Source organism: Lygodium microphyllum, chromosome 6 (assembly GCF_053477565.2).
Source record: "Lygodium microphyllum isolate KBCC chromosome 6, Lygodium_microphyllum_v1.1.10, whole genome shotgun sequence".
Taxonomy (NCBI): Eukaryota; Viridiplantae; Streptophyta; class Polypodiopsida; order Schizaeales; family Lygodiaceae; genus Lygodium; species Lygodium microphyllum.
The window spans coordinates 87,213,894-87,285,982 of NC_141140.1; the positions used below are offsets into that span (position 1 = coordinate 87,213,894).

A 72,089-nucleotide genomic window follows, 5' to 3' on the forward strand; every position below is an offset into this window, starting at 1 on the left:
ACTCTTGAAGTGGAAAGATGCAAAGACCAAGGAGCTTTCAAGTGTAGAGGACAACCTAGTCAAAGCTAAATGCAGGACATGGAAACCAAGTTAAAGGTACAATGGAAAAAATAGTAGGTTGTGGCCAAGAAAAAAGTCATTTTGGAGGTAATTTGGTTAAAGAAATGGTAATAGGAATTAGTCAAGCTAGGACTCTGGTTACTTTTTAGAGACATGCTTTCTCTCTCTTCTTCCCTTTAAGCTTTTTGAAGCTTTTATGGCTAAAACTTTGCATGTCCACATCCTAAAAAGAGAATTGACCATTATATTATCCTTGCCCCATGTATGTGTGATGTCAAAATCATAATTTTGTAGGGTAGCCACCCACTTGCACTGCTTAGGAGTAAGATTATATTAGGTAAGGAAGTACTTAAGGACCCTATGATCACTCTTGACCCTAAACTGACTATGATACAAATAATGGTGCCACTTCTTAATCACAAGGAGTATAGCCAACATCTCTTGGTCATATACATTCATAGCCATCTCTTTATCCATGAGCTTGTGACTCTCAAAGGCAATGGCACCATGCTCCTATAACAATACAACCCGTATGCCTCTACATTGGCATCACAATATATTGGAAACTCCTTTTAGAGAAGTCTAGGTATACTAAAATAAGAGTATATATGAGGAGTTCCTTTAACCAGTTGAAGCTTCTATCTACAAGGGCATCCCAAAAGAAAAAGATTCCTTCAACTTGTCAGCTAGCAGTTGCTATGGTCACATAATGCTTTGTAAACCTAGGTTAAAAAGATGATAGACCAAGAAATCCTCTAAGAGAAGTAGTAGTGGTAGATGTTGGCCAATCTCTAACACATTGCACCTTCTTAGGGTCAACTTGGATCTCTTTATCCATGAGCTTGTGACTCTCAAAGGCAATGTCACCATGCTCCTATAACAATATAGCCCCTATGCCTCTACATTGGCATCACACTATATAGGAAACTTATTTTAGAGAAGTCTAGGTATACTAAAATAAGAGTATATATGAGGAGTTCCTTTAACTAGTTGAATCAACTATCTACAAGGGCATCCCAAAATAAAGCTTCCTTCAACTTGTCAATTAAAACAGTTGCTATAGTCACATAATACTTTATGGGCCTAGGGTAAAATGATGATAGACCAAGAAATCCTTTAAGAAAAGTAGTAGTGGTAGATGTTGGCCAATCTTTGACACATTGCACCTTCTTAGGGTCAACTTGGATCTCTTTATCCATGAGCTTGTGACTCTCAAAGGAAATGGCACCATGCTCCTATAACAATACAGCCCCTATGCCTCTGCATTGGCATCACACTATATGGGAAACTCCTTTTAGAGAAGTGTAGGCATACTAAAATAAGAGTATATACGAGGAGTTCGTTTAACTAGTTGAAGATTCTATCTACAAGGGCATCCCAAAATAAAGATTCCTTCAACTTGTCAGTTAAAGCAGTTGCTATAGTCACATAATGCTTTATGAACCTATGGTAAAGTGATGATAGACCAAGAAATCCTCTAAGAGAAGTAGCAGTGGTAGATGTTGGCCAATCTTTGACACATTGCACCTTCTTAGGGTCAGCTTGGATCCCTTTTTCATCGACAATGTGGCCTAAGTACTCCACCTCTATCTATATGAATAAACACTTTTTCTCCTTAGTAAAGAGTGTGATGTCTTTACACATCAAATACTTTTCTAATATGTGATAAATGCTTCTCCAATATCTTGCTATAAATTAGTATGTCATTGAGAACACTAAACAAAATTTGAAGAGGAAAGGCTGCAAAATTTTGTTCATCAGACTCTAGAAGGTGGCTAGGGCTACACTAGCTAGTATTTAAGATGTAAGAGACATCTATTTTTAAGCATTCAGTAATACATAAGTCTCTTCATCTTACATCTTCTTTCTCATCTATCATGGCTTTTCTCTCTCTCTTCATGTCTTTCTCCCTCCAATTCTAATATTTACAATTTTGCACAAGGAGTAGTGAGAGATACCATATGATCAAGATTCATTATGTATTGGGTTACAATTCCAATGCATGCTTTTATTCATGGCACCTTCCTTAACCTTCCAAAACACCCATTTAACTAGTCGTACTTTGGAAGGATATATTATGTTAGCCCCTTTAGACACGGTTTGTCTCTCAAAAAATGGCACAACATCTATTAGAAATGGTTTCTCTCTCCAAAAATGGCACACCAACTATTAGACATTGCAGCTTGAGACATGACATATTTGAAAAACATCACCAAATCTACTACACATTGTAGCTTCATAGATTTGGCTCTAGCTCCTTATGAGTGAGATGCCTCTTAATAATAGCACTTGCAACATCATTTTTTCCTTTTAAAAAGTAATGTGTCATTGTTATACTTATTGTCCCACATTGAGCAACAAAGTAAGGTCTCTTTGCTTTGAACTATGCGGTTGTACCATTTGACCACACCCAATGCTCACTAGGTGATATCCCTAGCTCTTTCAACCATCCATAATGGTGCATAAAGCTACCATTTTGAAAAAAGATTCTCATGGATTTTATTGTGAGACATATGGAAATGATAGTATTTTTGGACACTATTTACAATATGCACATATCTTATGTGGAAAGAGATTGTAAGCTCACTAGAAAACAATGTATGGATTGCACCTCATTTTGTCTTTGAATGTGTATCTTTCTACAAACTCTAGACACACACATCTTCACTAAATTGAAGTAGGGACTCTTTAAATTGCTCAACCTCCCATTTGTTTTTAAAAAGTAACGCCTCTTATAAAATTCTAAAATGATCCCTAAAGAGTACCAAAAGTTCACCACACTACATTTGCTTCACAAATGAAACTTTTTTGCCATTTTTTGTTGATACTTGTGTAACCAATTTGAATATCTTCATATATCTTCACCATTATGATGCATGCATTATTTGATTTTCCAATTAGGTAGATTTTCATCTTTTGGTGAAGATTCGCATGATGAGCATTAACCAAGCAAACACCTCTCTGCATAGAAAGTAGAATCCCTAATATTTGGAATAAGCAAATTCCCAAAGCCATGTAATGGAGAATGTTTGTATGAGGGTTTCATTTATCATCTTGGGCACACAAATATCACATTGATAGTTACGCTTTCCCACGCACAACCTAAGAACCATGTATTATATGGTTTACCATGTTCCTTAAAACTAACATTTTACACATGTTTGATACTACAACAAATGATCTTGAAGAACTATGTATTATATGGTTTACCATGTTCCTCAAAACTAACATTTTGCACATGCTTGATACAACAACAAATGATCTTGAAACTTGCATACAAAGTAAGGCTTCAACTTTTGGAGTCCCTTTATTGAATTTGTACCATTGGATGACTCAATTTGAAGGCAAGAAACAACTCTAACTTTAAATATTCAAAACTAGTAAACATGTTGGCAAGTTCTAAACATAATAGTGGAATTATGTAGGACCATACTTGAACCTCAAAATAAATTAATAACATGCTAGTAGCTTTCAATCCATAATATCCTAGAATGGTAGCAACATGGTAACTAAAAGGTAGCTATGTATTGAAATAAACTAAAAGCACAATGGTAGCTATACATTGAACTATTGGTAATATCCACGTGCATAACGAACAATTATGCCATTTGATCTTGATGGTGTGTCATTCTGTAGTATTGCTTCTAGAATATGAGCATAGTGAATAATTATGCCATTTGACCTTGATGGTTTTCTTTAGTACAAATGTGTCATTTTATAGTATTGCTTCCAGAATACAAGGATACATATTAAGTATTGTGAGAGCCATGGCATTCTACTTTTGTTTCTTTTTTGTTAACATTTTTTTACAAACACTTCAACATAACCTTTTAAAGTAATCCAAATATAAATAGTCGCCATTATAGTGGTACCTTTAGTATGCATTCTCAAAGGAAAGCCCGATAAAGGATCCAATGAAGGTCACTAGATATCCTTTTAAGGTTTAACTCAGTACAAAGGAGCCATTATGAAGTGTTTTGCATTGTGTCAGATGTTATGAAGGTTTAACCTGATATAAAGGAGTCATTATGAATTGTTTTGCATTGTATCACACATTATGAGGCACTTATGTGCTACTTATGGGGGAGAGGCTGTCATAAGTTCTTAGACTTGACAAATAAGCCATATGGAATTTGACCTTTGAAGATGTGTAACCTTTAATTGTTAAAAGGCTTAGCTTATTAAAATGCCTTAAAGGGATTTACAAAGTCTTTAATGTGTAAAAAAATGAAGCCTTTACTTGTCACAATTGCATGACCTCCTGTAGACTTGCACACTAGGTTATCACCACACCATACTTTGATGATCAAGCCTTCATATTCACTTTGGCATCATGAATGGTAGCAAGACCTAGCATGGCACACACATAGAAGGCTCCGCTCATTGATTTATATACCTACTCAAGGTTCTATCTTATTTTCACACTCTTTTTCTCTCAAACACAAGTCACATATAGTTCTTGATGGTTGCTCACTCTTAGCCTTCTTTCTCACCTATCTAAAACTCAACATTGCCTTCTTCCTTACCAATCCAACTACAATCTCTCAATTTACTTGTTTGAAATTTTCAAATCATTCAAAATAAACAAACTACTTTTGAGAGACTTGAGAAACTTTTTCTTACTCTTTGGATTAATTATCGCTTTTTCTACCTCATATCAAGCACCATGTACACATGGTAGGAAGGGGATAAGAATTGAGGTTGTCTCTTGATACTTATAACCCATCAATAGCTCTTAGTGCATTACTAACGTGTTAATAATTGGTTTGCAAGTAACAATGCTATATTTTCATCATGTGTTTGCTATTTGTGTGTTTTTGCATAATCAACATTCAAGTTGTTGCAATTTTTGTATAAGCATGGATTTTGATTTTCCTTGGTAGATAAGTACAATTCTATATCTCAACAAACCCATGTTTGCTTTATGGATTGATCAATTTAATGTTAGCTAAATTTCTCCCTCTCAACACACATGTGCATGCACACAGGGACACACACACGTGCGCGCACACACGCACATGCATGTGTGCATGCTCTCTCTCTCTCTCTCTCTCTCTCTCTCTCTCTCTCTCTCTCTCTCTCTCTCTCTCTCTCTCTCTCTCTCTCTCTCTCTCTCTCTCTCTCTCTCTCTCTCTCTCTCTCTCTCTCTCTCTCTCTCTCTCTCTCTCTCTCTCTCTCTCTCAATGATCATAGTGCCAATGCACATCTATGCATTTTTGTGAATCATGAATAATTAGATTGATGAAATTTTTTAGAAGATGTGGCATTTTGACTTGTTTAACTATGGGCTATGGAGATATTCTCCCCACACCCCCACTTTTGCACGTTTGTATTAAGGATGTCGTCACCACATACTCATCAATCTTGACTCTTCTATTCTTGCCAATAATCTGGACTCTAAAGCTCTACTACTCTCATGACTTGACATAGTTTGTTAATTGCCTAAAGGGATACCCAACTCAACTTTTGGACCCAAAGGTAGAAATTGCCAAAATTAAGGCTTTTGTAAAAGACCTACCAAAATGCATTGAAGAATATGAGAAAACGCTTCGTTGATTGGCTTGAGTCCTCAAAAGGGTGCTAAAGCATTGGTTTACTATCAACAAGGTTCCTTTCACTTCTATGACTTAAATTGAGGGGAAATTTTCAAATTATTTTGCCATCTTCAATTTTTGAAAATGTTGAGTAATCCTCTCTCATAACCCCAAAATCACTTAGCGGAATATTGCCACGACTTAGCATGCTCCATCTACAACATGAATGAAACTCTTTATGTGATGCCTTCATTCCATCATGACACTTGGAGCTCCTTCTATGCAATGGAAATTTAGTACATTCACTAGATTGGTGGCTACTAGCCTACTATCATGCTTAAGGTTAAGGAGATGATAGACTCGGAGCTATTAGTCTACTAAATTAGGAGCTTTATAGGCTAAAATCTACTAATGCTTTATTAGCTACGAGTCATTTATTAATCACCATTTTGATTTCAACTCCACCAAATCGGTATAACTCTCACTGTAATCTACTTCTAGTCCGCCACTCGTCATTTATTAGCTACCAGTCATTTATTAATCACCATTTTGATTTCAACTCCACCAAATTGGTATAACTCTCACTGTAATCTACTTCTAGTCCACCACTCGTCAACTAATTGATTGAGCTATCATTTTCTTTCAAACTTGCTATTAGTTTAGATATAGGAGATTGATAGCCCTATGTTTAGACGTTGGTAGCTTTCAACATTGAGACATTATCTTGCTAACTAAGAAATCAACCTAGAATTAAGCACTTCACATTTGTCAAGTTTGCTTACAGCATTGTGCATTCAAGTACCTTTTGAGATTGTTAATGCTAAAGTGATTTCCTACATATCTTGAGGACAAAATATGGACTCATTGTTGTTGATCAATATTATTTGAGATTACACTACATTTGACATGTCAAGCAAAGTTACTATTAAGTGTATAAGAGATGTAGAATGAATAAGCAAGCAAAACATGGACAAACATATGGACATGAATAATGGTAATGGGTACTCTTAAGACTAGAAAGATGCACTCTTAAAGAATCCTAGGAAATAAAGCAACATCCCAAGTTGTCCAACATACATTGATATTTTCAAGCTATAGATAAAATGCCAATGTTGTTAGGCATAATAGCATTTCTAAGACACTCAAAATTACAATACAATTTCAATAGGATCTTTTTTAAATGATGGAAAGATACCCTCCTAATGAACCCTTGATACCTAATGACCCACCCTAGAGGAATAGCTTAAATAACTTGCGCAACTAGAGATAATTTGGTGCACAAAGAAAGGAGCTTATGCAACAAACATTATTGCTCAAATAGTTGAATAAGTTTGAGATGAATGTCATGGTTTCATGGGGTGTTTGTGTGAATGTATTGTTGTTTTAACTTACATCATTTGAGGTCATATGTTTAGAAATCAAGGGGAAATTTGCCACCTCCTAACATCATGATACAACTAAAGGGCTTGTGATGAGCATGAAAGCAAAACGGTTTATTGTGCATGTATATATATAAGGGTTTGTTAAACATGTGGCACATGAAGTAGAAACTCATTAAGTCTATTACAAAATCAAAACTACAACCCTAACTATGTAGACTATGATGTGAAGCATGAGATATTAGTGGTCTATGATGCAATGTGTGGTGTATCACATAAAAAGATTTGTGTGACACCCATGATGACCCTCTTGTAAAGTATGTAAAGATTAGTGTCTAATTGTGTGCTATGAAAATGAATTGATTCCATGTGGTATGTCATGCAACGACTTACAAGTAGAAGCTCACTCCACACATATGTGCTACTAGTTTGTTTATGTGAGTTATAAAAAAATGTGCTCTTGAAGCTACCATGTGACAAAGGAAGGATGTTGGCTAGGATGATGAACCACCCTAGAGGAAGAGCTTGAATAACTTGTGCAACTAAAGATAATTTTGTGCACAAAGAAAGGAGATTGTGCAACAAATCTTGTTGCTCAAATACTTGAATAAGTTTGAGATGAACATCATGGTTTCATGAGGTGTCCTTATGAAGATACTATTGTTTTTAACTCGGTTTACTTGAAGTCAAATGTTTAGAAATCGAGGGGAAATTTTACCTCCTAAAATCATGGCACAACTAAAGGGTTTGTTGTGAACACATGAAAGTAAAAGGGCTTATTGTGCATGTATGTGTAAGGTTTCGTTGCACATGACACATCAAGTATAAACTCACATATGTGAACCCAAACTATGTAGACTATGATGTGATTCATAAAATATTAGTGCTCTATGATGCAATGTGTGGTGTGCCGGTTTTTGTGTGGGATCTTAACAACTCACTTGGAAATTATGTAAAGATTAAAGAGTGATGATGTTCTACCCAAACGAATTGATATTATGTGGCATGTCACTTGAGGATTTATAGGCAATAATTAGACCAGAGTGTGTATACTATTAGTTTGATTATGTGAGCTATAAAAAAATGTGCCCCTAAAGCTATAGACACAACAAAGCATTACAAAACCACAATCCAAAGAAAACCATCAAGTATGCATTTAGTTTTTTGCATAACATTTATTTCATTTGGTTAGCTTGCCAAAAGTCTTATTTTGATTTATTTATTTTTAATTGCTTGTCCCCTCTAAAAAACTTGAATGTATGATGCACTTGCATTATTTTACATTTAAGTCAAATGGGATACATTTAACCACTTTTGATCTATACTATAGCTAACTTTTCACAAGTTCCATAAAATTAAAGAACTCAATAAATTGCAATTAAAATTGTACGATGGCTCCTCATCATATGATATGTAGCATCACTTGGTTAGTTGAAGGGTCCATGAAAGAGTAAATCGCACTTGAATAGCATTCTTCTACATTTAGAATCTAGTGCATATGATATGTGAAGTTTAGAAGAAGTGTGCATTCCCAAGGTTACATTGATAATCCATGTCCTATACAAACTTAGGAGATGAGCAAGACCAAATCCAAGTTGATATGAAAGCCCTATTTTGTGAAAGTGAGTTCATTTATGAATTTAGTGCAATAGTAAACCTTAAAATGTTTACATCTATTTTGTGAAACGTTCATAAGAGGAAACAAATTTCTAAGTATCCCAATTTATCATCATTTACACATCTAGAAGTTGCTTTTGTTGCTAAGTAACTATCCAAAGAAGAGAATTGCTCTGCACCAAACCTTTAGCTTCCTCCTTTTTCCTGATATCATAACTCACTCCCGAGAGTTTTCATCTCCATTACATGTCTTCGTTGAAGCTTTTTGTTTGTTCTCATTCTGCACCCTGCATTCACTACGTTCGCTCATCAACTCCACTCTGTTCGTTCGTTCATCTAATCTCATATCTGCATGCATCTGTCGTTTGATTCCCCCCTTTCGCTATGTTCACCCTGTGTCTGGCATTAGAGCCAATACACTTACCAACTTGAGAGAAGCAAGGTAGTCAGTGACGCCCAGAGGTTCAGCTCATGTTAGGCAATGAGGCTTGTGTGTGCCATGTTTGCCGTGTTTGAGCGCTTGAATCCTCTTCAGTCTAGTAATCCCTATGGCTTCCTCCAAGCAAGCTGGAAACATGTTTTCCTCTACACTCAAGACCCTATCTGAACAATACAAATCCCTTGGGAATTCGACAATCATCGTAGATGTCAACCACCTCGAAGTGGATACTACCAAAAATTGGCACATCTCATATCTATGGTGAGAACCAAATCTTCAAGTTTAAAGCTTCAACTGTTTACATTGAAGGCCAAGGTATATTGATTGTAGGGGACTCACTCTCCGAAGACTAGCATGTTAATTTACTTTCACTTGTGTACCCAAAAATACAAAAACACCAAAGTAAAAAGGATTACCCCTATATCCACCTAGGCTACATAGCTATAGGAATCATTCATCTCTTTCATTGAGATTTGAATGCATCCTGCATGGCTACTGTCTTAGACACCCGCCATCCCAATCTACATGACATGATAGTAGGTGTTGTTGTATCACCCCTGTCAAATGGTCCAATCTTCTTCGAACTACACCTAAACTATGTAATAGCAATTGATGATCCTTATTTGCCTGAATTACTTATGTTGCATATTAGGACAATGGGACTACAGATGAAGGTGTCCTCCGTCCATCTAGCCATACAATATAGAATGGTTTTCCAATGCATGTCATTTGCCATCCCTAGAGTAGTAGAAGGTGTGAATTCTTCACAGGACAAGGGACAAACAATCATAATGAAATCAGATGAGATTACACAAAGGTTTCTACCTGATTGTGTAAATTGGTTAGAGATAGATCTGCCTCATGAATGGGAGTTAGATATATCCTCCATAAAGAAAAAAGAAGTACTACCTCCCAAAGTCATAAAAGTCCAAAATATCAAAGGAAAAACTTTGTTTCTTCCCCATAATCAACTGAAAGATACTGCTAAGCCAGAACAAACAATACAGAAAATTCCAAAATAGCCACAGTTAAGAATTTCTCCTTTGCAAAAGGCAAATGAGCTAATGTTTCATACACAGCCTTGTTCGCATCAAGTTGTGCATGGAGTGTGACAGCACTGTAAAAAGCTTATTGAAAAAGCTTTCTCTTCATCTTCTGTACTAAATGTAATTCAAGATTTTGAATATGAAAACAATCAGTACAAAGCAGCTCCATATCTGTGTCCCGAAGATAATGCTTCATGGACACAGAGATCCAAGCCATGAATTGGACTCATCTTGCCCTAACAAGCTTGATAGAAAAAATGGAGTCACTTCAACAGATATCAAATCAACTTCCCGTCTTATGGCAACAAATCCAAAAAACTACAATGACAAGATCAATCCCTATATTGTCTACAAATACTTCACTAGTGCCTGCAACAAGCATTGTTACAGACTGATCTACTTTCTCAAACAAAAGGCTTCAAAAGGGTTGGAATTCACATTTCACTTCTCCTTCTTCAGGAACATTGAATGTATACCATATGGTTTCTTCTAAGGGTAAAGGAAAAGAAATCACACCCACAAGTGAAGGATGTTCAAGTTCTGCAACTACACCACTTCCCGAAAAAGATCTTTATTGCTATGAGGATCTTATAGAAGAAGAACATGAAGATCTGCTTCAACAAATGCAATATATTTATTGCCCCATGCTAGCAGATATTGACAATCAAACAGCTCCAAGTCTTTTCCAAAAATCTCTCCAACCAAGTCACACAACTATTGAACTAGCTGAGTATTTAGAACTCATGTTTCTTGACCGGTCAAAGAAGGATTACCAGAGCGCCTTTGATCAAATTGATGACAGAGATCTTGCCCACATTTAGAGACAAAGAAAAGAAAACAAAGTACCAGATCAAATGCCTCTCAAGATTGACCCAGAAGAAAAAGATAATGATGAACTTACTAGACATGTCCACAAGAGACTGGATTCCAGAATCATGGGTGAGAGTATAGAACAAAATCCACCTCATCATCCTCCCATGGAATTACTTGCATGGTATTACCATGACCAGGCTTACTTTGAGAAAAATCGAGCCTATGCCATCACTTCATTAGATGAGGACGGAGAAAGCGTGATTGAGGAAGAATTTGTTCCCATCAATCCTCATAGATCCCACACATCACCGACTTCTATATTATGAGAACAGATGAATGCCCATCATCAGCATCGTCATCATTTAAGTAAGAAGTCATCTCAAAAATCTTTTGAAATATCTCCTGTAAATATGGCCATGCCAATAAATGCTACATCCAGTGCCTCTACCTCTAAACCCTCCTATAATAGCTTCTACAAGAAAATAGGAGTCCTAGAAAAAGTAGGTTCTTTCCCCGTATGGTCCATTGATGGAAAAGCTCCTGAGGAGATCAAGCTCCTAATATATATGATGTATGCCTACGTTGGCCAAACAATGGTGGAAAAACCACAGACAAACATGATTGACATCCTCAATGCCATGACTCATGGTTTTGTAGGTGGTTTGAAATAGTGGTGGGTTTCCATACACCCACATGTCAAAATGGCCATAGCCCAACATGCAAACCCTATACAAATATTCTTTGAGCTACTACTAGGTGAATTAGTAGGAAACAAGTTATGATATTTTAGAAGCTTGAGAAGCTTTTTTCAAAGCCAAATTGTGTGGTCCCAGAATGTACAAACAATATTTAATCTATATGAGAGCTTTTTTGTATGAAGGGTTGGGAGCACGTGATAACTCCATGAAAGAACACTTAGTCTGTTCCTTCCTAGAATCAATCCCATTTTATTGCAAACAAAGGATGAAAAATGAAAATAGAGATTTCACAAATAGTGTTGGTCAAATCATCTAGACCATCGAACAAACAATCAAGGAAGTGTGCCACCATCAAAAGATGACACAGTTAAATAAAAAATTTCCACAATCTATCTGTAAACGTGCTTCAAAGTTTGATGCAGATTTCAAATGTGAGAAATGCAGTTGTGAACCTTTTTATTACATAAGCAGTCATAATAACCTTATTACAGAAGAAGTCACAATAACCATTGACATTGACATTCCTCAAATCAAAGGTCCTACTTCAACAGACAAAATCATGGACATAGATCTTCAAGACACTCAAATTCACACATAAACAAAAAAGGAAAATCCCACTATAGATTTGACAAAAATAGAGAATATGACAAAAACTCAAAAAAGGACTTGAAATGTTTCATATGTGGAAGTCCCTCACACTTGGCCAACAAATGTCCAAAAAACGGAAAAGATCAAGCTAACTCTGCAAAGGTGAATATGCATCACTATGACTATGACAATTGCTATTCATATGACAGTTACTCTCTGAATGTTACTCCTATGACAGTGATTATAATATTGATGATGAAGAAGGATATACAGATAATGTAGAAGAAGATTTACAATCATTTGAAAATAGAACTTCATGATATACTACAGAATCAACTCCCAGTGAACACTCCAATGATGAAGCTACACCATCAAACATTACTGAAGAATCGGATGATGATACCATCCATCCTACCAAGTTTCAGCCAATCAATGCTCATGAAATACATACTCTAGGAAAAAAAGACAATTTTATGAACTCTGCTTTAACTTCTTTCTTCAATTCCAGAAATGATTTTTCAAGAAAATCAAAAGAAAAACAGGTCAAGAAAAGTTCATCAGAATCCTCTGATTCTTATTCATCATCAACCTCTTCATCAAAACACAGAAAACAAAAGAACAAAGTCTGACAAGAATTTTTCTCCAATCCACATGACATACCAAAGCCAGGAACACTTGCTCCAGAAAAAAAAGGACAAGCTAACATGTTTATGCCCCATAAGCTAGAGAATCTTCACCAACCAAGGACAACATCCCAACTATTGCAATCATTTTCTACTATCACTATAAGAACTCAACAAGTTGGAAATGACATGGTAAATGCCATTCTACTAATGCAGCAAGAACTTCACTCCTTATGCAAGGTATATAGAAGGATATTGACAAGTCAAAAAGAGCTAGCCCAAGGAACAATTGCTATTCTTCAAGAATTGAATAATTCCTCTACAAATGCTCCAATTACACCTCTCAATCAAGTAAGGCTTGCACAACCAAGCGTCCACAAAGTCAATGCACTTGACACCGATGGCCCAATCCCAATGGTTTGTGTGCAACTAAAAAATACGCCTCAATTCTCACTTTTTGTTGATGCTTTGCTAGATATAGAATCTAATTTGACGATAACTCTATACAAGCTCTTTCCCAAGAGCTGTATTAAAGCTACAACTCCAATCATAGTGGAGTTATCCAACAACAAAAAGATTACACTTATCCATGCGACTCAAGCATACCTCCAATTAGGTGCAGTCAAGGTGCCTATAGAAGTTCAGTTGATGAGACAAATGAGGTATGATCTTCTCATTGATACATATATCCTCCAACATTTGGTACCCTATACATTTTGATCCGATCACTTCTCTATTTCCTACAAGGCAAAAAGGCGGACCTTTCTCTTCTTCCTAAGATTGGTTGAACAATCTATTCAATAAGTGAAGCAGCCACTTCATTAAAAACTATTGCTAGAGTCCATTGGCTAAAAGAAAAAATGCAAAAACATGACAAAGAGATCCAGAAGATTCAACATCTCCAGACATTCATGCATGATGATCCCCTAATCTACAAAGAGAAAAGAGAAAAATATGCCATCTCTCTTCCAATCAAAGACAATGCTACTCCACAAAAGCAATCCACTCAAGTATGAAAGATGAAGACATGATCATATGCAAAGAAGAGATTCAGACTCTTCTAGAGAAAGGATTGATAGAATCCACAAACTCGCCGTGGGCATGCCACGTATTCTATGTCAACAAACACTCTGAGCAGAAGAGGGGGGAAAAGAGGTTGGTCATCAACTATAAACCATTAAACAAATTCTTAATTAAGCATGGTCACCCAATTCCTCTTAAGGATTTGTTTCTAAAGAGAGTAAAGAAAGCAAATATCTTCAATAAATTTGATTTGAAATCTCGATTTTGACAATTGCCTCTCAAGGCTGAAGATCGTTACAAAATAACTTTTTGTGTGCCACAAGGACACTATCAATGGACTGTCCTGTCTTTTGGAATCAAAATTGCTCCTACTAAGTTTCAAGAAGGGACAGACTCAGTTTTTGGCAATTTTCCCTTCTGTCTAACCTACATTGATGACATACTGGTGTTCTTCCAGACAATCCAAGAACATTTGGAACACCTATCTTAGTTTGCAAAGGCCGTGGAAGATGCAAGAATGGTTTTGTCGCCAAAAAAATCCATAATGTTCCAAACAATAATAGAGTTTTTGGGAATAGGGATTAATCAAGGTCAAATTAAGTTGCAAGATTATATGCTAATAAAGATCCTTGATATGCCATAAGTCTTAACCAGTGTAAAGCAACTTCAACGGTTCTTAAGTTACTTAAATTGTATTAATTCTTCAACTCCTAATCTTGCCTATTATTCCAAGGAACTATATTCTCTCCTCCAAAACGATAATTTTCATTGGCAATCCATCCATACTCTGGCAGTTCAAAATATTAAAAATATTATCAAACATCTTCCTTCTTTACGCCTACCAATAGGCCTTCCATTAATCTTGCATACAGACGCCTCCGAATTCAGGTGGGGAGCATGCTTATGTGAAGAAGAATCTTCAAAATTACATCCATACATATATGCTTCAGGTATATTCTCCAACACTCAGCGAAACTATCCCTCCTATCGATGAGAGATCTTGGCAATGATAAAAGCAATCAAAGCTTTTAGATTCTTCATCGAATTTACTCACAATCCGCACTAATCTAAAGCATGTAATAGAATATCTAACAAAGAAAGCCCCCAATGAAATTGGGAATAAAAGACTTTTAAGATAGTCACTTTCCTTTGATGCCCTAGATGTCACTTTCGAACATATGTTCGATTGACATTCAAAATACTGTGGCAAACCTTCCCGCCAACCACCTTGACACCACAAAAGATAAAGCATTGTACAATATTATTTCAGATTGTATAAAATCTTTTAGTCATCTCAAAATAGCATCAATACTCCACTCAACCCGTACTCATGAGATTTCTTCTTATCTCATTACACAAAGATTTTTGTAACTCAACCTCAAGCCTATAAATACTCCCCATATTGTATCATTCTAGGATTAAAAAAAACACAAGAATACAACTCACTCTAGAGAGTTTTCATCTCCATTACCTGTCTTCATTGAAGTTTCTTGTTTGTTCTCATTCTACACCCTACATTCACTATGTTCTCTTAGCAACTCCACTCTATTCGTTTGTTCATCTAGTCCCATATCTGTGTGCATCTGTCGTTTGATTCCCTCCTTCCGCTACGTTCACCCTGTGTCTCCATTAGGCCCTTGTAACCATATTGTGCACCTCTAGGGCTTAACATGAAGTCAAATGAATAACCTCGAACGAGCAAACTTTATCCCTTTCCTTTTTCCTTCTATCCTTTTCTTGATACTGATTAGATAAGGCCCTCGTAAACATATTGAAAACTTGTGCACCTCTTGCTACTTGCCACCTTGCCATTGAACAAGTTCTTTTCAATACTATTCCATTGCAAGAATAGCATCACATTCGTCCATCGTCTATAGCAACTATTACTAGGAAACTCATTGTCTGCAGCCTTCTAGGAATCTCATTGTCTACAACCTACCCTATCTAGGCTCGAGTCCTATGCATGCAAAGCAAGAGTAGCTTGTGAGAATCATATAATGCAATGCTTAGAGCTTGATAATGGTGACCCAAGGGAACTTAGAATGGAGCAACAGTATGTCCCAAAGTTTGGGTCCTACAATACAAGGTGCTTTCCCCCATTGTGGGTGTTAATGTGAATTGCATACTAGATCCAAGGGTGCTACAGAGACTGCACAGCTAATCTGATACCAAGGTCGCATCAGTTGTGATCCCTGCATCTTTGTTCTATATCATGTTTTGGGCCAGTGTTTTAATGAACAGGAGACACTTGAGGCAAGTCGGTTCATTAATCGGGCCCTTTCCTCCAATCTTGCTTTATTAGTAGGCATACATAAGGCTATCTCGACTAGGACTTCATTTCTTATGTTGATTCTATTTTATATTACACTCTAAGATGTCATGTTTTCTTTGAATATGCAAAGAGTAGAGTTAAGAAGCATGATTATTACAATAGATCCTGCCGAAGCCTTTTAACAGTGGAGCAATGGCAAAAGCCTGAAGGACTCATTTCTTCTTAAGTTCTATATAAGACAAATTGAAGGTGACCTAGATTGAGAAGGATACATTGTAAAGCTTCAACAGGAAACTGTAATCTAACCCTTCAAAAATTTTGCCCAAAAGCAACTACAGAAGCACAAAAATTTAAATCGCATCTTCACTTTTGTGTTTCTTCTTTGGTCTATCAGCATCATCTATCATAACAGGAACACCCAGCTCAGACTGTACACTCTTTAAAACATCCTCCCATGTTAAATTTTCATCTTCATTGCTAGTCACATTCTCATCCACAACAGGGGACTTCATATTCTTTTTATGCAAATCGCTTTCACCTGCTCCAATCCCATCAAGATCTCCCGACGTTTCCAGAGTTCCCTCATCCTCATCGTCGAAAAAATTCTTCTGAACTGGCACTTCAGAGAACTGCTGCTTTTTTATGACATTACTTATAGCAGCTAGGACAGCGGTATCCTTTCCTTCATTGGTTGTCTCAACTAAGTTTTTCTCGTCACTTGCACCAGTCACTTGAGCATCATCGGCATTATCTTTGCCATCATCTAGCCGCGGTGGAGCTGTAAAGAATGGGATCTTCCCCCTCTGCCAATCTTGAAGTACCATCTTTGCTGCAGTGACAAGATCAGGCTCTCCACCCTGAAACCTCGAAACAGCGACAATGATCACAAATAGAGAGACATACAGACAGACAGGTGTGTGTGAACTCATGTCAACAGAAACTCAGAAAGGATAGCGTGACAAACTGCCAAAAGTGCCATAGCTACCTTCAGAAGCTTTCCAGTCAACTTGCAAAGCTGGGTTAGGAAGTCTTCGTCACTCTCCCTGTCATAAAAAATTTAGAGACTTTAAAAATGGAGAGACTTTTAATATGTATAACTTTCAGAACTTGAATAACAAGTAATTCACCTTGTTGAAAAACAAGGTGAGTCAGTGTGAATAGAAGTTGCAAATACTGACCATTGTTGAACTTTATATGCCCTGGTTAGATATTCCTTCTTCACGCGGCTTAGTACCTCCCCAATATGTTCAGCAGGGTCTTCCAGATTCTCTACTCTGACCTGGCAAGAACAAACAATTTGCTCCAAAGTTTTACCACTTACAGAAAACATAGGCATCAATTAGACACCAATATTTAATCCTCTTCCAATATGAAGAATATAGTTCTGATGTTTCCTTTTCCTTTTTCACCATGCTTTCAAAGACAACCTGAATGTCACTACACAATCAGCATGCAGCCCAAAACATGAAATAAATCAGCATTCAAACACGGATGTAAGCTTCTCACATGCAGAAATATAATTTCTTAAGGGATGAAGAAGTCTGTTTCACAGCATGAACATGGACATCCCAAGCATACACTCCTGGATCCTACTAGATCACATAAGATGCACCCCCGATGTACCTGAACTCAAATTTGTGACCTTACCAATTATCACTAGAAATTCCAAGACTTTTCTAAAGACTAAATGTAAAACATAACCAAAAAACAAGTAGTAGTTCCATCTTGCTCCTCTCGAGCATAAACTTCCACTTATTAAAATTCAAATCTAAGCTGTAACTTCATGGTTGGCTTCATTTTGATCAAATAATGGTCAAAAGAACATGAAATAAAACGCAGATAAAAAGCACCACAAGCAATGCTTAGTCTTAGTTTCATACCTATGTTAGCTATAACTGCTATCAAAAATTTTGAACTAACATGAAAATCCATCCAATAGTACACCAGAAAAAGACATAAAAACCACCACCCTGGCTGAAAACTTCTCAAGGTGTTCTGTGATGGAAAAAAGTACTGACCACGCCTTTCAAAACAATGTCAGTTTCAGAATCATGATTCTGATAGACAACTCCTGGGCAATCAATTAAAAAGATCCTCTTTGTCAATGTGATATATTGCCAAACTTTTGTCTCACCAGGTATAGGGGCCACTTTACACACCTGTAACAAGCAAAAATTTATATTACTTGGTGAACATGTAGAGATGAGAACAAATTATTGGATTAATATTTTGTCATACATTTTTTGTGCGTAGTGTGTTGATCACAGATGATTTTCCAACATTGGGGTACCCGATAAATCCAACAGAAATGGCTTGCTTATCACTCTTTAAGCGAGCTAGTTGCCTTAGAAGTGAAAGGAGAGATCCCTGTTGGCAGCCCCAAAAAAAAAACACAGTTAGTATAGCCAACTTACAAGCAACTTTACTGCTTTCAAGATTGGACAACAAAATTTGAATAAAAAAATTAACTATGATACTGATACAACTAAATAGCAACAGTAGAATAATTATGTCCAATGTGTGGCAAGAACACAAGGGTTGATTTCGGTACACATTGATCTCAACCAACCAGTCTTTTTACATGATTGCAGTTTCCAACAACATTCAAAATATAAGATAGAAGCAGATATTTGTCATATAACAATCTGGCTGAAAAAATATAGGGCTATCTGTTCTCAGATCTGCTGCTGATTCTAATGCTGAGTAAATTATTCCAGCCAGTACATGGACCACTTTATTTGCCTTCCAAATTTATTTTCCCCTCTAGATAGCAGATGAACCAAAATGGTATTTCGATCCCACAAAAACTTGCATTTAGTTCCCCAAATTGTAGTAAAGACCCTTTATATTCAAGCACTTTCAAGCCATGTCAGTTTTTAAAATTGTAAAAATCTGCAAAAATATATAACAAAATCCTTTATTAGTTGAAGTTTTTTGTGTCGGTACCCCTAAAGAACTGCCTGTGAAGAACACTTAAGGGACCCATGCTTAGAAATTGGATGTAAACCATGAGATAGTTAAGATGCTACTGATATTTGTTTCTAAATTGTCTTTAAGCTTTGTTTGTGTATTGTCTTTAAGTTAACACCATTGCCTAAAGTTTCCTCATGGCAACCAGGCCAAAATCCTACAACTGTTGAACTAAATTGTTCTAGGCCGGTCATGCAGCTGCTGGATACCTACTTAGGCTCCCCCTTCAGCCCCACCCCCAAAAACACCCCAAAATTTGTCAAATAGCTCTGCAAGTTCAATATTTGGCCAAGTCCCAAAAGCCACCATCCTAAAAACTCGAAATTCTTGATCTTGATAGAAGCACCTAGATTGCAAGTGCAGTCACTTTTGCAGCAGAGATCATTTGCTGTGTCTTTAAAGATAAGATGATGTGCACAAAAAAGTGCTATGAAAAGCTGAAACTTTAGAAAGAGAGTCAAAAAAGCCTGAAAAGCTGACAGTTGGGACTCAAAAGCTGGACAACTGAACCCAATAGCATTTATCATTCTTTAATTGCATCAGGAGGCTGCCACAATCCATCAGCAAACTAAATTAGTGTTTGTTTCTGCCGAACAAAACTACTTACAAGCTAAATTTTATCAGGTGACTTCTACTACCATTGCCCAGCTACAAAGCACGATTAGCACTGCTCAAATTGCATTATTTCACATCCCAAGGTCCAGTCTAGTTTCATTTTCTTTCAGGGAAGCTGATCCTGCTTCATTTTCATCAGTTAAGGCTGATTGAGGATTCTCCGCACCAATTTTTCTTCTAACCTGTTTCATCTCTCCATAGCAAAACTTACCATACATTGTGTTTCTGCTGTCATCCCTTGCTTGTGGGCTCCAGCAGAGTTTGATGGAAACATTGTGTTCATGTTATGCATTTGTTGTATGCTGTTTTTGCTATATTCCAGCAGTATTTCCAACCATTTGAGTCGGCATTTACAGTGCATTTCTCAGTTGTGGCAGCTGGGTGGCCTTATGACCAGCAGGTTGGCCATTATTGTCGGATGCAATGGCACATCAGCCCAGGGCAGCAGGCCAGTCAGTTCTCCCTTCACCTTTAAAGGTGACCACCACTCTTGTGCCTCTGCATCATCTTGATCATTGTCCTCTTCCTCCTTGTCTTCATCTCCCCATCATTGCCTGCATTCTCCTCTGCTTGTTTAACAGTCCAGTGCCCTCATTAACATATCCAGTTCACATGTGCAGGAACTGTTTGTATTCACCCTTCTTCATTTCAGATCAGAGTTTCATTCCTTCAGTTCTCTCTGTGTTCCCTCTCTCACACTCTCTCTGTGTAGTGCACACTAGTCTCAACCTGACTTGGGATGGAGGCTATCCAGAGGTTTGAACAGAGGCTGTTTGCAGCCTACGCTTTCACATATTTTCAAGGATCCTTCCTTTGAGATGTCATTGAGGACAACTTGATGGTACAGTAGCGTGGAAGAAGGAACAGAAAGAAGTAGTGCACCTTTTATTTGGCCAATAATTACACATTTCAAAACTTCTGAACAACAAGTAAGACTTTGAAGGGAAATATCAGCATATACAATAGATTACTTTCAGCTTATGTTGGAAGGTTCTTTGTGAAAAACTCTAGCTAGAGCTTGATTAGAGATTGTTTGGTATGTTTTAACCTGTCCAGAGTCCAGACTGCTTCCAGATCAATTCCATGTATATTAAGCAAGGTCTGCTAAGGAGATGATGAGAACGATGAATCAATGGTATGTCTCATCATGGATAAAAAAAGAAAATAAGATAAAAACAATTCATGATGCTATCACTATATATGAGAGCATCTGGCTCTCTTACTGTCCTACAAGATCATTTTAGGGTTATAGTGGATGGATCTCAGCTGCTCTATGATAGTCTGGTAAAGTGAATCTTATCAGAATGTCTGGTGGTGGTGAGAGTCAAATAATATCATGGATGCAGCTAGGTCTGAGGGTTGTCGCTTCCTCAGAGGGGTGGGCCTTGCCACTTTGTTGTAGTGTTCCAACTTCCTTTGTTCCTACTTTCCCTTTAGTTAAATATGTGGTTTATTAGGTGTGATAGCAATTGTTAAATATCTGTTGCACAGTCTTGCCAAGTTATACGCCCCCTTGTTTTCCTTTTCAAGTTTTGGCATATAGCATCCCTATGCCACCAGGTCTTTTCAATCCAGATCTCTTGTTATCCCATCCTACAACTGGTGTAGACAGCTATATGTAAAGATTAAGCTCATACTCTAGAAAGACACCAAGAGGCTTACTGGCCATTAAAACAAAACCCCGTTTCTTCTGGAGGTTGACACCAACCCAAAAAGGAAAAGCGACTTCTTCTAGGGTGCACACAACAACACAAGATATATGATTTGCAATATAATCATTTCCATACCTTGCCAAATGGATTTGTGACACTTGCATGGAATGCTAATGTTGGATACTCTCTGGAAAGAACATGAAGCCATCCCTTAGTGGCCCAAGCTGGTACAAGGTCACACTGCAATCAGAAAAAATTCCGATATCATATAAAATTGCATATCACAGTTCTAATAAACATGCTCTCATCAAAGAGAAACATACTTTCTTGGACAAACCTACATTACTAAGTGCGACAAAAATTCATAATATAGTCTAGAGACACAAGATTCTAGAAGGGTTACCTTGTTAAGTAAAAAAACCAAGTGTTTGTGTTTACAATTTTCTTTCAAGTGCTTCTCAAGGTGATGGCATCTGGTACCCTGAGGATCTCTTGCATCCAAGACCTTCACAAGCAAATGTCCAGGTTATCATATCAGCACCAACAAAAGCATCACAAAAAGGTGACACAACCAAAAGTGAATGTTTCAAATTGCATTTTTCAGGTTTCATTTACTGTCACAACAGTTAGTTTTCTAACAGGGTGATCCTCTGGTTTAGTCTAAACGACTGTATGGATGAAAGTTTTTACAGCCATCCTTTGAAACTAAAGCTCAATGTCAAAAGTCAGCACATTTCCATAGCCAGGATAAACAGTGGATTACAGTGACTTAGAGCAAAGCCAATAGAAATTTATGCTAGCACTTCCAAACAAGCAGGTTAAATAATTCCTGTCACAACTTTATTCATTAAACCTTTTGAAACAGCCAGGTGTTTAATTGGCCAACATCAAGAAAATGTGGTTTTGCTGCCACATCAATGTCAAAAGTCAGCACATTTCCATAGCCAGGATAAACAGTGGATTACAGTGACTTAGAGCAAATACAATAGAAATTTATGTTAACACTTCCAAACAAGAAGGTTAAATAATTCCTGTCACAATTTTATCCATTAAACCTTTGAAACAGCCAGATGTTTAATTGGCCAACATCAAGAAGATGTGGTTTTGCTGCCACATCACCAGCAAGTAAATGCAAAATCAAGCATGCCTTCAAACACCTCACCTGAACAACCACATCAGACGAGTCAATCACTTTGTAAAGCTCACCCCAGATACGTTTGCTTTGACCTTTCTCAAACATGCTATGCCGAGCTTGTTGGCGAAAGCCATCATCCTTCTCATCCAAGCTAAATTGATTTGCTCCTCCATTCTCATACTTTTCTGTGCCGTAAACAAGAAAACTCATAATTTTGCTCTCATTACTGCTTTTTAACATCATTGTCAGCAATGAGAAAACAAAAGCATTCACAAGACACAAGAAACAAATCAAATTTGCTAAGACTAACACATTCTGATGTAACTGGACAAGTTTCAAAATATGGATGCTTATCATCCAGCTCACAAGCGTAACAACTTGTAAAATGCAACTTGAATTCATTTTGGCACTATCATCAAAGACTAGTGGTAATTTGTAAACCTTGTACATCTGAAGCCTTTCGAAGTAGATCTTCATAGTCCTCAATATCCAACTTAGGTCGTCTTCGCTTCTTCTTTGGCCCAAAAGTGTCTTCAAATTTCTCTGTATCTAGAAGGTGCACCCTTGTTTGCTGTAAATAACTAAATCAGGGTTGGAAATCTTGAAACTATGCTTCTTGTGAATTTTCAAATTACTTGGCAACAACTGCATAAAAGAAACCTAGTACATAAATACCTTCTGATGATCATTCAGCAAAGAAAGTGGCAGCTTTTTCTCCTTCAAAATGACAGTGTAGGAATCTGACATGCGGGTCTGCATCTCTTCACGAAATCTCTCCAACTCCTTTTGATTAACAACACGAGTGTTCCCTGACAGTAGTAATAAACTTTTCCACCTCAGAGAGCCAGAATAGATATATAAGCCCTTGCTACAACATATAACCGTGAATTAAAGCACTTATGCAGGCATATTGTTGCACCTCATGAAGAATTGGATCAGGTAGACTAGAAGTCATTTGCTACATTAACTAGATATGCAGCTTCTGACAGGATCTATGTAGTGACACACTTACCGTCCAACTTTACCAGTTCCATGTAGACTCTATAATAGGTCATTACACTTCAAAAGAAACTCACATTCAGGATTGCATCTCATAGATTGTGTATCTTGCATAAAGTACACGAACATATAGTTAATCACTATTCTTGGAGTCTCTCTCTCATTCTTTTGAGTATTTAAGCAAAGAGCAGCGGTGACTCCTTTTTATGAAAAGAGGGTTCCCTAAAAATTTATCTTCACAAAGGAGGGGGTCTTTTTGTCAGATTTTCTCTAACAGCCAAGTTTTATCTAGATCTTTGTTTGGGTAGGAAGCATGAACAAGTTCCCCATGTCCTCCTAGAGAACGCATAGGTAAATACAATCAGCCATAATTACAAAGCAAATCATATATCTTGTGAATCGACTCTCTCTCAGAAAAGAACAAAGAGCCTGAGCTCTATTACCACTATAGCTTGGCAGAGGTTGCTTGAGATAGTCACTTCCACTCAATCAGCAACATACATAACTGAAAGGAAAAGATAGGCATAATAGACACACAAGAACAATGCATCAAGGTGGGAAAGGCCTCCTCCCTCCCAAGGAAAGTGTTACATCCCTGGGCATCCAAGATGAGCATCCATAACATTTGACAATTCATGAACCAAGCTTGGGGCACTCGTGAGTAGGTGTGAACAAGCTGTAAGAGCTAAGGCTGTTTAGAAAACCTGTAAAAGAGACTTAGAGACTCATTTGTGCAACATCTCCTATGGTCCACACAAAGGGATTTTTACGTCCTTATAGATCCTCGATGGGCATCTGCAGCATTGGCTATTGACCCCATTGACAATCTGGTCACCACATGCGAATGCATCTTCAAAGTTAGGATGATAAAAGGGGCCCTACAGTGTGAACACACACTAAGGCTAGGGTGGTTAAGGAGCCCTATTAAAAGGATGGCTCAATAGCATGATATCTGTTGCAAGATTCAAACTTGGAATCTAAACCTTGAGTGGCTCTATCCACACACCGTGATGGTGTGGGTTGATAGTATGGGATGTCAATCCTTGCAATAGAAGCTTGCAATAGTAACCATGAAAACTATTTCACCATGGATGAAATGGGAAAAATGTTTCACTAATGAAACATTTCAATATGAAGCATTCCATCTCCCTATTTGACCCTCAAAAAAAGAAACAATTTCTATTAAAAGATACTAAATGTATGTATCTTAAATGAAATGTTTCACACTGAAACACAACATTTCAAGGGTGAAACGGCAGTTACCTTGAAGCTTGGCCCAATATATTGTCGGTTCCAAGTTTGGAAGTGCACTTGTCAAGCTCTATGGCTATGCATTACACATTAAATCTTCATTAGCTCATTAAAAAAGCCGCAAAACTCAAAGATTACCAAAATCACTGTGTCCCATAAGCCAAAACCCTAATTTTGGGAGGATCTAGATTTATAAATAGGCAACTCCCCAAACACTCTATTCATCCCTTTTTTGTAGGTTCCAACCATCAGCCCGCCATCCAAAGGCTGTCCAGCCCTCATGACTGCTGCCATGTCTCCATCAGCATTTGATGCCCTATTAGCTGCTGTGTTTTCAGTCTGACTGCTGATGTTAGCAGCAAGCTCTTAGCGGCTGCACCACATCTACCACTTGTTCAGCCTGCATTTTCTCCTGCTGCTGCCAGCGACAGGCTGCTGCACCTCTCTTTTGACCCAGACAGGCTCCTTGACAATGATCAGCCTCACATCTGCCCTTTCCAGCTGCTGCCCTGACACACAGAGTGTAGCTACTGCTGTGTTTTGCTACAACTCTGCTCCTACTGCCACCTTGTTCTTGGAGGCCTCCTACAACTCAACACACTCTTCTACAGACTGTGTTTTGCTGCCCACCTGCTCCCAGACTAGTGGTTACAGCCCTCAAGATCCATCTCTGGTGGACATCACTCTCCAACTGCTCCTTCAGTGCGCTCCCATGAGAGTCATCGATTGTTGGACAATTCTACCTTTGAACATCTCGCACTCTTTCATTCATTTATAGCATTCATTCATTCACTTCACAGTTATCTTTCTTCTCTATTTGTGTTTTTGTGTTTTTGTCTGAATTATTGTGTTGACTCGTGTTCATACATTTTGCATTTTCTCTAAGCAAACCCTAGCATACCTTCACAAGTCTTGTGTTGATCCCTTTTATGTTTCTTTCTATGCTTGTATGGCATGTGCTATGTCCTGTATGCAGATTGGAGATCTATGGAAGCGTATTAAGGAAAGTGTGGATTGGTAGCATCATGTATTGGGCATCACCTTGCCATGGGAATATGGCTTGTTATGTTGTTGACCCAAAGCTCAGAAGCATGCTTATTTTGGCCATACGATTGGGAGTTGAGTTCTCGTCTCACTTTCATGTCGTATGTGCAACATGGGCTTGATGGACTGCAATGATGTTAGCAATCATGTAAATTCTTTGTGTCCATCTCATTGTTGTGAGCCTTAGCCAATGTCTAGCAAGGATATTTGGAGCCCTCACATCATTTGCGTCCATCAATCCTTTGTGCCCATCAGCATTGTCCATCCTAGGCACATTATGTGGAGATCTCAAATCTGCCCACTACCTTCTCTAATCTGCACATGGTTTGTCCAAGCCCATGTTGCACTCCATCACACCATTTCCCACATTTCATGGCCATTTTTAGGCTGGATGACACATTTCGGTCCAGGCATATGTTAAGGCTGGATGACACATTTCAGTCCAAGCATATGTTAAGCTAAAAAACTGCATTAAAAATTTTATGGGTACCATGGTTCGAATAGGCTCTTCCATGGTTGTTGATCATTATACGGTTCCTTTGACCATTCCGAGCATTCTCCTTGGCTATGGGGTGTGACTCACATGAGGGCACCTTCAAGAGTTGTGGATCTCATCAACTTGAGACAAGTGTCTAGAAGGGGGTTTAGGCCCTTGCACAATCTCACAATCTATTCACTTACCATCATTGGTGGTTCACACTTACAAAGAGTTACAAACTTCAACTAGTAACTTTCCAATGTCAAGTTCAGCTAACGAAGGCTATAAAACGCATTTCCACTATTGTTTCCACCCAAACCCCAAAACATAAAATTACCAAACTTTACGAGCTATTGCCCAAGTGTTTGTGTCCCATAAGGCAACACCCAAACATTGGGAGGATGAACATCTATAAATAGAAGGCTTCCCAACCACTTCAGCCCATCCTTCTTTTGCAGATTTCTCCATCAGCTGGCACCATCATCCCCTGCTGTCCACACCCTCCATTCGCAAATACCTTAGTTTGTGGTGCAGCCAGCCATCGCCCATTTCTCGTCTGTCAGCCTTGACACTTGAACAAGCTGCATTTACAGCAGGCCACCTGTTTCCAGGCCTTCTGGAGCAACTTGTAACTGTCACCAGCCTCTAAAGGCTGCATTTTCAATGTGCAGGCATCCCAGCCTGCTGTCATCAACATTTGAGCAATAACTAGCATTCAAAGAGCCTGCTGTCATCAACATTTGAGCAATAACTAGCATTTTCAATGTGCAGGCATCCCAGCCTGCTGTCATCAACATTTGAGCAATAACTAGCATTCAAAGAGGCTGCACGAGGCTACGTTTTGATCACACAGCAGCTACCTGCATCATACTACACTCCATCTGCATACTATCTGTCTCCTACAGCAGTCCTACCTATCATTTTCTTCACTGTGCAGGCCGCCCTATTGCCATTACCTTCGATCAAGATGATCCACACTCCAGATCTGCATTTGCAGCTGCTGATTGCATCCAAAGGCTGCCTATTGTGATTGGGAATCTATTATGAGTGCGACATTGTCAGAGTGAAGCAATGGACAGCCAAGCTCCTCCAACAACCGCCGAAGCCACACAGTCTCACATGTGGTAGAAGACACAGCCCAATACTCTGCCTTTGTCGAAGCTAGGGCTACTGTGGGCTACTTCTTGGTACTCAAAGAGATAGCACCATCACCCAAGGTAAAACAATAACCTATAGTAGACCGCCTTTGATCCACATCACCAGCCAATCTGAATCACTCCAACCTGCAAGAACAAGATCAGAAGCACTTGTCCCTGCTGGATAGGAGATCCCGAGGTCGGAGGTCCCCCTCAGAAACCGAAGTATCCTCTCAACAGCCTGCCAATGCACCTACTGAGGTGCACTCATGAACCCAACCAAAAGACCTACAGCAAAACATAGATCAACCTCTATGTTGAGAAGCCAAATCAATGATCCAATCAACTAACGGTAGCGGGTAGCATCCGCCAAAGGAGAATCCACATGTGAAGTGGCCTTCCAGTTCGGATCCATAGAAGTAGAAATGGACCGTCAAAAACAAGAGAAAGTGGGAGCTTGCTATGCGAGAAGAGATGAAGTCTCTATATGCAAATAACACATGGGAGCTTGTACCTTTGCCCAAGGATAGAAAAGCTATTACTAATAAATGGTTTACAAAGTGAAATGTATTGATGGGAAGCCCAAGTACAAGGCACGGCTGGTTGCTAAGGGCTATACACAGAAGGAAAGCATAGACTTCCAAGAGGTCTTTTCACCAATGGTAAAGATGACTACGCTCTGTGTTTTGTTTTCTCTCACTGCATCCTTGGATTTCCAGTTGGATCAGATGGATGTGAAGACTACTTTTCTTCATGGTGACTTGGATAAAAAGTTGTACATGAAGCAGCCATAAGGATTTGCTATTCTAGGAAAAGAGCATTTGGTGTGTAAGCTGAAACGCAGCTTATATGGGCTGAAACAAGCCCCTAGACAATGGTACAAAAAATTTGATACCTTTATGCTCAACCATGGATTTAAACGCAGTCATGCATATCACAGCTTATACACTAAAAAGGCTGATGATGGAAACCTTATTGTGTTGGTTTTATATGTGGATGACATGCTGATTGCAGGACAGCATAAGAGTACTTTGAATGCTCTTAAAAGGCAGTTGAGTTCAACCTTCTCCATGAAAGATTTGGGGGCAGCTAAACACATTTTGGGCATGCGCATTAAAAGAGACAAAGGGCAGCATTTGTCGTTTCTCTCATAGGACAAGTACATTAGCAAAGTACTTGACAGGTTTAATATGGCTGATGCTAAGCCTCTTGGTGTGCCTTTACCGCCACATACAAAGCTTAGCAAAGCTGATTGCCCTAAGGATGATGCAACTGCTAGTGCCATGAAGGGTATACCTTATGTATCAGCTTGGGGATCTTTGATATATACCATGGTTGCAACTCGCCTTGACATTGCTCGTGCAATGGGAGTTGTTAGTAGATTCATGTCGAACCCTGGCAAGCCACGTTGGGAAGCAATGAAATGTATCTTCAGATACTTGAAAGGTACACAAGAAAAGTGTATATTCTATGGAAAGGGTACACTAGAGTTGCAGGGATTTTGTGATTCGGACATGGCACGAGATCTTCACACTAGGAAATCTACCAGTGGTATGTTTTTCCTTTGGCTAGTGGAGCTATCTCTTGGTGTTCAAGATTACAGAAAATTGTGGCACTGAGTACTACAGAAGCTGAATATATTTCAGCCACAGAAGCTTCTAAGGAAGCTATTTAGCTTGGCCGTCTGGTTAAGGATTTTGGTTTTTCTTCACGTACTCCAATGCTTGGTTGTGATAGCCAGAAAGCAATACGTTTAGCTAAGAATGCCATGTTCCATACACGTACCAACCATATAGAGATTCGGTACCACTTTATTCAACAGGTCTTGGATGATAGTCTTGTCACACTGACTTAGGTCAAAACCCAAGATAACCCTGCAGATGTTCTCACTAAGTGTCTTGCAAAGGCTCAACATGAGCATTTCATTCGTTTGGTGGGAGTTGGTTAGCTTAAAGGTACCACTTCAGGCCTTCCGTGTATATAGTCATACGGGTATGAACACACCCTTATTATACCCTAACATATAAATACATTCTTTCATTCTTTGTGTGCCATCACAATCTAGTACACCTATCTCTACGTTCACTCTCTCTGACTCTCAACTCTGCTACTCGCACCTCTATCTAGCACTCCATTGCGTACTCCCCTTTAGAAGAAACACGAGCACATACACACACACACACACACGTACACTGAGAGAGGAAGCAGAAGATGAAGGAAGAAGTATTGAACCAACTAAAAAAGAACGTTAAATACAATCATGAGGACTGATCAATCCCTGCACACAACCCGAAGCGTCACTGAGAGCACTAAATTAGGCTGAGATGATAAAAGCAGCACCAATGTTGAAGAGTATCGAAGAGAAGTATGCTGAAGATAACCTACAAAAGTAGGTGAGCCATCAATGAGGTGGCTATAAATAGCCAACATCCTCCAAATCCAGCCGACCGTTACAAAAGGCTCTAAATCTAGCCAACTGTAGCAAATGCACAAGAATGGCTCTAATAAATGCAGTCTAATTGCTGACAAGAAATTGAAAAATAATGACAAAACTATCCACGAATCGTGGAGCAGTCTGACACTGACGAGATGTGGAAACCTCTTGAAAGAATAGGAAAACGTATAAGAAATGTGTCTAAAATGGGAGAAATTCACAATAAACTACCAAACCTTTCATGTCTCTATCATTATAGACTCTGGACAGGAGCTCACAACCAAGAGATAACAAATCGACATAACTAAATCAAGCAAGCTAACAACTGGACCATTGCATGATTTAACCAAGAAAACTGTGGCATTCTAGTGGACCAAACTAGAGAAGAAAGCTATTAAAGCTCTAAAGTTCTATATCAGCCAAAGACCTATTTTGATTATATCTAATTTGTCAAAACCTCTCTTTGTGGAATGTGATCCTTCAGGAGACTGCATTGGTACAATCTTAAACCAAGAAAGACATGCAGTTGCTTATACAAGCAAAAGGTTGAAAAATGTTTTAAAAAATGCTACTATCTATGAAAAGGAGTTAATGGCCATCATTCAAGCTTTAAAAGATTAGAGACACCATCTTTTAGGTGGAGAATTTCTTATCAAGACGGACCATGACAATTTGAGACATTTTCTCAACCAACCAAAGATTTCTGAAAAGCATATTCGATGGGCCAATCATTCAGCTCAATTTAACTTTCAAATATTGCATATTCCTAGGAAGCAAAACAAGGTGGTCAATGCCCTATTAAAAAGACCTCAGATTCATGTGTCCATGATCCATCGTACAAATTTCACTAGTATGAGGGACATGTATGCTTCTAATGAAGATTTTGAAATCATCTCGGAGAGTTTACAACTTGGTAAAAGGGTAAACTTTTATATTATCAAAGATAGATTTCTTTTTATGGAGAATAAATTATGCACTACTAAAGATTCCAAACCTAAAGCAATAGAAAAATATCATGCGGCTCCTTACATGGCTTATCGTGGTATTTTTTGCCACAACCAAGGCACTTGAAATGTATTTCTTTTGGCCAAGTCTTTGGCGAGACATTGAATAATTTATCAAAGAATATCCTGTGTACCAAAAGATTAAGTTTAATTGCCAAAAGTCCACAGCTATGGACTTCTTTTTTTTGCTTGCTAAAATCAGCAAACGACAATGATGGCATATGGCCTATTATTGACAGGTTTATCAAACAGACTCATTTTATTCCAATCAAGAAGACTATCAAGTCTCAACATATAACTAGAATATTTATTCAACGAATCTTTTAAGTATCATGGGTTACCACAATCCGTCATGGCTCATAAAGATCCATGAACTTTTTTTTTTGTGTAAACTCTTTTTGAAAATTTGAATACAAAGCTTACTTTTTCTTCTTCCTATCATCCTAAAACAGATGGACAAAGTGAAATAACCAATCTCATAATATTGAATATGCTAAAGTGCTATTGCCATAAAGCTAACAAACAATGAAAAAAGTTTTTACCTTTGGTAGAATATACCTATAACAACACAGTTTATACTTCTATAAGTAAAGCATCATCTGAGATTATACATGGAAAACCACTCTTACTACCTAAGAGAATATATTTCATGCCAATGAGTTTATGCATAATATGGATACAACTTTTGCCCAAGTTAGACAAGCTATCCAAAGATCTCAAGAAAAACAAAAAAAATAAGTATAGAATGCACTTAATTTTACAAAAAGAAGATTGGATATGGCTGAAATTTGACAAAGCTCGTATAAAAAGCTCTAACAAGCCTTCATTCCAAGTCATTAAGCTCGCAATAAGAAATTATTGGCCATTTCAAGTCACTAAAAAGATTTATGATGTTTATTACAAGTTGCAACTTCTAGAGCATTAGAGAATTCACAATGCTTTTCATATCCATTTTTTGAAGCCTTATGAAGGGCCTCCACCATTGAAACCTGTAATAGAGCATCCACCAGAAATAGATGAATAGGAGGAGATATTTCAACCAAAGCAAATAGTCTTTCATATGATCAAGAAACAAGTAAGAAACGTATCTAGAAAATTCCTTCTGAAATTTAAAAATTACTCTCATTTAGATTCTAAATAGATGCGAAAATAGTATTTTAAAGACTTCAAAAATACTTGCAACATATGAAAAAGTTGTAGCATTAGAAATAGTTCAAACAACGTCTTGATGACAAAACGGATTTCAAGAGAGAGAGATATAACAAACCTTTTGTATATCAATTCTTACAAAGACATATCGGCTTAACAAATTCAAATTAATTTGATGCTCATCTAATTTAAAATATGATATATTATTATAGTGTTTCAAAATATGATTAAATGTTCATATTTCTATTTAAGGATGGTCAATCGCCAGAATACCCTATAATTATACTTGGGTCATCATTAATGAGATGTCCATGAGAAATTAAAAGTTTAGTTAAGCGGTCAGATTGACCAGAAAGCTCAGATGACTAAGACTTTTACACTCAAATAGTCACATTGACTAGAAGCCCATATATAATGAGTGGTTTCAGAAAGTGAAACCAAATGGTCATGATCAAAGAAAAAAACCATGAACCAATGAACCTATATAATAAAGCTCTCCAAAAAGCTAAATTCAATGATTTCTAAAATTTAGGCGGTTATTATTTTTAAAAGTTTCTCAAATGAAAATTCTATTTGCATCAAAGGCTCCGGAATTTCACAATGAACAATTTTGTCTTCAACAACTATCTCAAATTCTAAATCATTTGAGAGATTTTTAAAATAAAAGGATTGGAAGCTTCTTTTTTTCGAAAAGTAACATGTGACATCTAAAATAGGACATATGTCACTTTGAAGAGACATGCGACATCTAAAATAGGACATATGTCACTTTGAAGAGACAAGTGTCCCTACACTTTTATTTTCAATAAACACTTATCATTTATAGCTTCTATTGTCCACTTTTGAGCACCCAAGCTTCACACCTATACATTGGAGCTCTATCTCTTCATTTGGAATAAACTCTCATGCTGAAATTTCAACCACATGCTTTGTACTCTCCTATCTATCTCTCATCTAAGAAACACTTTCTACTTAGCTTAATCTAATCCAAGCACTAAAGAAGAAAATTAGCTTACTACTCTCAGTTTGCAAAAATTAGGGTTTTAAAATGTTAGTTTTCAAAATTACAACAAATTGACCTTTTTATATATGGTTCAAGCACTTGATATATGTGGTTTTGTTTCAATACATTCCTATAAAGGTAAAGGAGCCGGTTTTCCTCTCAACGTGGTGTCAACTCTTTTCTCTCTCTGTCTCTCTATCTTCTAATTTCCATGGTGATAATTGATCGAGTTGGTTAAGTTTAAAGTATTGTCATTCTCACGTTCTTTCCATTGGTTGTATCTTTGTTGCATCTCTAAAGGAGTTCTTCCAAAAATCACCTCCTACAAGACTGCTCCAATGATATGGGCAAAGCTTCAGATGTTGTGCGAGACCCCTTTGACTATGCGTGTAGTTATCCTTTCTAGATAGCTCTAGTAGATGAAGTTTAAGCCGAAGAATACTATTCAGCTACTCTTGCTTCGTGTTACACATGTACAAGATCAGCTTTAACACATGCAATTCACCCTTTCAAAGCCTCATCTTGCAGAAACTGCGCTCTATAAGCTCCCTCCGGAGTTTGATGGAATGGCCAATGCTTTGTGGACCCAAACATCATCGGCACCAATGACTTTTACACATATGTCCTTGATACTACTTGAGCATGAGGCATCTTTGCAATTACAGAAGAGGCTTTCATCCCAACATGTTGGTTCCAATGAGACTTTTGCACCTTCAAAGAGGGGTGAAAAGAAGGAACATCTGCGCAAGGATTGCAAACAATTAGTGGCTTCGAGAAATAAAAAGGAGAAGCAACGGCAATAAAATACAAACTCTTCTGTCTCCTCTGACTTCGACTTGGATTCTTCGGCCAAGGCATGAAAAGGATTATCTTATTCAAATCCTAGGAAGAGCTTGACAGTCTGTGATATCTCTGCCCTCTCCCCGTGTGACAAGGGGCTTTTGGGGAAGGGGAAGGGGGCAAGGGGGGAGGGGTTTCTAAGAGGGGGGGGGAGGGAGGAGAAAAAGGAAACGAAACTTACCTTTCTGATACCATTGCAAACCCACCACCATCAGCCGTCAACCGCCATCTTTCTACAATCCATCGCCACCCAAATGAACACACCTCTACTACCACTAACATCGTCTCTCCCTCCACTCCATCATCACAAGCCGTAGTCACTCCACCATGCCACCATACACATCGCCCGCATCACGTGTGTTGGAGCTCAACTGGATGCACTAAAAGTTCGAGGAGTGAGCATGAGAGTGTGACGGCTGGTAAGACAGTTAGAGAGAGAGAGAGTGAAGTACGATTAGATTTGAGTGTACCAACAATTGTGTTGGTACACACAGAATAAAATGTATTTATACTTAGGGCACGTAAGGGTGCATTCTTCTCAAGCATTTCAGCTTTCTACCTGTCTGAGTGGTCACGAATGCATGAAAAGTTTTAAAAGCAACAAACACTTCACTTTTCTTTTCCAACAGGTATACCCAAATCTTTTTGGAACAGTCATCAATAAAGTAGACAAAATATACAGCACCACCCAACGATTTCACAAGTATACTGCATACATTAGAATGCACTAAGTCCAAGACATTGGACTTATGAGAGACACTAGAGTAAAATGAATTTTTTATTTGCTTTCCAAACTGACACTCATTACAAAAGTCAAGTTTAAAGCCTTTTCCATCAACCCTCTTCAGAGAGGTAAGGACATCAAGTCCTTTTTGGCTCATATGGCTTAATCTCTTATGCCATAACTCCAAGTGGCTGCAAATTTCAGTAACTACAAGAAACTTGCCATTCAAGGCTTTATAGTCAAACAATACTTGCGCATATTCAACAACTTGGCAAAATCCCCAATTTAATTGATGTCACCACACGCAATGTTTGCAATTTCTGACTTGAATATCTTTGCAAGGCATAAATGAGGCCAAAACTGGGAAAAGCTCAAATTTTGGGCCCGATTTTGCACAAAATTAACAACTATGCTTTCAGGCGTCAACCCCTGTTAAGAAGTAGGGGTAACTTTGAAATTAAATGAATTTTTTGATTCCTTTACAAAAATAACGAGGGAGAGAGGGTCCGTTGACCTTGCCCCATCACGTGACGGCTGTCACGTCTACTAGCGCCTGGAGTCCCGTCGTCACGCGTACTTGGTCTACCTGGTCGCTCGGCTAGTCACTCGTCCTGCACGCGTGATCTTCTACCAGCCATCAGCCCGACACGCCACCTGCTATGTGCCCGGCGGACTCCTGTCCGTCACCACGCCACAAGTCGCTTGAACTGTTCACCTAGTCACGACCTACCTGCTGTACTGGTGATGGCCCGTGCTATTGAACATCCCGTGCGCCTGTTGCCCAACCGTCACACACAGCCAAGTCGACTGTCAATGGTCTTGGGAAGCGCACAAAATCTGCGCTCTGATACCAGTTGTTAGAGCTCAGCTGGATGTAGTAGAACTTCGAGGAGTAAGCGTGAAAGTGTGACGGCTAGTGAGAGAGTCAGAGAGGGAGAGTGAAGTACAATTAGATTTGAGTGTACCAACAATTGTGTTGGTACACAAAGAATAAAATGTATTCATACTTAGGGCACGTGCCATAAGGATGCATTCACATTTAGAGCTAAATAATGTGCGTGTACTATACACGGAGGTTAAACCGGGCCTTTATCCCAACAACATGGACAGAGAGTTCTAAGATAATAAGGTGGAGAGGGGAAGGATACTTCTCCCTTACTAAGGCTATAAAAAGCCTTAATGTTTAAGCCTTTGCATTTTGATATTACGTGGGCAAGACACTACTGCCAAGGATTGAGAGAGAGAGAGAGAGAGAGAGAGAGAGAGAGAGAGAGAGAGGGAGGGAGGGAGGGAGGGAGAGAGGGAGGGAGAGAGGGAGAGAAAAAGAAAGAGATAGAGAGAGAGGGAGGGGAAAGATAGAGAGAAAAAGAGAGGAAGAGAGGAAGAGAAGAAAGGAGAGATTGAGGGAGAAAAAGAGATTGAGTAAGAAAGAGAGAAGAATACTCCAAGAAAGAGAGAAGAAGACTCCATAGAAGTGATCATGGGACAAAGCTTGGTCACAAAGATCATAGAAGAATTTGAAGCCTCGAAGGAGCGGATTGTCACAAAATGACTAAGAGACCAAAGAGACAATAGGCTTTGCGAGAAGAAACACAAAGTACATACAACAAACACTAAGGGAGAAAAAACTCTCAGAAACACAAGAATAAGATGATGATGCATTGAATCATACTATGTAAAGAAAAGTTGATACAACGGAGCCAAAGCTCAAAAGATGACGACACTATCCTGTTTAAATCAAGCGACAACACTGATAAGAATCTACACATTGAAGGGAGCAGAAACATAGTCCTCCACGCAATGGGCTATTAAAGTAACCTGAAGACAAAGAACAGCTATGGAGGGAAGCGCAATTCTCTCACGCCATTAAAGATGAGGAAGATCATCACCACTTGTCAAGGGAGCAAACTACAATCCTCAAATACCAGGGAAGATAGCCTAGGCAGCAAACGCAAAATCCCAAAAGCCAAAAGGCTGCAAATGCAAACTACAGGAGCATGGATGGTGACGCCTGTATGAAGGAAGGCCGATAGATGTGGGAGGCGATACAGGATTGATGGCAAACACAAAGTAGATGATGATACCAGCAGGTGGAGACTGACACCTGTGTATAAAAACCTAATGCCAAGCTGGAGAAGATGTCGCCAAGGTGTGAGAAGCCCTCCAAACTACCAAACGCAAATGCCAAGGCGACGCTAAATGTGGAAGAGGTGACACTTGCTGATGGAGATGCTTCTGGGATGCAAAACGCAAACAAGAACCTATCACCAGATGTATAAGAGATGACTCCAGGCAAGAGATGATGGAAGAACGCCATGAACTACAATGTCCTTCGATAGGGGCATGGCAATAGTGGCATGGAGAGGGAAGAGTGTCAAAGCGATGGAAGAAAAGGGGTGAAGAATTACTGAACAGATGGTGGTAAAGAATAAATGAAGTGATGGCCTATTTCTAGGCATAAGCTGTCTAAGATAATGCACCACTAAGTAGGCGGCCACAAAAAAAATGACCAAAATGTGGACACCAAACCTTTTTGGGGCTATCAATGCAAAACCCTAAATGAGGTATGTAAATTGAAGGAGTGGTTTCTCAACACTCCCTCTTAGGCCCAAAAAGGGACGAAGAAAGAGGAGTGAAGAGAGATATGAAGAAGAGATAGAGGAGCCGAAGATCCAAGATTTCCACCTGAAAGGTAACCCATAGTAAGGAGCAAAAGACGGGAGGAACAATAAAACCTAACTCCACCTCAGAAGAGAAGCCACTAGCTCCGTAACTCCATGCGGAAAGGATTTTAAAGCATAGAGACAGGAAACGCCCGTTCCGGCACATAGGAACAGATTAACGCGTTCCAGAAGATACGAGCCCAGGAAACGCTGGCAAAACGTTCCCTCCCATTCCCTGACCATTCCCTCCCGTTCCAAGGCCGTTCCCTATTTGGAACGGCCGTTTCAGCAACACAATTTTTTTTTTTTTTAACGAGTCATCCGCCTCTGTCGCCTGCTACTCCCACCTGTCACCCGTAGTCTACTCCCGCACTTGCTCCCGTCCACCTATCGCCCACCTGTGTCACGACTCGCCTACTCTTGTCGCCCGGCCCGCCGCCTACTCCCGCATCTCCTCACTTGTCGCCCACTGCTCCGCCTGTCGTCCGTCTATTCCCACTTCACTCACCTACTCCGCCTGCCACACCCACCTCGCCCGAGCCCTGCCTGATCCCGCCTGCCTCTCCCGTCTCTCCCATCTGCCTCTCCTGCTTATCTCACGTGCGGCCCACCTCTCTTCCCTGCTTGGCCTGACTCCTGCCCGCAATTAGGTGAGGTCCGAGGAATCTCGATTCTCGACGCTTGTGTTGAAATTTTGGCTGAAATTTCTGCAATTTCATTGAACTTTGACACATGGATGTTGAAATTTTGGTTGCAAATTTCTATAATTTCATTAAAGTTTATTGATTATTTGTCACTTCTAAATAGATGGCAGCATTCACATCTATGGGATCTTCATCATCCTCAGCAGGTACTTCGTCAACAACTAGACGAAGTCAAAGCACTACTTGGTCATGGTGGAATGAGGTAGATGCAAGGGTGCCATTGAGAGGTGAAGGGGCTCGCCCTTGGAAAAGCAAACTTTGCTCTTGTGCTCACACTAGTGGGACTGATAAAGTGAAAGCGCATCTTCTACATGAGGAGGGGAAAGAGATGCGTTTTTGCACCAATGTATCAATTGAGAAAAGGCAGGAGTTACTTGACCACATAGCCACTTCTATGGGAAATTCACATGCCAGGAGGACGCCAAATATAGCAGTGGATCCAACAACATGGACTCCAAGGCCGACAGGGCATGGTGCTTCATGCAGAAGACCATCAGGATTAGTGGCTACGCAGCCTTCTCGTGGGCCATCAATGGCAACAGGTCGTGGTGTTAAACAGAGTTCATTGCACACTTCATGGGAACCAAAGAAAAAAGAGAAAACAAATGCAGCAGTGGCACGTTTTTTTTACCATGACCATATTGCATTCAAATCAACCAGGTCACCTTTTTTTTAAATATGGTGACAAAGATTGCAAAGTATGGACCCACATATAAGCCCCCTTCATCAGAAACTATCAGGACTACATTGCTTCAGAAGGAGAAAGCAGCCATAGAGATTGCAACAACAAATATTCGCAATCAATGGGTAAGAAATGGAGTGACATTGATAGCAGATGGATGGAGTGACACACGCCATAGGTCCATACATGGTGTTGTCGCATATTCTCGTGGGGATGTATACTTTATTGGTAGTCATGATGCTTCAGAGATTGAAAAGAGTGCAGATGTATTGGCATCCAAGTGGTGCGAGGCAATGCAGGCTGTTGGGGCAGAAAATGTAGTGCAATTTGTGGCAAATTGTGAAGCTATAAACAGGGCAGCATGAAACATTTTAATGGCAATGTATCCACATATCACCTTTAGTCCATGCATGGCGCATTGCTTGAATAACTTGTTGAAGGATATTAGGGACTTGCCATGGATTGCATCTCTTGTTGCGAAAGGCAACAAGATTATCACATTTATATGTAATCATCAGTACTTGCATGCTGAGTTTCGCAAGAGAAGTGACAAAGAACTTCTTAAATACTCGGATACACGATTTGCATATAACTTTCTTATGCTTGGACGATTGCACTATTGCAAAGGTGCAATTAGGGAGCTATTTGCTAGTGATGAGTATGAAAATTGGACTAGGGCTGCCACTGCTACTGCTATGTTATGTAATGCATATGTCTCTGATAGAGATTTTTGGGATGAGGTGAATCGCACCAACCAAATGGTTGATCCTATTATGCACATGTTGAAGCTTGAAGATGGCATGGATCCATGCATTGGGAAGATCTATGAAGGTATGGATCGCATGATTGAGAGGTTGGAGAGTTTGGAACCAAATGCAGATAGGTATGAGCAGATCAAGAAGTTATGCATCAGCAGATGGAATGAGTATGACTCTCCTATGCATGCTACAGCATATGTGCTTGATCCTAAGTTTCAAGGAAAGATGCAAGAAAGAGAGAATGCTTGATCAAGTTTCAACAATAATAAAGATTCAAATATCCACTATCTCGTGAAGGAGCGGACTGCCGAGGGGACAGTAGCCAACAATCATTATCTCCCAATGGAGCAGACTACATAACCATGGGTTGTCAAGGTGACGTTCATAAAACCCTAGAAGAAGTAGAAGCAACCTTTGTAGCGCATTGTGGCGGTTACGAGAAGGCCATGGCATTTAACGATCCTTCTTTAGCTCGAGAGGACTTAGCGTACATCAGACTTGTCTTATTACATTGAGCATAAAAATCTGAAAGCCATTGCAAAATAAACTCGTGGCCCAAAAGAGAGAGGTGGCATGAGTGCCTAGGGGTAGATGCATATACTCTGATGGTGTAGGGAGTAAAGATTGATGTCAGTAAGCATCAGTGGGGGTTCCAATGATGCCAAAAGAGAAGCACCCAGTGATCTCTCCATCAACCTATGAATAAGTCATTGCACTAAAGTATCAACCTATAAAAGGGAGGGAGGGTGGTAGAGCATGAGAAGGTATGTCTCCTAATGATGCAGAAGAAGGGGGAAAATCATTAGATTATGCCAAATCTACAACCTGTCTTTGGCTTCCCTGATGCAAAGGATCTTTATGGCTCACCAAGCGCCTCTAGCTGTAATATGATGTCAAAGAACAACTAAGAGACCAAAGAGATAGTAGGATTTGCGAGGAGAAACACAGTGTGTATAGCAAATACTGAGAAAGAAGAGAAACTCAAAAACACAAGAACACAATGATCATGCACTAGATCATGCTATGTAAAGAAAAGCTGATACAACGGATCCGCAGCTTAGAAGATGACTACATTGTCTTCCTTCGGCCGCAACATCTATAATTGCACTCTAGGAAAAATAAGTTGTGGATTGCATCTTCTTTTGCGAAGTATCCAAAGGACATTGTATCTACCATGTCGTTTTAGATCTCAATCAATATTGTTTTAGGGGACCGGAGTTGAGACTACACCCTACAAATAGAGGAAATCGACACGTATTGCTCCCCCCTCATTTCTCACTCACTATAAACTAAGTGCGGCATTAATTTACTTTGATTCAAGCTAAATTGCAAATACAATGGTTCGAAGACTGACGCTAGAAAACCAATAGGTAACCTCAATCCACTCCAAGAACCTGGATTCAGGTTGATCCTTATGGGTTACAGCCAAAACCTTTAATTGCAAACTGGACTGAAGCGAACCTAGGTAATAAACCCCATGTTATTCCAAGGAGTACCGAGCAGCGTTGCTTAGAGAAATCTCTTGATGGATCACTAAAATCATGTCACTAAAGGAATTTCAATCAAGCACGTTACGCAATCCCTCCTATTTTCTGGTGCAAGTGATGCGGTCATCTCTCACAACTCTCTAGTGCTAGAGAGGGGGTGTGAGAGGGTGGTGAGGCCCATGGGATAGGTTGGCCTCATCTATACAAATATATAAGAGCACGGGTTCCAGAGAGGGACTGTCCTAACGCATCGACCAAAGTACAACAAGTTTTGCAATCCTTCAGCAGTATTGACTTTCAAGTTCATGGTGGGCTCTTACTTGCCAGAGAGCAAGATTGGCTCCTAGTCCAAGCTCACATGAGAGGATACTTTGGTAATCTTAGCTAGAGGCAAGCAATCCATGCTCATATATACTTGAAGGCATTTTTAACCAAATGATCAGGTATGCTATTGCAAGGAATTGATGACAAATACAAAGAGATGCTATGATTCTCCTCTATTTTCAGGTTCTGGAACGATCAACGTCAACATCATCAAGTTCACTCCAAGGCACCTTGGTGATGGCTTAATCACCTATTTCTTGGATAAACATGATTCTATTTTGGTGGCCATTGTTGTTTGAACTATAATGAGTCATGATCATTCTATAATTGTATTGTATTGAATCACTATTGATCTACAAGAGGATATTAGCAATCTAGTCAGCTCATGTGCAAGTCTGGGCTATATTCGGCATTACTGGGCATATTAGGCATCTTATGGTGGTCACATTAGGCATTACTGGGCATGTTAGGCATCTTATGGTGGTCACATTAGTGATCATTTAAGCATTTTATGTTGGCTAACCTAATGCATTATTTGCATTCTTTCTTACCTATTTATTCAGGCTCTTCCTCGACATTCATATTATTCATCACTTGCAGATCCAGTGCATGCCCTGTTGGAGAGAGGAGTCGATGCTAGTGCCTATATAGCTAGTAACTCACTATTGTTCGCAAATATCTCGTGTTTGGTATATGGATTCCATTTCCTGAGCACATCTCTGAGTTCTCATCTTTTGCAGTGTTTTTGTGTTTTCTCTTTCCTTTCTTTTCTATCTTATGTTGAGCAATCTACTTCAACATCCTTTCATGCTTCCATTGTTGCATCCACTTTTGACAATAGAATGGCTGAATTTCAACAATTTCACAAGCACAACTGATCCATAAGCGCACAATGACCTTGTTACCTTCAATGTTAATCTCCAACTAACTAGATAGTGGTCAAAAATGTACATGAATACTTCAACTTGCCGAATCCTAAAAATAAGCGTCAACATTTGAGTCCAATTTTACAAAACATTTGCCTGGACAATTGTCATGCATAGTTCCCATGCAATCCCACACTATTCTTCTCACAAATAGAGCAATTTCTTGAGATGAAATTGTGAAAAAATCGCATTCTTCCAGACAAAGTTGTCCAAAATGTGCATTAGACTTAAGATCTCAAAGTAGAAAAGAGTGTAATAACTTGTATTGCTAAGAATTAGGTCAAAAACTACAGCATACCTTGTTGTACATGGAGTTACAAGGCTGCCCAATGGATTCTCCATGCCAAGAGGAGAAGATTGGCTACTTTCTCAACTCCATACATGCTCTCAACTCATGTTCCATGGCTGAAAGCCTTCTTGTGGTTGCATGTACAATGTGAGTTGTGACATACCAAAGACTAATAAGAGGTAGAAAACTTGGGTTTAGTGATCAAGTCAACTTTAACAATGGACATAAAAACACAATTGTTGTCAAGTCATCTCTTTGAGCAAAGAATAGACAATGAAGAAAGAGACACTCAATCATGAATATTTAAGTTGCCTTTGCTATATCCAATGAAGCTACTAACCAATCCATAGCTTTTGATATAGTACAAAGGATAAGTACACTACTTTTGATATGCAACAAGGATGTTTTTGTATGGCCACTTTGAATTTTAGATGGCCTCATCACTTTTGGATAAAATGTCAATTCAAGTATCTCATATATTTTGGAAACTTGCAATCATTTCTAACATTTCCTATCTTATGGAAACATGTTTCCTAGCAACTATGAGTAGCACATCCAATGACATGATATTCGTGTGTAATTTGCTCCAAGATCTCCAACATCAGGAGGGCTTTGTCATCATAGGTGGCAATTCGTCCATGTTTATTTGTGGTGTGGACACAATGTTGTTACTTCCTAACCATCCACATTTGAGCTCTAAAGCAAAAGTCCTCCATGATCTAGATTTGGGTATTCATCTCCTCTCAATTTATGGCCTTACTCTACTTAATACTCCAATTATCGTGACCAAGCCAACGTACATTGAGATAGCATCTCTATCTCAGGGGCCATCCTTTGGATAGGTTACTAAACACGTGGGTTTTAACAACTCTATTCCCTTGATTCTACACCTTTTGAGCAAGATCCTCCTTGAAAGTCTCTCATTTATCTCACTCATTTCTTGTAGGCCACCTGGCTTCTTCTTTGAATTGTTTTCTTGAGGTATATACATAGGACCCCACTCCTCCTCATTGTATCATGCCACATCCACGTGGAGAGAGGGAGATTGGAAGCATTGCCGTTTATTACATGTGTTGGTACCTATCTGAAAGTGTACTTTGCATCTCCTGCTTCTCTTTATAAAACCCATTGCTTGATGGAAGGGTACTCTTATATCGATTCCTCGGTTACTACCGAAAAACCAGAACTCCCCCAACCAACCAAAAAAAATAAGAAAAAAAAGTCTTAACTTGCTTACCGAACCATCGGCGGTCAGGTTGGATGCGCGTGGAAGGGAGGTCCTTGGACTGCAGGTCATGGTGAAGAACCCTGCCCTTGCTGTTGCGAACGGGGCGCGAGTTATACATGCTGAGCCTCCGCACTGTGGAGGAGCTCCTGAGGTTCTCGCTCTTCTTGCCATCTCTCCTCTGCTGATCCAGCGAGTGCTTGGGCTTCCCCTTGGCGGCAGGGGCCTTGCTCTTCTTCTGTTTCGCCATAGCTACCACGAAGAGAAGGAATTCAAGGAAAAGGGAGTTAACAATGGACTTGTCTGTAAACTTATACTGGTGTACTTCGACCTGCTTTCCTGGGTCTAAGACACCGTCGTTAGTGTGACTCACTAAGAGGGGCTTCACACGGAGGGTTTGAAACAAACCCCTTTGTGTTTTTTGTGTGACGAGACTAAAGACATGGTTTTCTTTTCCGCGGAACCATCTTTCGAGAAGGGAAACGGTGCCTTAATGGGGGAGGAGGAACCTCCAACAAGTGGTTGTCTATCAAAATAAAACAAGATAGTTTGGTAACTTTTGATTATTCGGCAAAAGTCAAGAAAGGGAATCCTCCATCCTTTTTTCTATGGATGCATAACTCGACAGACTGTGCGAATGTCTGAAAAATTAGTAAAGTAAAATGGATGTGGTTCCTTTTTTGAATTCTTGACGTGAAGGTACTCTAAATTGATCTCTTCTTGTGTGTTTTAAGTCTAATATCAACATCCTCTTTATAATGTACAATATTGTAAAAAACAAATAATACTTTGTTCATAGTCTTAAACCTTCAGTTATAGTAACCTCACATATGGTGCTCTCTCTCTCTCTCTCTCTCTCTCTCTCTCCAAGCATTCACTCAAGTTTTCACATATATTACTAATTGAAAAATGCAACTTTTTCTCTAAAGAGGACCAAAATTTGCTAAATTAGCCAACCTCTCTAGCATTATCGGCTAGGCCCTTGTGAGCAAAGGAAACAATCGACTAGCTTGCTTTATTTACATTTCATTATGAATCTCGTGCAGTGCATGCAATAGAACACAAAGTGAAATTTGCAATTCACTTGTAACAACAGCTACATGCTATGCAACATGCCTTGCATTATATAGATATTGTTATGTTGTAATACAAACACTATCTATTATGTATTTGGAAACTTGAAGTGACCATGTGAAGATGGGTTCACAATAAAAAAATTCATGTGTACATGAGTCATGCAACCTGTACTCAATAAAATTTCATATGGATAAACGCTAGTAATATGAATGCAAAAATGGTCATTCGAGTATGTGAGTATCAACTCTTATTGAGCTTGACATCTCAACACTATTAAAGATTAAAGATCACCTATGCTTAGCTACCTACATTCACTTGTATACAAACCCACATATCTATACACTGCAAGTGGCAAAGCGCCCATTATTATTACTTTATTCTTTATTCTTTTAGCAACAAATAAATTAAGGGAAGGTAAATCACACATTGTGATTGTTAGAGCTCCCACACACCGGTCTCTTCTTGCTTGAACCTCCATAGCTCTTGCTCTCTTCTTGCTTCCGCTCATGCTTCCACCTTCTTCTCACCTTTCAATTGGTCTCTCTCTTCTTGCTTGAACCTCCATAGCTCTTGCTCTCTTCTTGCTTCTGCTCATGCTTCCACCTTTTGCTCACCTTTCAACTAGTATTAGAGCTAGCATTCAATGAGCTTCATCCATCATTTGCTTCAGCCCATGAAGAAGGTTTAATTCAAGCTTTCATGCTAGTCACACCCCAATGTATGCATTAATCCCATTGATTCTCAATTCACTCCAAGTTTTTTCAACCTTGTTTAAGCCCTTTCAGGGACCATTTGAGCTTTGAGAAGTGCTCCATTGAGCTATGGTTGACCAAAAATAGCAATAGAAGCATCAACCACAACATCATGAATTGCACCTTGCTATGTAGTCGCTATTCTTGGCAGTATGCATCTCTCCTACAGCTCCTAGAGCTCTCATGTATTAGGCAAACACCTACCAACTTCCTTAGTATTCATATCATATGATCGGGCACTCTTTTGAAACTCACTTGGTAGAACTTGTTTCTTTGAGATAGTGGGACTCTCTTGATTTACGTGTGTGCTCTCATGTATGCTACTTGATGTAGTTACTTCCACTTGTGGGCTAATTTGATTCCATATGCTTTGGACACCAACACTTACCTCTATCAAAGTAGTTTGTCACTCAATGATGTGTACATATATATTGGTTTTGTGCTGAGTGTCATTGGTCTTTGCTCAGTCAATTGTGCATTTGGCAAATCTTTGTAGTTGCTCTTGAGATGTTTTATGTGCATGATGTATATGCTTATGGGATGTATTCTTTAGTACCAATGATCTATACCTATTCACTGCTAGTTGCATTCTTTTTATCTCAATTGCTATCTAGATATCCCTAGCAGTGCAAGCTTGCTATCTTGTCTATTTTTCCATGGTCTGACATACACTACTACATTTATTACAATAGTGTTGTAATTATTATTTTGACCATTCTTTTGAAGAGTAGATACTTTGCTTGGGCATTATATTAATTATAGTTTGTGGACAATTGTAGCTTCCTTTATTTTCACCCCTTTTGGATCAATTTTGGGAATGTTTTATTGTAATTAAAGCTGCCCATTCTCTTATCATTTTCAATCCTTTGCAATCATTATGGTAGGTACTTCTTATGCATTAGCTATAAATAGTGTTATTTTCAACATTGAAAAGCTTGATGGTAGTAACTTCCAATATTGGAAGACAAAAAAATGGCAAGGATTGGTCTAGGGAAAGCAAGTTAGGCCATTGAAGACAAAGGGTATAAAGCTAGAAGTTCAGGATAGAGAAGATTGGAATGATGAGCTATGCAAGTTCACTATCATAATGTCTTTGTCTAAGTACGTATAATCCAATGTTATCTCTACTGAGGGTGGTGCATATGAGTTATAGAAGAAGACACTTGATCTTTATGACAAGCAAAGTCATGCCTCTTAGTTGTACTAGTTGAAGAAGCTTGTGGAGCTTTGCATGAAGGAGGGCACACCTATGAATGAGTTCCACTCTATTTTCAACTAGCTTGTTTCATAGAATATCAAATTTGAGAATAACATAGTCTTTGTTTTTGCTTGTTACACTGCTTGAGTCATGGGATACTTTTCGTACTATTATGAGTGCTAATCTCCTAAGGGTGATTTTAGATGTAGTGATGTAGAGAGTGCTCTACTAATAGAAGAAGTAAACATGAAGAATATTAATATAGCCCACAATTTTCATGCATTGGCTATTAGAGGTAGAAATGGTGGAAATGACAATAATAACCATGGTAGAGACTCACAACCTAGTAGGGACAAGTCTCAATCTCATGGAAACTCTTGTAATAAGTCACATGGTCATAAGTCCTCTTTGACATGTCATTATTGTAGGCAATAGGATCATATTAATGTCGCGCAAATTGGATGCAAGACTTGCACGTAGCGAGCAGAGAAAGCTCTCTCTCCCTCTCTCTTTTCTTATAAAATTGAAAGTATGACTCATAAAACTCAAAATAGACTTAAAGAAGAGTAAAGCAAAATTGAGTGACACACTATTGGGTGCAATTTTCCCCTATACATGGAGTGGGAATCTCCTCCATGCCATATTTATAATATTAAAATGAATCTTGCTTTGCCCAAAGATAGACCCTCTACAATTACTCTTTTGATAAAAGAGTTCAAGTTAATTGAATAAATAGTTGCAATCAGTTGCACAACTCACAACTGTCGAGAGCCATAAAATATTTCTAAAATGTCTTCAATATATCTCCTAGAATCTCAAGTATCAATAAATATTTACAAAGAGGATGTGCACATGCCTTAGAATAAATGGTAGCATGTCTATTCAAATAATTTAATGAAGAATTCTATGAAATAAATTATGCTTATCGTGCGTATCCAATTTATATTGCTCTACACATCAGTTGTCAAAAATTGAGAAAATCGTGTTAGAAAAATAATTAACTGAATAAATATAGCTAGCCATAACAAATCAAATAATTTGAAATTCCATTAAATACTCAAGTCACCTAGATGTTAACACTTGAGATATGAATATTGTGGCATCATCCACATACGACTTCACCCGCATTCACACCTGCAAGTCTTATGCCCAAAAAGGATAGGTGTCCCTATCAACCTTCCGCCCTAGACGAAAAGTAATGCGCTCTTAGGAATGTGCATTACGCTATAATAGAGAACCATTCAAGGCACTCATACCGTCAATGTGCACACAAGGCAAAACCATTGAAGGTGCTCATCCCCTCATCTGGGTGCTTTCTGGCAATATACCCCCGGGGTGGAATATCAATTATCCTCAATTGCTATTGGCTGGATCTGGAGTCAATAAATGTGGAGAACCCTTAGAGCATGTGCAATCATCCATTGAGCTTCCTTAGTAGGATGATTTTGAAATTTTACAAGATAGCGAGGATAAATATTGCTAGTGTGGGTGGTCATATAATGAGTATCAATAATAGATTCAGGAATTAAAGGTTTATGATCATATTCAAGCAATGGTGGAGAATCGTATACACAGCATGGACATGTAACGATTCTTTAAAGAGATGAAAAAGACTAATATGAAAGATATTATGAATTTTCCAATGTGCAAGTAATTATAATCTAAAAGTATACTGAAGAAATTTGAAGAGACCATAAAATATAGTTGTAAATTTAACATTAAGCTTCTTCTCAACACTATGCAATCTAAATTTCTCAATTCGCAACTAGACATAATCACCTTCTTTGAAACACATAGCTTGTCGTTTCTTATTAGCTTGCTTAACATAGGATTGCAAGGCCTTAGGAGTCAATTGTTTAACTTGTTCAAAAATAGTAGAAGGAGTATGGACCCAATCATTAGCAGAATGCACTTTTTGACTTAAATGAAGTGTTGGTGCTGGCATTTTGCAACCATAGATAATTTCAAAAGGTGCTTTGTTAGTGGTAGAGCGCATGCAAATTATAAAAGATGCAAGTGTTAATCCCATGTCTTGGGTGAAGAGATAGCATATGCATGAATTAAATCAAGAATAGTGCTATTCGTAGTTTCAATTTCGCCATTAGTCTCACCGTGAAAAGCTTAACTAAAATCAATTTTAGTACCAAGGTTAGAGAATAGAGTTATCCAAAAAATTATTGCTAAAATGGGGATCACGATCATCGACAATAATGTATAAATATATGCTTAAGAAAAAGATTAGTAGCCTACGAAGTAAAAGTTTTCTTATATAGAATAAAATATACTTGCTTACTAAATCTATCAATAATAGTCCAAAGCATATTTTTTTTGTGAAGAAGTCAGTGGCTTTACCATGATGTCTTTTAATTTGTTGGCAAACAAGACATTCAAAAATAAAGGCAAAAACATCTTGATTCATGTGAGGCCAATAAAAATCATATTGCAAACTATGGAGAGTAGAAATGATGCCACAATGACCCATATAAGGTGGATCATGAACTTTGTGGAGAATAAAGTGATAAAAGGGATAAGTAACACACAAACATTTCTCATAAAAGTGAAAGCCATTAGAGACGGAAATTTTATTAAGAAGAATCCATCAGTTTTAAGATAAATTCAACCATGCATCATGAAAATCAAAGTCATGTAAGTAAGTATTTTTCATAACATCTAAGGAGGATGTAGAAAGCACATAAATATTATTTACAAACTGTTTACAACTTAATGCATTAGCTATAACTTTTTCTTTATCGGGTTGATACTAGATTAAAGGATGGAAAGACTAAATGAAAGATGCCCATTGTATGTGTCTATTAGAAATTTGTGATTGAGAAAGAAGGTGTTTAATACTTTGTTGATCTATCTTAATCATAAATTTGAAGCCCATTAAATAATGTTTCCATATGTGTAATGCATGTATACTACAACTAAAAGTTCCTCGTCATATGCATTATACTTAAGTTCAGAAGATTTCAATTTAGAACTAAAGTATGCAATTGGATGGTCATCTTGTATTAATATAGCACCAATGCCAAAACCACTAATGTTAGTAAAATGACTAGAAAGAATGGTCTACTAAAATCAAGGGCACTACAAGATATAGGCCTCATACCAATGTTCAAAGCAACGAAAATGTTCATAAAAAAATTTGCCCCCTCGTCGCAAAAAACGTCGGTATTAGCGATGCCATAGAACAATCGCTATTATCATCACTATATGCGTCGCTATCAACGCAAATAACGATGCATATAATGACGATTTGCGATGCTAATAGCGACGCGTGCAATAAATTTACGACACTAATAGTGACGGTTATAGGAATTTTTATTTTTATTTTTACCACAAATAGCACTATGTGCTTTATTTGGGTCATACAAAAGAGTTACAGTAAAGTGTACAATGCTCGTCTCCATGAAGGCAAAGTGTATTTAAATCCATAAGACTAATACATAAAATAAATACAAGATCGCATAATGAAAGCAACAGTACAATCATCGCAAGATACAAAGGATGATAATAAGATAGTGCATAGAAAATGCCTACATAAATCACATGACCAAAAAAGAAGAGGATGTGCGCTCCACAGATCCAAGGGCGAGCTATAGATCCTCGCCATCCGAAACCTTGTCCCACTACAAAGGAGCATCAAATGGACTTTGCAAAAAAAGAAACAACTACACATAAAACTACCATATAATAATGTATTTTCTGGGCCGTCGCATCCATACAATCGGTCGATCAATGCAGTGAGACTGTGTCTCTCTACATATTGAGTCTCTAGGCCAGTGGGATCACGGTTTGTAATAGAGTGCTACAAAGAAAACAAAATACAACTGTTAGAAACACGATTGTCAGTACAAGGGATATTGCAAAAAAATAAGCAAGCAAAACAAAAGAAAAACTTCCAAAGTCCTCCAGATAAGTCCTGTGACCGTCACTCCCAAGATGATGGACCACTCCTGCCTCCAGTTGCCCTGCCGCATTAGGCTGATGTCTCCAATGTCCTGTAGAATCAGTAGCCTCTTTCCTAAGTCAGCTCCAGTTATCTGCGTCTAGCCACTCAAGCTTTAAGGCCCCATTCTTAAGTGCCTTGCATGCGTCCGATCGTCTGTGTAACATGTACGCAGGCATGCACTCCATCATCCAGCCTGTGGAAAACCTATCTGCTGTGACGGGTACCGAAAACTCCTCATGCAAGGATGCTACTATGTAGTCATTGCTCCCCTCTGATATGTTCTTCCAATGATCCAAGATGTTGTCGAAGGGGTTTTTATCAAAAGGTTGAATCCACTAGGGATCAGAAGTAGAAGGAAGTAGAGATAGGAGATGGAAGAGAAGATAGAGAATATGCAAGTGGTAAATACTACAAAGACAAATCACAATGAATTGAATCAATATGTATTGAAAGAACCTGGAATCTTTGCACTACTCAGAAGCAATCTCCAAGCATTAGTTCTCCTCGAGCTCCTTCATAGGACAAAACGTGCATCAAAATTACAGCTCCTTCTTTGTTGCTCGGAACCCAAATATGATGGTTCCGTTGGCTCCGAAAGAGGGTAAAACTCTAGGGCTTCTGATTATGGATCTCCCAGATCACTCTTTCTTATTTTTTCAGTTCAATCTACAGTTTTCAGCATGTTTACAGCGATCGCGATACGCGTGATTTTATCAATCTATCTTTTTCATGAAAAATCTCCTAACTGGCTGAAAAAGCCACTTGCTTTTTGCATGCCATCCTAATCTAGAAGATTTTCTAACTTTTTCGGATTTTTACAATAAATAATATAAAAAAATACTAAAATGATCCAAAAATCTAGTATTTTTGGATAATCCATGCAACTCACACTAGTACTAATGGCTCAGATCACATTGACTCTCTAGATCAATAAAGAAGTCGGATGATGATGCATTCCATACTTTTTCACACTGTGTCCTCATAACATCACGATAACATTGTGCCGAAAAACTTATTGGCATTGGTACACAGATTGGATGCTGTATGTGTATGTAGCGAGCGCCGGAAGGTCCCCAAAAACAAAAGAACTCTACTTTTGCACAAAAAACAAGATAGAAGACTTGCACGACATGAAGCAAAAGACTAGTTGGGTACAATCTCTATCCATGCCTTGTATGAGTGCTCCACAAAGCATGTATTTGATATATTATTTATCTCCAAGCTAAAAAAATAGCCCAATTTACAATTAGCACGCTTTAGCTTTTGTGTTTGCTTTTGTCCAACTAAAGAATTAAAGCGGTTAGGTGCCCAAAGAGTCGGGGATTGTGCCCATACAATGTCCAATAAAAAATATTTAAATTGTGCGTCCATTCGCATACAAAATAATAAATAAATATCGGGCGCTTCAATAAGTAAGCGCGTTAAAATAAATATTGGTGCCACGCCTAAGATGCGCACCCATAAAAATGATAATTTCTTCCAAATAACTTGAATACATACTATCGCCTAGTGCTTCCCAACGCCGCCGTTGCCTGCTCTACACATCAACTAAAGCATTCACAATTGTTAGAAAATAATAAAATTAAACCGACAAAAGTGAATACCTAGCAATCTTAAGCTATAATATAAATAAATTGGTTAGAACTCAATCCTAACCTTAATTTATTATGAGTGCGCACTCTAAACTCATAAACATACATTAATTTAAATATGTATTTTGCGGAATCACCCGCTATGGAAGCACCCACTTGCACATTAAATTAACAAGACACCCGAAAAGGACAGGCGTCCTCGACTTTTCGCACAAGGAATCCACCTTGTGTATGAGCCCCGGCAACAAATATAATTTTACGGAATCCACCGCAAAACCTCACGAAATCCACCGTGGAATATGCCTCCTGGCATTAGGTACAACTCTCTCATATGAGCCATCACCCTTCTTCCCTCATCATTCATGATGATGGCTCATGTCCTACCATCTACAAGGTATCCATACCCCTCTAGGGTATGCCTAAGATGTGTTTTCTCCCACCTGCGACCACGCTCCTGGGCATTCCAGGAGACCCCTCTATATCTTGTTTACCTACGGGGGTAGTATCTCTCAGAGTAGCACCCATAGGAGTGCCACTTGTAGATGACTGAGCAAAAGCCAGAGTGACTGGAGTAGACATCCCCACAGGTGTGACAAATCCCACAGGTGATGCAACTCCAACAAAACGACGAGACGGAGATACTGCGTCGGTACCTCCACAACAACCACTTGAGCCATGCTCTCTCGAACCTGCATGAGAGCGAGGAGTAGCACCTGTATCCCGAGCTGACTGCGGGCTCACTACATCCACGTCTCTACAGCATCCCCTAGAACCACTCCCTTCGTCCGACCCAAGTCTGGAGCATCAACCTTGTCTACTGGAAATTGAAGTATCAGAGCGCACCAAAATAGATCTAACAGAACAGCACGATGGTGTCCAAAGACAGCTCATGGTCCGCCATATCTCTGAATCGAGCCATCTGATCTGGAGACATACATGTGAAGATCTCCTGTAGCTCCTCGTTGCTCATCCCTTGACTCATAGTGCAGATCCAAATATCCACAAAGGTTACCTGCACAAACAAAAATTGATATTAGCATAATCAATATAAATCAAGCAAAGCATGGTAATATAAATCTTTAAAAAATGATCTTACTTAAAACACATATCTTATGTACCCTTATAAGTGATTCATCAATGAATTGAGTAGGTGGATGCTCCAAGTATGAAGTACCCTATGGTCCCATGTCAATCTCCTGACATAACTTTGCATACATTGGAAAGTCGATAGACAAGTCACCACAAAAGAATTAGTCGACCTCGTTCTCAAAGAATTATTGGACTCCTATATTTCCATCATTGTTACTCGATTCTGGCTTCTCTACATGCTCCAAGCTTTCGGTAGTCTCCACCCCTTGCAATATCGATCCCTCTATTTGCATATTGTCCTCATCTACACTCGAAACATTGCTTTGATCATATATTCTCGCACTTCGGGGAGCTGAAGGTACAACATACCACTATCGAGGTTGTCGAGGGTTTGGATAGAAAATTACATGTATAAAATCACATACAAGAGAGATTTAACTTTTGTGACATGTACCATGTCGTAATAAATTTAAAAAAAACATGAGTTCATGCACCTATTCACAATGGGTCAGCAATACAAACGTGTCGCGCAAATCTGTCCATCTTTTTTCGAAATCTATTTCGAGAAGTCTAGATGGACCTCGTCCAAACTGTTGCCCCAGCTCCTTCAAGTACCACTTTGAACCACTGCACATCGAATAGGATCATGGAGAATCTACGGTAATTCACCATGATAATACTTTGCTAGTTCCCAAAATACTCCATCTCATCTATAACGGTGTTTGGATCCATTGCTCATCGTCGACTCTCTTGCTCAAACTTTGCCATGATACCACAATCTATTGTGAAGTGCATTTTGTCGATACGCTCCATGCGAAAATGTTGTCCGCGTGACCATGCTGCACTATATATTTTGTACTGTACATTGAAAAACTTATACCTAGTGAGCCACGTCTCCATGGAGGTATGGTGCAACATACAAAAACGATTCACTTTCTTCTCCATTACAGCATCCATTCTTTTTTTCACCCCATTTCCAACCACCACATCTCTGGTTAGTCTATCATCGTCCTTTAGCGACCATAGCATATTGTTGTTTGAATCCACTGTTGGTAACCATTGTGAAATATGCACTAACGCCTTAGACACCAACCAACCTTCAGCCATGCTACCTTCTGGCTAAGCTCGTTGTCGCATAAAGCCTTTCAAGGTTTTCATGAAGTGCTCCAAGAAGAACATCCGTCGTGTATGGATAGGTCTAGCAATCTCCACTTCATATGCAAGATGCACTAGAAGGTGGGTTTGTATCAGGAGTATACTGGTGGGTCGGTACTTCTCAAAGAGACAGACCGTCTCCACTGCTCCCTGCCTTGCGGATTCAATAGAGGATGTCTTGATCTCCTTCTGTGAGATCCATTGCACTAAATTTGACAACTTGTAAATCACCCCGCGTATTTCTGGAGTAAGGTATTATGCGATCGCGATCGGTAGTACAAACTGCCACAAATGAAGAAGCATTATAAAGAATAACTACACTCCAAATAGCAAAATATGCAGGCCACTTACAATCCATTCGTAGTACAAACCTGACATATCTAATGCCAATCATGGGATTTTAGCCCTAATAATTGATCGTCTTTAGAAAATGCGGACCTGAGAGAACACATCATACTCGTCGGAGTGCGAATAGACTTGATAATTTGCTTCACAATGTGCGGTCATTTTCTACAGCAAACAGCAAGAAGTTTTGAACTATCTACAGTCTTCCAGCCTGCATTATGGCGAGTTCGTCCACTGATCATGCTATTTTCAACATCACTAAGCTTGATGGTACAAATTACTCTTATTGGAAGAGCCAGATTTGGCAGGTGTTGGTGCAGAAATCGCAGATCAAACCATTGAGGTTCAGCGGAGCAGCCGTCTGCAACTATGCCAAATGAGGAATGGTTTGAGCTTGATGAGCTATGCAAGTCCACTATTGTATTATCTCTCATAGAACAAATTCATTACAATGTATTTGAGAAAGAACAGAGTGCATGGCAGTTGCTGGATAAAATCAAGAATCTCTATGACAAGAAAAGTCCAGCGAGTCAGATGTATTGGGTGAAGCAGCTTATGGATCTACACATGAAGGAGAATGTGACCATCTCTGCTCACTTGAGCCAGTTTCATGCTATACTCAAGAACTTGACTTCGCAAGACATCACTTTGATTATGCAGGTTTTGATTCATGTGAGCATTGTCTTTATGGCAAGCAGACTAGGTCTACGCATAAGAAGTCTAGTAGGCCACGCATGAGTGAGCCCTTGGCATTGGTACATTCGGATGTCTGTGGGCCCATGCCTTGTCAGTCTATGGGTGGTGCAAAGTATTTTGTTACTTTCATAGATGATTTTTCACGAAAATTTTAGGCTTATCATATTAAGTTGAAATCCAATGTCTTGGTTGTGTTTCAGAGATGGCTTGCATTGGTTGAGAACCAGTCTGGGTATAGGCTAAATTGCCTAAGAACAAATAATGGGGGTGAGCATGTCTCACGTGATTTTGATCAGTTATATGATGAGAGGGGTATTAAGCATCATTTGACCACCCCCTACACCCCCCCAGAATGGTTTGGCTGCGCGGATGAATAGAACCATCCAAGAGCGTGTACGCAGTATGCTTAGCTATGTAGGTCTACCACAGAGCTTTTGGGCTGAGGTAGTTAGTACAACAGTGCATGTCATAAACAGATCACCTTCTAATGGTTTGGATTTTCAGGTTGCAGAGGAGGTATGGACTAGAAAACCTCCCTCTTATGCGCATCTCCGTGTCTTTGGATGTGAGGCATTTTTCCATGTGCCCAGGGACAAGAGAAGTAAGCTGGATCCTAAGAGTATCAAATGCATTTTCCTTGGTTATGGGGATGCAGACAAGATGGGTTACCATCTCTGGGATCCGTAGGCGCGGAAAGTCATTCGCAGTCATGATGTAGTATTCCATGAAGATAAGATGCATAGGCAGCTTGAGAGAGTTGTTGAGATCCTCAGGGTCATATTTCAAGAGGAGTTGAGGGCTCCCGCACAGCCAGTTGGACAGCCTACAACTGCAGTAGATGCTCATGGTCAGGGTGTTGGACAGGCAGCTGGACAGGCTGCACAACCTGCCGTGAGACAATCTACTAGAGATAGACATCCACTTGATAGATTTCAGCCCTCGATGTATTATGTCTTAGTTATAGATGCAGGAGAGCCTTTCACCTATGATGAGGCTATGCGCAGGGGTCACAGTCACTCTTGGGAGAGGGCTATGCAATTTGAGATAGACTCCTTGCATAAGAATAAGACTTGGGATTTGGTTTCCTTGCCTGAGGTTAAGAAGGCTTTGCCATGCAAGTGGGTGTACAATCTGAAAAGTACCCCTGGACACCCCAAGCCGGCATACCAGGTTAGATTGGTAGCAAAGGGTTTTAAGCAGGAGCATGGTGTGGACTTTAATGAGGTCTTTTCTCCTGTGGTTAAGATGACCACCCTGTACTTAGTCTTGGCTTTGGTTGCTCAGCTTGACTTGGATTTATGCCAGATGGATGTCAAGACGGCTTTCTTACATAGGGACTTGCATGATGAGATTTATATGGAGTAGCCTAAGGGCTTTGCAGAGCCTGGCAGGGAGCACCTAGTGTGCAAATTGAAGAAAAGTCTTTACGGCTTGAAGTAGGTACCTAGGGAGTGGTATCATAAGTTTGATGCCTTTATGCAGTCACAGGGCTATAGCAGGAGTGCTATGGATCTGTGTCTTTACATGAAGAAAGCCCGTGATGGTTCTTTATTGATTTTGGTACTCTATGTGGATGATATGCTCATAGCAGGGAAAGCTCATGATGAGCTAGATGCTCTTAAGGCTCAGCTCAAGAAGAGCTTTGAGATGAAAAATCTAGGACATGTCTCTCATATACTTGGTATGCGTATTAGATGCGACAGGCATCAAGGACTTGTTGGGGGTAAAGGCGCCTCCGCCGTGCCGCCCCGTGTATTACTACACAGAGAGTACCCGCCACTGCACACTGCAGGTGGCGGGCGCCCGTCATGTCACTTTATTCTTTATTCTTTTAGTGACAGTTTGAATAAAGGAAGGCCCGGTCACACATTGTGACTGTTGGAGTTCCCATTTCTTGTCTCTCTCTTTCTTGCTCTTGCTCTCCCGCCATAGCTCGCGTGCAAGCTTCGATCCTTCTCACCTTTCAACTGGTATCAGAGCTTGGCATTCTCTTGCTCGAGCTCGACTCGGTGCTTCTCTACCTTCGCATCAACTCCCTTCACGCATTGGATCTCCATCCCGGCAGCCATATCCGATCTCCCCGAGCTCCCGTCACTCCCCGGCTTCCCGAGGACCTTCCCAGCCTATTGAGGCACCTTCAAGGCATTGATACTGAGGTATTTGATCATTCTTTCAGGGTTTTATTTCAGTCTACAGGTTGCAAACAGCAAGGGCAGCCATGGCTTCAAACCCTTGAAGCTTATTCCCCTCATATTGTGCCTTACACCTATCAAGGCTCAAAGAGGCTTGTCATAGGCCTTTGATAGGCCCTTCTTGAGCCCCCCATTACCCCCTTTTCAGCCCATGTGGAGCAGCAGCAAGTTCAGCACCAACAGGGCAGATTGCATCATTTTTTTCCAGGCTGTGAGCACTCATCTACTTCAGCTCCACACTTGGCCATTGCTTCTTGCTCTCTACCTTGATCAAGAGGGCTATAGACTTCATGTTTGATGTCATTCAAGCTTTGGGCATTGGTCTTGATCATTCGGGGCTGATTTCTTCAGATTTGGGACTGTCATAAACTGTCATAACAGGCTGAAAACATGGTAGCACCATTGGCATTAGCATTTGTTGCTTATACTCCATTCCGGTTGTGCTATTTGATGCCCGTATGCGGTCTACATGATGCCTAGTGCCTTGGGAATGTATGCACATGATTATGCCATGATTTTGGCTTGAAATATTGGCTGATTTGGGACTGTTATTTACTGTTATACAGTGCTAGAAACAAGGCAGCCACACTTGGCATTGGCATTTGATGCTTATACTCTACTCCGATTACCTTATTTGATGCCCGTATGCGGTCTACTTCCTACGCGGATGTATTGGGGATGTATGCATTTGGTTTGACCATGATTTTGGCTTGAATTCGGGGCTGAAATCTACTGTTTAGAATAGTAAATACATGCTGGAATAACAATGGGCTGAAGGTACTTTACATGCTTTGGCACTTACCTACCGATACCGGATGTATGCTTTGAGCTTCGGCATGATGTCTCTGACATTTGGGGACGACTTGGAGCATATGTATGAGATTATGGGATGCTTTTGAGCTTCGCATTAGCTCCGTCTTCACTGGCATTTGGACCGACTTGGCATGCTCGTGGACCGCCCATGCCTCATGTCTCTGCTTGACAGTTAGGCTTTTGCATTACATGCTTTGGTTTGTGACATATGCTATTTGGTTCGTGTATGCCATACCGACATTTGGAGCTTGGATTTGGATGTATTTGAGCATTCCCGGCTTGCTTGATCACTGATCTTGGTTGCTATTTGGATGTCATTGAGTTGACTGAGAACTTATTTGGCTTATGTATTGCTTCATGGTTAATATGATCGGTGCTTCATGTATGTCATGCTCTCTTGGATGCGCTTGATGCATTGACAGGGTCACTTATCACTGGTGCTTTCTCTTGGGTTATTTGAGCTTCTGAGCTCGCTTTGTATGCCTTTTGTGCCAGTGGGAGCATTTTACATGCTTGCTTGACCTTTGACAGTTGCATGCTATTGGAGCACTTACATGTATTTGGAGCAGTTTATGTCTTGAGCAGCTACATACGCATTGAGACTTTGGGATCATACTTCGATCTTTATGGATATGCATTGATGTACTCTTGGTTCACATGATGCTTATGAGCTGAGTCTCATATTTGGATCTCTCTTTGAGCAGACACCTATTTGTGTCAGGTTTTGGCAGTTACAGGAACACTTTGCCTAGAGTGTCTGGGGGTGTGCCTTTCACTGGCAGATGTTATTTTGACATGCTTCGGTGTTGAGCTCATGTTCTTTTCACTGTCATTGGCCTTGCTTATGTCCGTTTCATGCCGGCTTTGGACCTAGCATTGTTTGCTTGACATTGGATCCTATTTTGGGACAGTTTGCTCTCTAGACTGCATACCTGCAATTTATTACAGCAAGCAGTTATTGGTGGACTGAGGTGTACTTTTCATGCTGAAATATCCTGATTTGGTGTAGCGCACCTAGTACTAAGTGGGCAGCCACTTTTGGCACACTTTGCTCGCCCTTTGGACCCCGTTTTGGTCATTTTTGGGCAGTTTCTGTAGTAAAATAACAAGCAGTTTTGGACTGTTTGGGCATTTCCAGCCTGCATAATGGCGTCATCTTCGCATGATAGTGCCATCTTTAACATTACAAAGTTGGATGGTACCAACTACTCTTACTGGAAGAGTCAAATATGGCAGGTTTTGGTGCAGAAATCTCAGATTAAGCCACTTCGGTTGAGTGGGGAGCAGCCTGAAACTATGGACAATGACGACTAGCTTGAACTTGATGAGCTATGCAAGTCCACGATTGTATTGTCTCTCACTGAACAGGTACATTATAATGTATTTGAGGAAGCACAGAGTGCATGGGATCTATGGAATAAGATCAAGAATCTTTATGATAAGAAAAGTTCGGCGAGTCAGATGTACTGGTTGAAGCAGCTTATGGATCAGCGCATGAAAGATAATGGGACTATGTCTGCTCACTTGAGCCAGTTCCATGCTATACTAAAGAACCTGACTTCGCAGGATATCACCTTTGGAGAGGAAGTAACTCCTCTTTTCTTGCTTGGGACTCTGAATGAGTCATGGGATGTATTCCGCACTGCTCTTTGTGCCTCTAGTGCTACTCTAAAATTGGCAGATGTTGAGAGTGCTCTTCTTCAGGAAGAGGTGAATCGCAAAAACTTGGATGCCTCTCGTGGTAGTCATGCTTTGACAGTTAGAGGCAGGAATGACAGGTATGACCGTGGTAATGGCCGAGGCCGTGACTCGCAGAAGGGTCGGTCTAAATCTCGTGGCAAGTCGCGTAGTAAGTCGCGTGGGCGCAACGCAAATGTCACTTGTCATCATTGTGGGAAAAAGGGCCATATTAGACCACAGTGTCATGAGTTTCGCAATGAAAAGCGCAAGGATAAGGGGAAAGATAAAGTGCAAGAGAAGTCCTCTGATCGCAGCATAGTACCTGCAAAGTCCAGCGTCAAGATTGAGGAAATTAATGTCACGCAGACTGAGGAGTCCGATGGTGGTGATGAGTTTATACTTGCAGCTAGTTCTTCTGATACTTCACACTTGATTGAGACATCTAGTATGTATGCACAGTGTTGGTTATTGGATTCCGGAGCATCCTTCCATGTGACGCTTTACCGTGAGTGGTTCCACTCTTACCGCACTATATCTGGTTCAGTCAGACTTGGAGACGACAGGTCTCTTGACATTGTGGGCATGGGTGATATTCAGTTGCAGTTTTCCACTGGCAGTTCATTTTTGCTTAGGGATGTACGTCATGTACCTGCGCTTACACGCAGTCTTATGTCTGCAGGATAGCTGGATGATGCAGGATTTCATGTATGTTTTGGGGATTCTGCCTGGAAGATTACTTGTGGCAGACTTGTGCTTGCTAGAGGCGCCAAGTCTGGCAGCCTCTATCCTCTTGTTGTATCTGGGTCCTCAGTTGACCATGTTTTGGCAGTGGGTTCTATCCCACATGTATCACTTTGGCATGCTCGTTTAGGGCACATGTCTTTGAAGGGAATGAAAATGTTATCTGGTTTGCAGTATCTTCCGCCTTTGGATTATGCATGTTTTGACTCGTGTGATCATTGTCTTTATGGTAAGCAGAATAGGTCTACGCATAAGAAATCGGGTAGGCCACGCATGAGTGAGCCCTTGGCATTGGTGCATTCCGATGTTTGTGGGCCTATGCCTTGCATGTCTATGGGTGGCGCGAAGTACTTCGTTACCTTGATTGATGATTTTTCTAGGAAAGTGTGGGCTTATCCCATAAAGCAGAAGTCCGATGTCTTGGCAGTTTTTTAGAGATGGCTTGCTCTTGTTGAGAACCAGACTGGGTATAGGCTGAAATGCCTTATGATAGATAATGGGGGAGAATATATCTCGCATGCTTTTGAGCAGTTTTGTGATGACAGGGGTATTAAGCGTCAGTTGACCGCCCCTTACACCCCACCCCAGAATGGTTTGGCTGAGCGCATGAACAGGACTATTCAGGAGCGTGTGCGCTCTATGCTTAGCCATGCAGGCCTACCCCAGAGTTTTTGGGCTGAGGCAGTTAGTACGGCAGTGCATGTCATAAACCGATCGCCTTCCAGTGGATTGGATTTCTAGGTTGCAGAGGAAGTTTGGGTTGGTAAGCCACCCTCTTATGCGCATCTCCGTGTCTTTGGATGTGAGGCATTCTGCCATGTGCCCAAGGACAAGAGGAGCAAATTGGATCCAAAGAGCATTAAATGCATATTCCTTGGCTATGGTGAGTCAGGAGAGATGGGCTATCGCCTATGGGATCCGCAGGCGCGGAAAATAGTCCGCAGCCATGATGTCGTCTTCCATGAAGACAAGATGCACATGTAGCCTGAGAAGGTGGTTGAGATCCGCAGAGTGATCTTTCAGGAGGAGCCTAGAGCTCCAGCACAGCCAGTAGTACAGCCTGCAGCAGTTCCTCCACAGGGCCAGGGTGTTGGACAGGCAGTTAGACAGGCAGTAGAGCCTGCGGTGAGACGGTCTACTAGAGACAGACGCCCACCTGACAGATTTCAGCCCTCTATGCATTATGTTTTGGTTACAGATGCAGGAGAGCCTTTCACTTATGATGAGGCTATGCGTAGGGGTGACAGTCACTCCTGGGAGAGGGCTATGCAGTCTGAGATAGACTCCCTGCATAAGAATGAGACTTGGGATTTGGTTGCCTTGCTTAAGGGCAAGAAGGCTTTGCCATGCAAGTGGGTGTACAAGCTGAAAAGTACCCCTGGACACCCCAAGCCGGCATACAAGGCTAGATTGGTAGCAAAGGGTTTTAAGCAGGAACATGGTGTGGACTTTGATGAGGTCTTCTCTCCTGTGGTTAAGATGACCACCCTACGCTTAGTCTTGGCTTTAGTTGCACAGCTTGACTTAGATCTATATCAGATGGATGTCAAGACGGCTTTTCTACATGGGGACTTGCATGATGAGATCTATATGGATCAGCCTAAGGGCTTTGCAGAACCTGGCAGGGAACACCTAGTGTGCAAGTTGAAGAAGAGCTTGTATGGCTTGAAGCAGGCACCTAGGGAATGGTATCATAAGTTTGATGCCTTTATGCAGTCACAGGGCTACAGCAGGAGTGCTATAGATCTGTGTCTTTACAGAAGAAAGCCCGTGATGGCAGTTTGCTTATCTTGGTACTCTATGTTGATGATATGCTGATAGCAAGGAAAGCTCATGATGAGCTAGATGCTCTTAAATCTCAGCTGAAGAAGAGCTTTGAGATGAAAGATTTGGGATAGGCCTCACATATACTTGGGATGCGCATTAAGCGCGATAGGCATCAGGGGCTTTTGTATCTGTCACAGCGGGAGTACATTCATAAAGTCCTTGAGCGCTTCCACATGCAGGACTAAAGCCTATTGGCTGTCCATTACCTTCTTATGTGAAGGTATCACAGGCCGATTGTCCGCAGACAGATGAGCAGAGGGCCGAGATGGCCAAAATCCCTTATGCTTCAGCCGTGGGCAGTTTGATGTATGCCATGATAGCCACTCGTCCAGATATTGCACATGCAGTTGGTGTTGTGGCACGCTATATGGCTACACCTGGCAGCAGACATTGGGATGCCGTGAAGGGTATCATGAGGTACTTGAAGGGCACAACAGATATGTGTATTTGCTATGGCAGCCAGGATACAGGGGTCGTGGGGTACACTGACTCCGATTATGCAGGACATGTAGATAGTAGGAAGTCCACTTCTGGCTATGTATTCACCTATGCTGGAGGGGCTGTCTCTTGGATGTCCAGGGTTCAGAAGTGTACAGCTTTGTCTACCACTGAGGCCGAGTATGTTGCAGCCACTGAGGCTTGCAAGGAGGCCATATGGTTAGGCCGTCTAGTTGCTGACCTTGGGGATTGATGCTACACCTACACTGCATTCGGATTCTATGAGTGCCATTCAGTTGGCTAAGAAGGTCTTCCATGCGAAGACGAAACACATTGAGGTGAAATATCACTTCATACGTGGTGTCGTGGAGGACAGGTCTGTTGACCTCGTCAAGATCTGTTGTTGGGGGTAAAGGCGCCTCCGCCGTGCCGCCCCGTGTATTACTACACTGACAGTACCCGCCACTGCACACTGCAGGTGGCGGGCGCCCGTCACGTCACTTTATTCTTTATTCTTTTAGTGACAGTTTGAATAAAGGAAGGCCCGGTCACACATTGTGACTGTTGGAGTTCCCATTTCTTGTCTCTCTCTTTCTTGCTCTTGCTCTCCCGCCATAGCTCGCGTGCAAGCTTCAATCCTTCTCACCTTTCAGGACTCCTCTACTTGTCACAAAGGGAGTGCATTCATAAAGTCCTTGAGCGCTTCCGCATGCAAGACGTAAAGCCTATTGGCTGTCCATTGCCTTCTTATGTGAAGATATCATAGGTTGATTGTCCGCAGACAGATGAGCACAGGGCCGAGATGGCCAAGATTCCCTATGCATCCGCAGTGGGCAGTCTTATGTATGCCATGATAGCCACTTGTCTAGATATTGCCTTTGCAGTTGGTGTTGTGGCACGCTATATGGCTATACCTGGCAAGAAGCATTGGGATGCCGTGAAGGGTATCATGAGGTACCTGAAAGGCACTGCAGATATGTGCATATGTTATGGCATCCAGGATATAGGAGTCATGGGGTACACTGACTCTGATTATGCAGGACATGCAGATAGTAGGAAGTCCACTTCCGGCTATGTCTTCACCTATGCTGGAGGTGCTGTTTCTTGGATGTCCAGGGTGTAGAAATGCATGGCCCTTTCTACTACAGAGGCCGAGTATGTTGCAGCCCCACTGAGGCTTGCAAGGAGGCCATTTGGTTGGGTTGTTTGGTTGCTGACCTTGGTATTGATGCTATCCCTACACTGCATTCGGATTCTATGAGTACTATTCAGTTAGCCAAGAATTCGGTCTTCCATGCGAAGACAAAACACATTGAGGTGAGGTATCACTTCATACGTGGGGTCGTTGAGGACGTCTGTTGACCTTGTCAAGATCTCGACTGACCAGAATCCTGCAGATCTGCGCACGAAAAGCCTCTCTACAAAGCGCTTTACCTTCCTTGGGAGGTTGATGAGCATGGGATGAGATGATGTCTTTTCTCATCCTGTTGTACATGTGTACATGTTGTATTATCTTTTTCTTTTTTCTTTTCACTCCTCATTAGGGCAGATTTACCTTTAAGTGGGAGGTTATTGGGGGTAAAGGCACCTCCGCCTAGCCGCCTGTGTATTACTACACTGACAGTCACTGCCACTGCACACAGCAGGTGGCGGGCGCCTGTCATCGTCACTTTATTCTTTATTTCTTTTAGTGACAATTTGAATAAAGGAAGGCCCAGTTACACATTGTGACTGTTGGACTTCCAATTTCTTGTCTCTCTCTTTCTTGCTCTTGCTCTCCCGCCATAGCTCTCGAGTGCAAGCTTCGATCCTTCTCACCTTTCAGCATTGGACTACTACTACTACTAGTACTCGCCTTCTTGAATATACCAAAGATGCACCTTTTAACAAAACCTCTCTCTCTCTCTCTCTTCTCTCTCTCTCTCTCTCTCTCTCTACTACCACCACCACCACCACCACCACTACTCGCCTTCCCGAAACATCTAACACACCCAAGGTGTACCTTTAACAAAACATCTCTCTCTCTCTCTCTCTTTCTCTCTCCTTCTACTACTACTACTACAAAAAAAAAGAAGAAATTAAAGAACTACTACTACTACTATAAAAAAAAAAACCAAGAAAAGAAGAAATTAAAGAACTACTACTATTACTACAAAAAACAAAAAAAGAAGAAATTAAACAACAACAACAACAACTACTACTACTACTACCACTACCACTACCACTACCACTACCACTACCACTACCACTACCACTACCACTACCACTACCACTACCACTACCACTACCACTACCACTACTACTACCACTACTACTACTACCGCAAAGGGTGCACTCCTCCTTGGGATGAGACGTCACCTCCCTATAATAAATTTTACGATCACATCTAATGTTTTTGTATATGATATTCAATTAGTTTGTGAATACAATGCATGATTGATATACACTTTTCTTACCGTTTGCTCAAAATCTGAGATCACATGATCAATTATCTTTGATTAAAACTCGCTGAAGCATCGTACGTGTTTCATAGACAATTGACGCTTTTGTCTAATTGCCAACTTACATTGAGAGCAAGGACATGGGATATGTTGATTAAGATACGCTTCGCAATCTTGAATATCACGGCCTTCATCGTTTTCCATTTGGTCTACGTTAAGATAAACAATTTGTTTTTGTTATCATTATTTTTTTCTTTCTTAAATTGTTCGAGAAGGGATTTCTTCTCTTGTAACTCAAAAAACTTAACGTATGTAAAGTCTCCACCTGCGGGCCTACAATATGTAAAGTCTAATATGCTATGCATGGGGATGAGAAAGTAGCTACCCTATGTCGGTCCGTGGTATTGCACCGGACCACTACTATTACTAGTACTCGCCTTCTCGAACACATCAAAGATGCACCTTTAACAAAACATCTCTCTCCTTCTCTCTACTACCACCACCACCACCATCACCACTCGAAGCGTCGAACACACCCAAGGTGCACCTTTAACAAAACATCTCTCTCTCTCTCTCTCTCTCTCTCTTCTTCTTCTTCTACTACTACTACCACTACTACCACTACTACCACTACTACCACTACAAACAAGAAAAGAAAAAAGTAAAGAACCACTACTACTACTAATACAACAAAAAACAAGAAAATAAGAAATTAAACAACAATAACAACTACTACTACTACCACCGCCACCACCACCACCACCATTACTACTACAAAAAACAAGAAAAGAAGAAATTAAACAACAACAACAACAATAAACCACTACCACTACCACTACTACCACAACCACCACCACCACAAACAAGAAAAGAAGAAATTAAAGAACAAGCTCTTACCCTCTCTTTGTTTTTTATCCATTCATTCTTATCTTTCCCTCCCTCTCTCCCTCTCTCTTTTTCTCTTTCTTTATTATATTTCATGTTTATTCCCTCTCTCTCTCTCTCTCTCTCGTTCCTTCTTTCTTTTTTTCTCTTCCTCTCCCTCTCTCATTTCCTCTCTTTCTCTCTCAGGACACATCATTTTTAACAAAAAGAAGCAAAAGAAAATGAGAGAAAAAAAACCAAGAGGGAGTAATGCACTCACCGCAAAGGTCCGAGGATGGATTCGATGGCTCCTCTTCGCAATGGCAACTCCTCTTCGCCCTTCGTGCACTTCCTCCTCTTCGATGGCGGCAGCGGTGAGAAGCTCTCTTTCTCTCTTTCTCTCCCTCTCCCTCTCAAATGCATGATGCAGTTCCCTCTCTCTTTTGCTCTTTTGTGCAAAATGCAATGCTCGGGTTTCGATCCACTTTTTTTCATCTGAGTACCGTCTCTATTTGCGTCGCAAAACCGCTAATATGTATGGAAAATGGCCGTCACTATTCTCCTATATCCTTGTAGTGGGAGTTGCAAAATAGGCGATGAGTTAATGTATGCTTTAGTAAATCAAAGAATCGATGTTGATTATTATACCTCAATGAAATACAAAGTCTTTCTTTGATAACAAAGTCAATGGCAAAGCAAGCAATGAACAGTTTTTAACAAATTTACGATAAAAACTTGCTAGTCCTAGAAATGAGCTAACTTCATGCACATTTTTATGTGTAGGCTATGCATTAATAGACTCAATTTTACGTAGATCAACTTATATTCATTTAACAAACATAATATGACCTAAATATTCAATTTTTGTTTAAAAGAAATCACTACTTTTTGGGTTAGCAAAAAGATGATTTTGTTTTAGTAAACTAAAGACTAAAGATAAATGATTTTTATGTTCTCTTTCAATTTTACTAAAAACAAGGATCTTGTCGAAAAAGAAAATAACACAATGCTGAAAATTTTGAAATATTTGATTCATCATTCTATTGAAAGTGGCAAGTGCATTTGTAAGACTGAATGGCATTACTAAAAATTCATAATGGCCAAATTGGGTCCTAAAGGTAGTTTTATAGATGTCAGGTGTAGCCATGCATACTTGATGATAACTAGAAAATCTTACTAAACACAGTAGCACCTTGCAATTTGTCTAATAGATCATCCACACAAGGAATTAAAAATCAATTTTTAACAGTAATTTTATTTAGAGCTATGTAGTCTATGCACATACGATAGATTTGATTCTTTTTCTTTACTAAAAGAATATGAGCTCCAAAAGGTAAACTGTTAGGTCAAATTGACTTTCTATTTAATCATTCTTCAACTTGTTTTTGGATTTCTTTTTGTTCTACCTGATTATGGCAATATGGAGCTTTATAGGAAGGTTGACTACTACCAGGTAGAAGATCAATTTGATGATCCTTGGGACGTGATGGAGGAAGTTGAAGAGGCAAGTCAAAAGAAAAATAATAAAAATATTTATTAATGAAATTCTATTATCTTATGGTCAAGTTAGACTTAGCAGCTTCGACTGCATTAATTAATACGAGAAAAGCTTTAGATTGTTTTCGAATGGCATGCTTCACCTTAGTGTGACTCACTAATGGATATAACTCAGTGTCTGTGAGTCCTTTAAGAAAAATAATTTTATCTTTATGTTGAATACGTATCAAATGCATGTTATAATCAATATTAGGATTAAATCAATGCCGCCAAGGCATACTTAAAACTACATGAGCAGATTGTAATGGTACTACAAAATATTTTCATTTTTCTTTATAAGGTCAAATGCAAATTTCTAATCCATGTACTTTTTTAGTTTCATTATATCATTGTCCTAAAAATGCAACCTTAATTTTATAAGTAGACTGAACAGTTTTAAGTTGCAATTTTCAGACTACCTTTTGTGAAACAAAGTCATGTGTACTTCCGTCATGCAAAACAATCATTTCATAATTATGAATTTTACATCTCATTTTCAATAAAGCATGGATAAAAATTTTACCAGCAGATTTGTCAGTGTCGTCAGAGTTTTCTCCTATAAGCATGGCTTCATCAAAATATGGCATCACTTCAAGGCCTTCAGTTGCTTCGTCGGCTCCAAGATAATTTAAATGTGCAGTAGGCTTTTTCCAGTCACAAGTATTTTCCATAATACAATGACTCACAATATGGTTAGAGCAATAACGTTTATGACAAATTACATTTTTGGAGTTGGTATTTGAGACACTTGGATTAACATTTTTAGGTTCAAACACTTTAGGCAGATTAGAAGGTAGATGAGATATCTTGGAATTAGAGTTTGAAGTAGGTTGGCTTACGCTATTATAAAAATTTCGCATCCAAGGTCGACAATTAGGACTATTCTTTTCAAATTGAAAGTTGGAAGTACAAAAAGAATTAAAATGAGAGTTGTTGTTATTTATATTATTTCTTGTGGGGGTTGTTGCCAATCTTTAGTTTGTTTCTTTTCAGTGTCATGCACCAAAGTGATAGCCTCGCCCAATGTGTTAGGTTTAAACATGTTGACTTCAGCTTGGAAAAATGAAAGAAGTCCAGACACATGCTTCCTTTTAAAAGTCAATTTGACTACAAGCCTGACCATTTGAAGTTGCAACAAAGTATTCCAGAATCTTTTAGTGTACTGAGGAATGGATTCTTCCTCTCGTTGCATAAAGATATAGTGAGAAACTTCTTACGAAATGCGTCCCACGTAAGAGGAAAATTAGCGCTCTTGTGTAACATCCCACCATAAAGAAGCTTTCTTGATAAAATAATGTGAAGCACATTTGATTTTATCATTTTCAACATAACTTTCATTATCAAAATATGAGTCAGCCCCCAAGAGAGAACCTTACAACCATCTTTAATACCATTGTAAGTATTAAAATTGAGGTACATTTTCTTATCTTCACCTCTTCACATATGGATTGCACTTCAAGGGTGGCATTGATGGTATGTACCACAATGTCATTTGTAGAAGAAATTTGGGATGAAGGACGCTTGAGAGATCGCAGCTCTTGCTCCAGTTTGGGCTAAATGTTGGTGCTTTTCTTTTCATTGCATGGCCAATAAATCCATCCGTTGCTCCATGGTTGATTTAGGAAATGGCGATGGGAATTAAAATTTATAGTGTTGGACGATCCTTCATGAGACATGATGATCGTGGATGGCCTGATGAAGATATTTGAATAATAAAGATACCTTGTAGAGATGCTTCACCCATGGTAATAAAATTTTGGTATGTAAGAACCAAAATAAAGAGCGGCTTCTTGGCAAAATGATAAGATGGAATAAGCAAGAAAGAAAGAAAATTTTAATGGTATGCGAATGAAGTCTCATAGTCCTGGAGAGACCACATAGGAATCTCCTCTTAAAAACTAAAAGTCAATAGTGATTTGGGCTGGTCACTTGATGCAAAAGAGATTGAAGTAGATTAAGAAGGCAAAGATTAAGCAAGGCTTTAAGCCTTTTAAAAAAACTTGATTTAGAGAACAAAAATATGGCGTTGATCTGATGGCGACGGCCAAAAAATGCCCCCCTCCACGAATTGCAAATAGAAGCTTTAAACTTCTTAAAGCTTACATAAAGCTTAATGATTAAGCTTAATTAAGCTTGTTTAAACCTTCTTTTGGCATGTAACTCATAGAATGATGGTGCCATGATAGGGGGTTGGATTTTTCAATGTTGGGGCCGACAATAAAAATTTTGAGTAGAGATAGAGGGGTTTGGGACTTTGAAGCCATGGGAATCTAGCCATGAAGTTGCTTTGAGCTGAGATGGACCGTAGAGCCCGATTGCTCCAAAGAGCTCACCTTCGTGCAAGATGATAGGCAATTGGAAGCCCTAGATGTAACTTGAGCTTTGATACTACTATTGCGTAGATCGAATGCGAGACTTGTGCATAGCGAGTAGAAGAACCTCTTCCTCTCTCTTTTTTTCTTATAAAATTGAAAGCATGACTCATAAAACTCAAAATATACTTAAAGAAGAGTGAAGCAAAATTGAGCAACACTATTGGGTGCAATTTTCCCCCATACATGGAGTGATCATCTCCTCCATGCCATATTTATAATATTAAAATGAAACTTGCTTTGCTCAAAGATAGGCCCTTTACAATCACTCTTTTGATAAAAGAGTTTGAGTTAACTTAATAAATGGTTACAACTAGTTGCATAGTTCACAACTGCTACTGAGAGCTATAAAATATTTCTAAAATATCTTCAATATATCTCCTAGAATCTCAACTATCAATAAATATTTACAAAGAGGATGTACACATGCCTTAGAATAAACGATAGTGCATCTATTTTAAAAATTCTATGGAATAAATTGTGCTTACCGCGTGTATCCAATTCATATTGCTCTACACATAAGCTTTGCCAAAAATTCAAAAAATCATGTTAGAAAAATAATTAATTGAATAAATGTAGCTAGCTATAACAAATCAAATAATCATTGTAATTCCATTAAATACTCAAGTCACATAGATGTTAGCACTTGAGACATGAATATTGTGGCATTACCCACGTATGGCTTTGCCCATGTTTACACCTACAAGTCTCATGCCCAAAGGACATGCATCCCCATCAACCTTCTACCCAAGATGAAAAGTAATTCGCTCTTAGGAATGTGCCCTACGGTAATGGAGAACCATTGAAGGCACTCATCCCATCAATGTGCACACAAGGGAGAACCATTGAATGCACTCATTCCCTCGTGTAGGTGCCTCTAGTGACAACAATTATGTTGCAGTACGATTGAAAAAGGCAAGTAATAAGCATATGAAAATGCAAAGTCCACTGAGATTATACCTAAGTCTACTGTGAAGGTTGAGGGGATAGATACATTGGAGTACAATTCTAATGACTACATGCTTGCAGCCTCATCTCTTAATGCTACCTAGTTGGCTGATGCACCCTTTGATTACTCTCAATGTTGGCTTATTAACTCAGGGGCTTCCTTTCATGTTAACCCCCATCGCCATTGGTTTCATAACTACTATACTGTTACGGGTTCAATTAAACTAGAAGATGGAATTGCATTAGCTATCATTGGCATAGGTGATGTTAGACTACTACAGTTTGATACTAGTGCTCTATTTGTGCTTCATAATGTATGCCATGTCTTGGCTTTGACAAAAATTCCTATTTCAGCTAGATAGTTGGATGATGATAGATACCACATATCTTTTGGTGATTCTTCATGGAAGATCATTTGTGGTAGTCTTGTTTTTGCTAGAGGTACCAAGGTTGGTAGCCTCTATCATTTGCTTGTTTTTGGGTCTATTGACTATGTATTGGCCATGATTGATCCTTCACATGTATCTTTATAGCATCGTCACCTTGGGCACAGGTCTTCGAAAGGAATGAAAGTATTGAACTGCTTGCAATATCTCTTGCCCTTAGATTACTCTTGTTTTGATTCATGTGATCATTGTCTTTATAGTAGGTAGACTCGTAATTTGCATAAGAAGTTTGGTTCTGCACATGTGGGCGAGCATTTATCTCTTGTGCATTTTGATGTTTGTGGCCCTATTATGCCTTGTCAATCCTTGGGTGGCATGAAGTATTTTATTTGATTCGTAGATGATTTT

The 72,089-nt window shown here is 39.6% G+C and overlaps 1 protein-coding gene across 1 annotated transcript; it reads right to left on the reverse strand.

The window, feature by feature from the left end:
• Positions 1 to 16,277: 16,277 nt before the first annotated feature.
• Positions 16,278 to 43,876, reverse strand: ATNUG2 (GTP-binding family protein). Its single transcript, XM_087679746.1, has 11 exons — positions 43,597 to 43,876; positions 23,140 to 23,273; positions 22,906 to 23,035; positions 22,492 to 22,649; positions 21,733 to 21,834; positions 21,465 to 21,569; positions 18,331 to 18,459; positions 18,111 to 18,251; positions 17,271 to 17,371; positions 17,078 to 17,135; positions 16,278 to 16,949 (listed from the first exon to the last, which is right to left on the reverse strand). The coding sequence occupies exons 1-11, from the start codon at positions 43,832 to 43,834 to the stop codon at positions 16,443 to 16,445; spliced, it is 1,803 nt and encodes a 600-aa protein (XP_087535872.1). The 5' UTR covers positions 43,835 to 43,876; the 3' UTR covers positions 16,278 to 16,442.
• Positions 43,877 to 72,089: the final 28,213 nt, after the last annotated feature.

Coding starts and splice junctions, on each gene's coding strand:
- ATNUG2 (XM_087679746.1), bottom strand. CDS start 43,834: ATGGCGAAACAGAAGAAGAGCAAGGCCCCTGCCGCCAAGGGGAAGCCC. Junction 23,274..43,596: donor ACCTGACCGCCGATGGTTCG/GTAAGCAAGTTA, acceptor TACTACTGTCAG/GGAACACTCGTGTTGTTAAT. Junction 17,372..18,110: donor ACATTGTTTTGAAAGGCGTG/GTCAGTACTTTT, acceptor TGTTCTTGCCAG/GTCAGAGTAGAGAATCTGGA.